The 72,089-nt window shown below is 39.3% G+C and overlaps 1 long non-coding RNA gene across 1 annotated transcript in view; it reads left to right on the top strand.

Annotated features, from left to right (window-relative positions):
- Window positions 1-680, top strand: part of LOC110777302 (uncharacterized) — an 8,128-nt gene extending 7,448 nt beyond the window's left edge. Inside the window, exon 5 of the long non-coding RNA XR_008921168.1 lies at window positions 666-680. This is a non-coding gene — a long non-coding RNA (uncharacterized lncRNA). The remainder of the gene's footprint in view (window positions 1-665) is intronic.
- Window positions 681-72,089: the final 71,409 nt, after the last annotated feature.

Raw genomic sequence — 72,089 nt, 5'->3', positions numbered from 1 at the left:
TAATGTGACTAATAGCTAAGCTCACTCACTCTTTTTAATGGAATATATTGTACGCCTTTTTCTAAGTAGTACCACAACCATGAGCGTAGATATGGGTAGTGGGGAAGCTAAGTGCCACAACCATATACGCCTTTTGCAAGTACTTATCGTTTGTAGTGACATTAATATCTAAACTATCTTACTTGGTGGTTATTCATAGAGCAACACACAACACTTTTTGCTATTATGTTCTTGGGAAAACCCATTGTATCTTTTGGATCCCTTATGTGCCGTGTGAATTATTGCATATATTTATTCTCTATACAGCTATACTGGGGGGGGTTGTGTTTATTCTCAAGACATATATCTCATTTTAACGTGCATGCATGTTAATAGTTAAAGATGCCATGTTCCATCAATGCAACACACAAGCGATAAGCTGTCATCAAATATCCCGTTTCCATAAAATTAATCACATATATATTTTACATCCACATATAGACATAGATGAGCAATCAGAAAACCGTGTGGGTCGTTATCGTACTGAGCATTTCCATTATGGCCATTAAAAGAAATTGAACAACATAATTATATATGATATTATCTGTTTTATCTGATATAATTATATTTTATTTCTTATTTGCCTTGATAGAATCTAATGAGAATTACTCTTTTCAAATGATCAGGAAACCTTTCGACACATGTTCAATGGAGGTTTCCCAATGGCAGAGCTTTTTAGGAGCGGCGTCTTGGCAAGGCCACGGAAGGTCAATGGAAGAGAACAAACACGACAGTCTCATGATATTCCGGGTGAGGAGCTTCGAGATATGAGGGCAAATTCCCCCGAAGGAGGGGGAGGATGATGCAGACATAATCAAAGGGCAAATTCGGGCGCCGACCCACAAAACCGAGCCTCCTGGGGACCGAACCGTAAAACTGGATTCAAGAAAAACAAAAACAATGTTTGTTTGTTTATTTGAATGAAATGGTCATTTACGGGTTGAGTCAATATGCTTGATTAAAACAAACAACTCTTTAACAATAAACTTTACTAGGTTCAAATCAACACCTTGATTTGAGTTCCACTAATCTTTGGCATTGTTGCTTAGACCATATCAACAAGTTAACATTCAAAGGATCTATTTTGTGACTTTATTATATCACCTGGATTTGAGTGAATATTGGTTTATTTACTCAATGAGATATAAGTTTGAATCTGTTTGGCTAGTTCAAAGATTCAGAAGTATAAAATCCACTTGGCAATGAATCATAAAAGATCTAGGTAAGATCATGACGATGATTACTTTAAGACCAAAAATGATCATCAATGATTGTGTGTTGTAATTTCACGATCTAGCTTCATAAGATATGGCATATCTAAGTTGGAATGATCGCAGTCAATTAGTACTTGATTCGATCAATGATGAATCATAAAGACTTTTCCTATAATTTCTAAAACAAAATGCTCAACTACCCCCAAACTAAACCAAATTCGTCAAAGCTATTGAAAAGTAATTTCAGAATATCTTTTCATAATATATATCTAAAGAGTTCCTAAACTCAGTAGGAGCTTAGTGTTTGTTATTCGACAAACTAAGGCCCGAGTATGATATATGTTTCATTGTGATTTATTCAAATGAGACACAAGGGTATTGTTTCTACCACGAATTTTGAGAACGTAATGTTTGTTTGCTTGAAATAGTGTCCTTTTGGAGATTCGTTTCCAAAATGACAAGTGGGAGAAAATAGACCTCGAAATCGAAAGTCTTCGAGGCGAACAACAAACATAAACGGACATTCCGGAGGCTTTTCGAAGTTCTTTAAGGACTTATTCTTTAAGGACTTTAGAAGTGGCTTTAAAGACTTATCAGTTTAATCCGAACACTTATTCTTTAAGGACTTTAGAAGTGGCTTTAAAGAATAGACATCTCTAAGAAGACTTTAAAAGTGCTTCAAGGAGAACAAAATATTCAAAGGACTTTCAAGTGGCTATTGATATTATATTGTTTGACGTTCTATACCCAAGTAGGCATAGAGTTCAAGTCACTGAAACTATGAGATTCTTCTATTAGATAGTGACGAAACATGGAGTTCAGGTCACTGAAGCTATGAGATTCTTCTATTAGATAGTGAAGAAACCTACAACTTGCAGTCAAACTATTATCATGTAGATTAATGAGTTTGTGACCTGTAAGAAAGCTATGACGGAACCCAGATTCCTTAAAATGGTTAGAGGCCATATATAGACTCAAATGTTTTAGATAGTTAAAGGCCATAAAACATACTCAATGTTTTGATGACAAAATTGACATTTTGTTGATTTGCAAGAATAGTTTCACACCTATTGGTTGCAATTTGGTTTTAAGGATAAAAACCCATCAAACATGGAATTGTGTTCACGCACAAAGCTAGATTAGTTGCTAAAGGTTACAAGCAAATTCACGACGTGGATTGTGTTGAAACCTCATGCATAATCGTAATGCTCAAGTCTATAAATCAAGCAATGATTGCATATTGGTACATATGGCAATTGGATGACAAAACATCTTCCTCAATCAAATGTAGGAATAAACTATGTACATGGCATGTCATAGGATTTGTGGATCCAAATAAAATACTTGAAAATGAAAACTAGCTTATGAAATCTAAGTACAGATTTAAGCAAGCAATTGGGAATTGGAACTGTATTTTAGTGAAGATAATAAGTATTTTAGTTTCGTAAAATGTACATGATTCTTATAGATGTATAAGAAGTTTAGTGTGGAGTACGTAAAACTTAATTGGTCCTATGTGTATCGTACACATATCTCTCTATTGTGAAATGACATTCAAATGCTAATGACTTAGATTTGAAATTATTCATCAATGATGGACCAAGGAGAAACTTAGTACATACTGGGTACTAAGATCTATTTACAAAGATCTTAGAATATTGTTTTAGATTAAGTAATGGCATTTACTAAATCAAGCACGAAATACTCCATTGGAGATGTTCGACCCATATGAATAAATCTATGAAATAAATGTTTGAACTATGTATAAGAATTTACTAAGTTAAACATCAAAGGATCTAAGTGGATTCTTCACCTATATTATATGTTAAAGAATTTAGTTGGATTCAGTATCTAATGAAACTGAATGAGCTAAAGTTACATGAATAGAATTCAATTGGGAATTATTCTGAAAAAGAGTTTATCATGTATGATATAATATGAGGATCGCCAAAAATGTATCGTATGGCTTTAGGCATGACGAACGCATACCAATCTCTATTGGTCTAAGAAAATATCAACTAGATTGAGATTAAGAAAAACTTATGGTCCTTGAAAAGGTACATAGGATTAGTTCTTGATTCAAGGAAATAAAGATATGCTAAATATTGATGCTACATGCATAAGCACTGGCAAAGGATCAAGAAAGATCCCTTTGGAGTTAACCATTGACAAGGACGAGCTAAAGAGCATCGTGTTTTGAAATGGCAACATGGATTAAAGACCATGAATTGTTGCGTAGGAAATTAAATATTAATTTCTATGTTCTAAGATATAGTTGGAAAGTCTTCCGCATATCTGTGAACTGCTTGGATAAGTAAATCCAAACAAAGTATCACTAGCAACCTAAACAGTTGAAGTAAAAGTACTTATTGCCTAAGATGCAATAAAACAGAGCTGTTTATGTTAAAGAGTTCTTCACTGAACTTGGGTAGATCACATGTCTGCTGACTTGATGGTTCTTCATTGCAATATGCGTAGAACCACTATTGTAGCAAGAAAGACTAGATCACAAAATAAACATACTCAAAAGATCTTATTATCCTATCTCGAAGAACATTCGATGAAAAGGATAGTAAGATTGGCAAAGCATTATAACTAAACCTATGCAGGAACAAGTGAGAAGCAACACTCACATTATTGTAGCACTGGAAATCAAGCATAGCTTTGAATTCCATTAATTATTTTAAAGATGGGTCAGAGGCCCATGGTTCTAAAACACCGGGGTTGAACATTTATCATATATGAAATGTATTTTCATATTCCATTTAATCTTGGTTTAGTATTAAATGATGAGTCCTTTCAATTTGACAATATATTCAAGATAGACTGTTGGGACCAGTCTTGTGACTAAGAAATGTCTATCAAGTGAACTTGAATGTCAAAAATTGAAAATGGTCCCTGGTCAGAATTTTTCTATAAAGATGGACGCATAGAAAACGCTAGACGACTAGAGTGCAAGATGACTAGTAGTTCTGTTTCTTGAACTATGTGGACATGGCAATGTCGCAATCATTTGCATAAATACTTACTTTGAGAAGACTAGTAACGGACAAACCTATGAAACTTTACTGTAAGAGATGAAAATCTGTCATAAGTAAATTTCATTAAAATTATTAGACACTAATCCTCAATACCTGAGTGATTTAAGACTATTTGTTTGAGAACTGGTTACTTTAACGTTGTCAACCGTCGCACCGTAAAAGGAGGCTATAACGGCAACGCTCGGGTAATCACCTATCAAACGAAGTATAATCTCAAGATCACAAGATTGGGATTGTCCTCCCAAAAATCGGGATGAGATGCTGAAAGTTGTACAAGGACACTCAGAGAGCTAGAAACTGTAAAATGCATGGCCGTGCTCAGATGAATCATAGGCTATGATTATCGGTTTTTTTGATCATTTGAACTCTGAAACCGAGAAATACCTCTGGACATAATAAGGATGACAACTCTTACGTTATGTTCATGAGCAAGCATCAAGCGACAAAGGAATTAGGCAATGCACACTTGTCCCTAAGGACAAGTGGGAGACTGAAGGAAATAATGCCCTTGGTCCAAGTATGCATTGAATGCCGAGTCTAATAAATGTGGTTCAGTATTAATTAATTATGCAAGTTAATAATTCAGTGAGATCAAGTGAACTGTATGGCTAGTTAGAGGCCGCTTTAGTTCAAGTGGAATTAATAATATTAATCCACAACTTACTCTTGACTGAACCCGTAGGGTCACACAAATAGTACGTGAACGGATCAAGTATTTAAGTGAATTAAATACTCTATTTATGGATATTCGGAATCGACGGATCTCGGTTCCAGTGGGGGCTGAAATCGTCAAAAAGGCAAATTTTGAATACTCCGGAAACGATGATGTTGCCGGAAACGGAAATATGGATCGTATCGGAAATATAAATATTATCCAAGTCGTAAATGTTGCCGGAAATGGAAACATGGTACATATCGGAAAATATTATCGGAAATGGAAATATTGTCGGAATCTAAAATATTGTCGGAAACGGAAATATTGCCGGAATCGGAAATATTATCGGAATCGGAAATAAATTCCGAAATCGGAAATATTAAATATTTGTTCGAAATGGAAATTAATTCCGGAATCGGAAATATTAAATATTGTTCGAATCGGAAATGAGTTCCGGAATCGGAAAATAAATCGGAAGCGCGACGTACGAACTAAACATCGGACGAGCTTGCAAGACGCAAGGCCCAACACGAAGCTAGGCCCGCGCCTAACAAAGCCCGCGCAAGGCAAGCAAGAGGAGCAGCAGCCCGCCCCACCAAGGCAGGCCCAACCAAGCATAAGGCAAGGCTAGGCCCAGCCACTGTCGAGGCAACAGGCTGGCCGCGCCCACTAATGGGCCGCGCCAACCTGTTGGGCCACGCGCGCGGACAGTGCCCTTGTGGGCTGTTTGTGTGTGTGGTCGATGTTCGTGCAAACTTCGAATCCTTAGTTTCTTAGGATTTGTCCGGTTAGATTATTTTCCTAAAACAACTAGAGTTAGTTGTTTAACTAAATACTAAAAACAAGGGTTTAATTTAAGTCTAATTCTAATTGAATTAGATAAATTGAATCCTAGTAGGTTTTTAGTTCCGATAATCCCACCCTATAAATAGGTGATGAATAACCACAATTTATTCTCAAGTATTCATATAGTTTTAAGATTAAACTAAGCTTAATAATTTGCCAAATAATTAAGTACGAATAACATAAATCCTTAGGCTAAATTCTAGTTAATTGAATCTAAGGCGGATCCGAACGTGCTGTGGACTATCTACGGAGGGACGACACTTGGAGTCCTAAACTTGTTCTTGTTCGGTTCGGGAGAAACTAGGGAAGGCACACGTCACATGTATGTACCCTAGATTATGCTAATTGACTATGTGGCAATTAATTTGGATTCCTGGCTTTATGGTTTTTCCGCATGAAATTATGTTTTATATTTGTCATAACCTAACACAAATTCTTTCAGGAAACAATCAAAAACCATCTTGTTAGAGTCCCTACGAGACAATCGAGAACTCCAGTCAGAGCCTATTTTTACATAACCAAAGTATCAGGAAAAGACTTTTCAATCCAAAAGACCAGCTTTCATACTCTTTGTCACGAAGACTTAAAAGAGAACTTTAGAAAATTGTGAGTCAAAATTTTCTAATAAGGTTCAGCAGTATAGGACTGTAACTGCAGTTAGCATGTATTATAGTATGACCAATAGAAATATAAACATCAAATGTGACAAAATTCAGCAATAGATATAGTAGCCAATGCAAGTAAAATTTAATAGTAAAAAAACATTCATGTAAATTTGTTGTTCATGGTTAACGGAAGAGATGGTAATCAAAATGACAAGACAACAACCGATCTATGTATATGCAACAACCTCATTTTGCAACAATACAAAAATCCTTTAACAATTTTGTAAGGATTGACAAACTGAGAGCTCTTTCTTATTTATGAGATTTCAATGGGTTTGTGAAAATAGAATTCCAAAAAAATAGAACAACCTCATTTTGCAACAATACAAGTGCATTATTCATGTAAATTTGTTGTTCATGGTTAACGGAAGAGATGGTAATCAAAATGACAAGACAACAACCGATCTATGTATATGCAACAACCTCATTTTGCAACAATACAAAAATCCTTTAACAATTTTGTAAGGATTGACAAACTGAGAGCTCTTTCTTATTTATGAGATTTCAATGGGTTTGTGAAAATAGAATTCCAAAAAAATAGAACAACCTCATTTTGCAACAATACAAGTGCATTATTTATGAGCATTTCCCCGTGTTGAGTCATCTCGAAAGTTGGGAATAAGGAAATCTATTAAACCTCGGGTGTGCAGGCGCACTGGATGTTGTCCACTCGATCCATTCGCATCGTAGTGAAGGAAATAATGCACTTGGTCCAAGTATGCATCTAATGGTAAGTCTAATAAATGCGGTTAGTATTAATTATGCAAGTTAATAATTCAGTGAGATCAAGTGAACTATATGCCTAGCTAGAGGCCGCTTCAGTTCAAGTGGATTAATGATATTAATCCACATCTTACTCTTGACTGAACCCGTAGGGTCACACAAATAGTACGTAAACGGATCAAGTTTTTAATGGCATTAAATACTCCATCTATGAATATTCGGAATCGACGGATCTTGGTTTCAGTGGGAGCTGAGATCGTCAAAGGCAAATAAATGAATACTCCGGAAACGATGATATTGCCGGAAACGGAAATATGGATCGTATCGGAAATATAAATATTATCTAAGTCGTAGATGTTTCCGGATACGGAAACATGGTACGTATCGGAAAATATTATCGGAATCTAAAATATTGTCGGAAACGGAAATATTGCCGGAAACGGAAATATTATCGGAATCGGAAAATAATTTTGGAAACTGAAATATTAAATATTTGTTCAAAACGGAAATTAATTCCGGAATCGGAAATGTTAAATATTGTTCGTATCGGAAATGAATTCCGGAATCGGGAAATTAATCGGAAGCGCGTTGTACGAATTAGCATCGGACGAGCTTGCTAGACGAAGGCCCAGCGCGAAGCCAGGCCCACGTCCAGCAAGCATAGGCGCGCCACACAACAGCCCAAGGCCACGCCAGGCCCAGCGCAAGGCAGGCCCAGCGCGCGCCTTGGCTGCGGCAACCTCATGGGCTTCATAGCTCGCGTGGGCTGCGTCACTGCTCAGGCTCACCGCGTGCGCGCGCATGGCGCCCCTCGTGGGCTGTTGTGCGTGCGTGTGTGTTTGTGTTCGCATACGAAACCTAAATCGTATAGGATTCGTTTAAAGATTAAATTCCTAATCCTAGAGGATAAATTAATTAATAAGAGTTCTAATAAGATTCTACTTAATTAATTTGTATCCTAATAGGATTCGATTACTTTTTGCATAGCCTATAAATATGAGATCAATGCTCATAAATAATAACGAGTTTTTAAGTATTCTAAAGGTGAGAATTTTGAGCAGAAAATTCAGTCACATACTTTGCGCATATTGACCGAAAATAATAGTACCTTAAGGACGATTCTAGTTAGTCAATCTTAAGGCGGATCCGGACGTGCTGTGGACTTTCTACGGAGGGACGACACTTAGAGTCCTAAAGACTTGTTCTTGTTCGGTTCGGGCGCAGCAAGGGAGGGCACGCTACAAAGAGTATGCATCCTAATTATGCTAATTGTTATGTGGCAATTAATTTGGAATCCTGGCTTTTATGGTTTTCCCGCATGATTTATATTCGTTTATATGTATCATAACCTAACAGTGGTATCATGAGTCTCTAATTAATTCCATAGTAATTTCTTAACATGGTTAAATTTTAGAAATTTCCAAAGAATTAAAAGGGGTGATTAATTTTCGTAATTGTTAATTAATTGCAAATTGCGTTTATTTAATTATATGTACGCAGTTTTTCGGCAGCTTCTTCGTTACTCAACGAAACGAAATCGAGTGATTTTTGTGTCAATTCCTCATGTAAAAGGCATTCTAAAATTTTGACAAAAATATTACTTTTCGGCCGAACCCAGAATTCCCAAATTCGAAGACTAACTATGACTTTTTGAACGCAAAAGTTTGTAATTTTAAGATGTTAAATTAAATATTTGCGATTTTTGTTGTTAAATCTTGAATTTTTGATTGACCTACTGTATATGTTTAACAAATTTGAATGCCTAAGCTTGTTAAATATACAACCTAATTTGTAATTGTAATTAATTTGTTGAAATTCGAATAATTTAGAATTGATTTGATTTTCATAATTAATTAACGATTTAATTAAGTATCCATGATTAAAAACCACCATAATTTTTTTTAATTTATGATAAATTTTAAATTTTTATGACCTAGATTTGACTCCATGATAATCAGAAATAAATTGATTAATAAATTTTCGATTTTTCGCCCTAAAATTATGAAATTAATATGTTTTATTAATTTGTCATTAATTTTGAATTAAAAAGTTTTAATTTTTATGAAATTCGCTCATAAAAGTTGCACGCACAAAGCAATGGACGCTACGTGTTACCCTTAAGGGGTGTTGTATAGTGCGGGCATGCGACGACGAGCAAGGGAGCTCGTCGCCCATGCGGTACGAATGCAACAAGCAACGAGCATGACATGCACAAGGCAATGGCTGCCTAGGGCTGTGTGCTACGTGAGTGGGCGAGCAGTGCAGCGAGCAAGGCAAGCATGCGTGGGCAGCGATGGATGCTGCGCCACAACGTGTGTTGCCTCGCCAACAAGCACGCTAAGGCAGCGACAAGCGCAGCACAACGTGCACGCGGGCAGCGTTGGCTGGCCTGTCCAGCAGCGTTGCCCAGCAGCGTGTCATTGCGGTGGGCGAGTGGGCTGCGCGCAAGCGTGGCTCGCTGGGCCTGCTGCATTGGTGCGTTGTTGCTTGGGCTTTGCAATACGATCAATCGAGTGACAAGGGGTTTGTTGCTTGTTGGACTTGACGAGGCATGGGCGCAAGCCCACGACCTTGTTTTGACCCGATTGGTTCGTTTTAATTTTAATTTTGAATTTTCAGTTCGGAAACGATTTGAATTAATTTTAAAATTCGTAATTTAAATTGTTTTCTCGGAATTTAATTTTGAATAATCTAATTATTATAAATTTTAATTTATACTAATTATTTTACTGAAATTAAAACCTTGAATTAATTTAAATTCATTTATTCAACTGAAAATAAATTAAATGGATTCAATTATAAATTTATATGAGCTTTAAATTTTAATTAAATTTGTATGATCCGGTTAGACTAGGAAATACATTTTTATGTTTAAAATTAGTAAGGCATGTGATTTTATTGGTTTAAGTGGGAGCATTTTAGTCATAAACTCTTGATTAAGTCTACATTCCTTTAAGGTTAAAACAACTTGATTATAATTAATAAGGACTGAATAATTGGTAGATTATTGGTGCCCTTGATTAATTGCTGCAAATATTTTTGTGATGCATAACATGTTCTACTAACCAGCTATGTGGGCCATTCATGATAATGAATGGGTGAATGGTACATATTGTATATGTACTGTTTTGCAGGTTATTGAAAAGTGACTAGTATGGCCTAAATAGGATAGAAAATATGGTCTGCGTACCATTAATTTGAATGTAATATTGGTCTAATGCATCAAAGATTTTTTTTTCAATTTAAATATGGTTTACGTACCATCAAATAGTTGTAATTAGTTTAATTATAGCTTATCCTATTTGAAGAAAATGGCGCCTCCCATGGTGAAATTCAAGACGGAGTTTCCAATCCATTTTCAAGACGGACTTTGAAGTTGAAGCTTCAAGATGAAGTCGGGCCATACTAGATCACATTTATATCTTATGCATGTTTTAAGTTATTTATTGCTTTAAATATGTCTTAATTATGCATGAGATTGTGGCTTGATTATGTTGCATGATTAAGGATTTTAGTTCACTTAAAATCTAACCAACATAGTAAGAGCCTTAAGTTCCAAACTTTAAAATTGAGTTAAAAGGTGCCATGCTAAAATAACACTTACTTGGATAACCTTTACATCAATCTTAGTAATAGTTTTCCGCCATAGAGAGGTGTTACTTATTGATTCTAAAGGGGTAAGGTACACAAATAATTGTGAGTACATGTTAGTTTTGGTGAAACTCAACGATATAAGTAAGGAGTCCTTTTATGTCGTGGCAAAACAGATAGGTTTACCTAATAAGTTCTTAGACGTACCTATCAACCAAGAGTAGTTTCTAGACTATTAGCAAAGGCTTTGCTTACCTAAAATATTTTAGAATTGAGTCTAAATACATAATGTGCTTAATTCTTCAATGATTTAAGGATCTTGGAATCATTTTATTCACACCTGCCGGAACACATAACTTGAATAAAATGCTTAATAAATGAAAATTATGCATGTTTGCTAGAATTTAAATTTATTAAGAGAAACAGTGAATGGTTATTTATTTGTTTGTTCTTTTTCAATTGTAGTTTTAACTATGGAAAACAACAATCAAAACATCATCAAGGGTTCTTTAGGGGTAAAAATACCCTCTTGGTGACGTGGGCATACATGGCAAGCATTGCTTACGTGGCTGCCAACAAGGCGCAAGGTGGCATTAATCGAACGACATTCCCAACTGCTGGGCTCAAAACGGCCGTTACAAACCTTTGATGAAGCCGGCCTTCATTACGTATTTATTACCTAATTATGGGCAATTATTCCATAAACGTTACGTTCTTGTTGTAAATGCCTATAAAATGGCTTAGTCTTGTCTATTTTACATACATGATTCCCGAATAATAAACCAACATTTACCCTATGCTATTACATCTTGCTCTCACCATTTTCAATTATCTAGCTCGATCGATTGTTAGCACCTTCATCAAGGCAGGTTCGTCTCTAAGTCGAATTTGCCCAAAACAATTTGGCGCCCACCGTGGGGCTGACAATCAAAAGCAGCTCGATAATACCATTCCAATCACCATGGCTGGAAATGCTAGCTCATCCGACGATATTACTCATCGCTTCGAAGCCATGGAGCAGCGCATCAACATCCTCCAAAAGGAGAACGAAGCGTTGCACTCTCAAGTGAGGTCCAGTGCCTCCATCGCCACCGGATCCAGGTTCCAGTACCGACGAGACACCGCCGGGTTAAACCTCCGTTTGGATCTTGACGCCGCCCCAGATCACCCCCTCCATGTACCCTTTGGCGAACCTGGGGGTCCTGTTCCCTAGCAGATCCGCGAGTTCGATCCATTACCGAACCAACCCCGTTCTAACCCGAGTTGGCTTCCCCCGCCTCCGACTCAACCATCTTCTGTAGGTATATCGGCATCAATTGTCACCTCAACGGCCGCCCGGGTAACCCCACCTCAGGTCGGCATGACGACATCCACCATGGTGACGGCCCCCGCCTCCGCTCCGGTGTCTCGTCCGCTGCCTCCCCCAAGGGTGACCATGTCAATACCCCTGCCTGTTACGCTCCCGGCGCAAGGACCAACGCCAGCGATTCAAATGCCATGGGATCAACCCTTCTCTTAACAAGTCCTCCAACCTGTTGTCAACCTGGTCACCTCGACACCAGGGGCACCCCCCCAGTTGATGACGACCCCTTTAGCCAACCAGGCGCCGCAAGCAGCGTTTCCCAATGCCAACGCCCAAATGCGCCCCGACTCTTCTCGAAACTATTCTCCATACACTCCTCTTAACAGGTCAGTCGCTCCGGTTAGTCACGGTTTCGTAACTCCTTTCCCTTATATTGCAGGTACCCACGCTACTCAAGGAACGCCCCCTTACATGCAACAAGTGGTGCCACAGTTCACTCCTCACCAACCTCAAGGCGTATACCCGCAGAGTACCTACTATCAACATCTCCAAGCCAGCCTTCCCGAAACATTTAGCCCCCTCGTTCCGGTGCTCAACAGCATCTGTGAGAACACCAATCACCAACTCCAACAAATAATGACCATGATAAAAAAAATTCCTGGTGTACCAACACCAATCAAAGAAGCCAGCCTAGACAGTTATGCCGACTCCCCATATGCTGATCCCATTGATGCAATAGACATCCCGAAATGATTTAGCCCACCCAACATGCCCATGTACGACGGGACGACCGACCCAAGAGAACATATCTTGACCTACAAGCAGCGGATGATGACCATTCCTGTCCCCAAGCACATGAGAGAAGCCAGCCTTTGCAAAGGTTTCTGTTCGACATTGGTTGGGCCCGCCTTGAAGTGGTTGACTAGCCTGCCGAATGGATTCATTACCTCTTTTGCTCACCTCGACAACATGTTCAACCAGCAGTTCGCCAGCAGCAGATGTCTAGAGAAGCAGACAAACGACTTATACCGAGTAATCCAACGTCCTGACGAACCCCTGAAGGATTATATAGCCCGGTTCATCAGGGAGAAGGTGACTGTTCCTGAATGTGATGTTCCGACAGCCATCGAAGCGTTCAGACAGGGATTATATGGCGAAACCGACCTCTGGAGAGATTTAATCAAATACCCCTGCAAGACGTTCGAAGATGCTCAAGCCAAAGCAATGGCCCAAGTTAGGTTGGAAGAAACTCTCCATTCTCGGAAAGGGGGCAATGATTACTCAAAGACGGAAAGACGGTTGCCCTACCCCAAGAGGAGCAACGACCGCCCTGCTCCTTATTCCCGACCTCAACATGTAGCGGTGGTGGAGGAAGACGACGACTCCGACTGGAAAAGCAGCCCGGACCTGCCTCCAAAAATTAACGAATATTCTTTTTGTGTTGACACTGTAGGTCTGATGAACCACCTCTCGAAAATGGGGAAAGCAGTGTAATGGCCGCCGAAGTCTAGCAAACCCGAGTCGAAGAAGGATCCCTCCAAATGGTGTGACTTCCATGCCGACATCGGTCACACAACCAACGAATGCGTCGCGTTAAGGAGAGAAGTAGCCTACCTGCTGAAAAATGGTTACCTCAAGGACGTCATGTCAGATAAAGCTCGTGGCGTTGTCAACAAAGACAATTCTAATTCTCCATCTCGACCTCCTCCACCTCCCCCTCATACTAAAACTGTAAATTTCATTGCTGGAGGTTCTGACATTTGTGGTTTAACTTATTCTGCAGCGAAGAGACATGCCCGAGAAAACGAGATAGATAGACCAGTCCGAGCTGTAGCTGCCAAATATCTAACCCCTATATCTTTTGATGAATCTGATGCAGGGGACATCTCGGACAAACATCACGACGGCTTGGTGATATCTATTCCTGTTGGAAACTGCATGATCAAACGAGTCCTTGTCGACAACGGCAGCTCAACTAACGTGATGATGCTCGACGCCCTCAAAGAGATGGGGCTCAACCCAGACATAGACGTCGTCAAAAAATCCACCGTGCTAATAGGATTCAGTGGCGAAGCAAAAACCACATTCGGCAAAGTTACCCTACCCGTTTACGCACAAGGGATCAACCAACAGGTAAAATTTTGTGTTATTGACTGCCCTTCATCTTACAACATTATTTTGGGCAGGCCCTGGATCCACGACATGAAGGCCATCCCTTCGACATATCACCAAACCATCAAGTTCCCGACTCGGTGGGGGGTTCAAGAAATCAAAGGAGACCAGCAAGAGTCCAAGGAATGCTATAAGGCGGCCCTAAAGCCATCGACCACAAATAAATCCTCATTATAGCAATTACAGTCCAACTCCGAACCAGCGGGCTACGAAGAGCCCAAATCTGAACAACTCGACGAGATCATCTTGGATCCTGCGAAACCAGAACAGGTCGTCTTTATTGGATGCGATGTACCCGACGATATCAGGTCGGAGCTCGTTGCATTTCTCAAAGCCAATGCGGATTGCTTCGCATGGTCCCACAAAGATATGCCAGGCATCAGCCCAGACGTCATCACTCAAAAACTCAGTGTCGACCCCCGACATAAGCCTGTCAAACAAAAGCGGCGGAAGTTCGCTCCAGAACGCAACCAAATTATCAATGATGAAGTTCAACAACTACTAGATACAGGAAATTGTTAGGTTATGATACATATGATATTACATAAATCATGCGGAAACAACCATTAACCCAGGATTACATATTATTTACACATAATCATATAGCATAATTTAGATGCATACTCTTTGTTGCGTGCCCACCCTAGCTGCGCCCGAACCGAACAAGAACAAGTCTTTAGGACTCCAAGTGTCGTCCCTCCTAGATAGTCCACAGCACGTCCGGATCCGCCTTAAGATTGACCAACTAGAATCGCCCTTAAGGTACTAGAATTTTCGGCACTTTTGAGCAAGATGTGTGACTGAATTTTTCTCTCAAAAACTCACTTTGAATACTTTGAAACTCGTTATAAATTGTGAACCCAGGCCACATATTTATAGGGGTATGGAAAGGGAATTGGAATCCTATTCAGATACAAATTAATTAAACCTAGAATCCTACAAGAACTCTAATTTAATTAATTTATCTAATAGAATTAGGAATTTAATCATTAACCGAACTCTGCATGTTTTAGGAATCGTGCATGAACACAAACACTTACGCACACACACACGGCAGCCACGATGGGCCGCCCATGCGCGTGCGTGCGAGCAGCAGCCCACGCAGCGAGGCCTACGCGAGCTACAAGCCCACGTAGCTCCTGCGCGCGCTGCGCGCGCTGCCACGGCCTGCTGGGCCTGGCCTAGCGCTGGGCCTGGCGTGGCCTTGGCTGTTCGTGTGGCGCGCTTGGCTTGCTGGGCGATGGCCTGGCTTCGTGCTGGGCCCTCGTCCGGCAGGCCTCGTCCGATGCTTATTCGTACGATACGCTTCCGATTAAATTTCCGATTCCGAAATTCATTTCCGATACGAACAATATTTAATATTTCCGATTCCGGAATTAATTTCCGTTTCGAACAAATATTTAATATTTCCGTTTCCGGAATTATTTTCCGATTCCGATAATATTTCCGATTCTGACAATATTTCCGTTTCCGGCAATATTTCCGATTCTGGCAATATTTCCATTTCCGATAATATTTTCCGATACGTACCATGTTTCCGTTTCCGGCAACATCTACGACTTGGATAATATTTATATTTCCGATACGATCCATATTTCCGTTTCCGGCAATATCATCGTTTCCGGAGTATTTATTTCTTGCTTGTGACGATCTCAGCTCCCACTGAAACCAAGATCCGTCGATTCCGAATATTCATAGATGGAGTATTTAATGCCATTAAATACTTGATCCGTTTACGTACTATTTGTGTGACCCTACGGGTTCAGTCAAGAGTAAGCTGTGGATTAATATCATTAATTCCACTTGAACTGAAGCGGCCTCTAGCTAGGCATTCAGCTCACTTGATCTCACTGAATTATTAACTTGTTAATTAATACTGAACCGCATTTATTAGACTTATCATAGAATGCATACTTGGACCAAGGGCATTATTTCCTTCAGTCTCCCACTTGTCCTTAGGGACAAGTGTGCATTTCCTAATTCCTTTGTCGCTCGATGCTTGCTCTTGAACATAAGGTAAGAGTTGTCATCCTTATTATGTCCAGTGGTGTTCCTCGGTTTCAGAGTTCAACTGATCAAATAAACAGATAATCATAGCCTATGATTCATCCGAGCACGGCCATGCATTTCACAGTTTCTAGCTCTCCGAGTGGCCTTGTACAACTTTTAAGCATCTCATCCCGATTTATGGGAGGACAATCCCAATCTTGCGATCTTGAGATTAGACTTCGTTTGATAGGTGATTACCTGAGCATTGCCTTTATAGCCTCCTTTTACGGTGCGACGGTTGGTCAACGTCAAAGCAACCAGTTCTCAAACAAGTAATCTCAAATCACTCAGGTATTGAGGATTTAGTGTCTAATAATTTAATGAAATTTACTTATGACAGATTTTCATCTCTTACAGTAAAGTTTCATAGGTCTTGTCCGATACTAGTCTTCCCAAAGTAAGTATCTATGCAAATGATTATGACATTGCCATGTCCACATAGTTCAAGAAACAGAACTACTAGTCATCTTGCATTCTAATCGTCTAACGTTTTCTATGCGTCCAATTTTATAGAAAACTCCGATTAGGGACCATTTTCAACCTTTGACATTCAAGTTCACTTGATAGACATTTCTTATTCACAGGACTGGTCCTGACAGTCTATCTTGAATATATCGTCAAATTGAAGGGACTCATCATTTAATAAACCACAAATTAAATGGAAAAATGAATTCTTTTCATTTATTGTGAATGATTAACCAATAATGTTTTACAAAGATTTAAACTCTAAAACTTTAAAACATTAAACAGAGACATCAAAGCCATTCTCCAATATGCTTGATTCCCATAGCTGCAGTGTGCGAGTTGTGCTTCGCTTGCGGCAGAGGTTTAGTTAATGGATCTGATATGTTGTCATCAGTTCCAATCTTGCTTATCTCGACTTCTTTTCTTTCAACGAACTCTCGTAGAAGGTGAAATCTACGAAGTACATGCTCGACTCTCTGGTGGTGTCTAGGCTCTTTTGCCTGTGCAATAGCTCCGTTATTGTCACAATACAGGGCTATTGGTCCTTTAATGGAGGGGACTACACCAAGTTCACCTATGAACTTCCTTAGCCATATAGCTTCCTTTGCTGCTTCATGTGCAGCAATGTACTCCGCTTCAGTTGTAGAATCCGCAATGGTGCTTTGCTTAGCACTTTTCCAGCTTACTGCTCCTCCGTTGAGGCAGAAGACAAACCCAGACTGTGATCTGAAATCATCTTTGTCGGTTTGGAAACTTGCGTCCGTATAGCCTTTAAAAATTAATTCATCATCTCCACCATAGACCAGGAAGTCATCTTTGCGCCTTTTCAGGTACTTCAGAATGTTCTTGGCAGCAGTCCAATGCGCGTCTCCTGGGTCTGACTGGTATCTGCTCGTAGCACTGAGTGCGTACGCAACATCCGGGCGTGTACATATCATATCATACATTATTGAACCAATCAATGATGCATATGGAATCCCATTCATTCGTCTACGCTCATCAAGTGTTTTTGGGCACTGAGTCTTGCTTAGAGTCATTTCATGAGACATGGGTAGGTAGCCTCGCTTGGAGTCCGCCATCTTGAACCTATCAAGCACCTTATTGATATAAGTGCTTTGACTAAGTCCAATCATCCTTTTAGACCTATCTCTGTAAATCTTGATGCCCAATATGTACTGTGCTTCTCCTAGATCATTCATCGAAAAACATTTCCCAAGCCAAATCTTGACAGAGTTCAACATAGGAATGTCATTTCCGATAAGTAATATGTCGTCGACATATAATACTAGGAAAGCAATTTTGCTCCCACTGACCTTCTTGTATACACAAGATTCGTCTGCGTTCTTGATGAAACCAAAGTCACTGACTGCTTCATCAAAACGTATATTCCAGCTCCTGGATGCCTGCTTCAATCCGTAGATTGACTTCTTTAGCTTGCATACCTTTTTAGCATTCTTTGGATCCTCAAAACCTTCAGGCTGTGTCATAAACACAGTTTCTGTTAAAACGCCGTTTAAGAAAGCAGTTTTGACATCCATCTGCCATATTTCGTAATCGTAATATGCAGCGATTGCTAACATTATCCGAATAGACTTTAGCATTGCAACTGGTGAAAAGGTTTCATCGTAATCCACACCGTGGACTTGCCTGTAACCTTTTGCAACCAATCTAGCTTTGAAAACTTCAAGTTTCCCATCCTTGTCCTTTTTCAGTTTGAAAACCCATTTGCTTCCAATGGCTTGGTAGCCATCTGGCAAATCGACCAAATCCCATACTTGGTTTTCAGACATGGAGTCTAATTCAGATTGCATGGCTTCTTGCCATTGCTTGGAGCTAGGGCTCGTCATAGCTTGTTTGTAAGTCGCAGGTTCATCACTTTCAAGTAATAGAACGTCATAGCTCTCGTTCGTCAAAATACCTAAGTACCTTTCCGGTTGAGATCTATATCTTTGCGATCTACGCGGGGTAACATTTCTAGATTGACCATGATTCTCACCAGATTCTTCTAAAGATCTCTGAGTTTCATCCTGAATGTCATCTTGAGCATTCTCTAGAGTTTGTTGTTCGACTCGAATTTCTTCGAGGTCTACTTTTCTCCCACTTGTCATTTTGGAAATGTGATCTTTCTCCAAAAAGACACCATCTCGAGCAACAAACACCTTGTTCTCAGATGTATTGTAGAAGTAATACCCCTTTGTTTCCTTTGGATAGCCCACAAGGATACATTTGTCAGATTTTGGATGAAGTTTGTCTGAAATTAATCGTTTGACGTATACTTCACATCCCCAAATCTTAAGAAAAGACACATTTGGAGGCTTTCCAAACCATAATTCGTATGGAGTCTTTTCGACAGCTTTAGACGGAGCTCTATTTATAGTGAGTGCAGCTGTATTTAGTGCATGTCCCCAAAATTCTAATGGAAGTTCGGCCTGACCCATCATTGACCTGACCATGTCTAGCAAGGTTCTGTTCCTCCGTTCCGACACACCGTTCCATTGTGGTGTTCCAGGAGGAGTCAACTCTGATAGAATTCCACATTCTTTCAGATGGTCATCAAATTCATAGCTCAGATATTCACCGCCTCTATCAGACCGCAGTGCCTTAATCTTCTTGCCTAATTGATTCTCTACTTCACTCTGAAATTCCTTGAATTTGTCAAAGGATTCAGACTTATGCTTCATTAGGTAGACATAACCATACCTACTGAAGTCATCAGTGAAAGTGATAAAGTAGCTGAAACCACCTCTAGCATTTGTACTCATTGGTCCACATACATTTGTATGGATCAAACCCAATAGTTCATTTGCTCTTTCTCCAACTTTAGAGAAAGGTTGCTTTGTCATTTTGCCAAGTAAACATGATTCGCATTTACCATAATCCTCTAAGTCAAATGGTTCTAGAATTCCTTCCTTTTGAAGTCTTTCTAAGCGTTTCAAGTTTATATGGCCTAATCGACAATGCCACAGATAGGTGAGATCTGAATCATTCTTTTTGGCCTTTTTGGTATTTATGTTATATACTTGTTTGTCGTGATCTAATAAATAAAGTCCATTGACTAATCTAGCAGATCCATAAAACATCTCTTTAAAATAAAACGAACAACTATTGTCTTTTATTAAAAAGGAAAATCCCTTAGCATCTAAGCAAGAAACTGAAATGATGTTTTTAGTAAGACTTGGAACATGGAAACATTCTTCCAGTTCCAAAACTAGCCCGGAGGGCAACGACAAATAGTAAGTTCCTACAGCTAATGCAGCAATCCGTGCTCCATTTCCCACTCGTAGGTCGACTTCACCCTTGCTTAACTTTCTACTTCTTCTTAGTCCCTGTGGATTGGAACATAAGTGTGAGCCACAACCTGTATCTAATACCCAAGAAGTTGAATTAGCAAGTATACAGTCTATAACGAAAATACCTGAAGATGGAACGACTGTTCCGTTCTTCTGATCTTCCTTTAGCTTTGGACATTCTCTTTTGTAATGGCCTATTCCATTACAATAAAGACAGCTTGATGTGGACTTGTCCTGCTTTGATTTAGCATTGCCCTTGGACTTTCCACCTTTCTTGAACGGTCTCTTTCTAGCCTTGAGTAAATCTTTGGCTTCACAGTCCAGTATTATTTCAGCCTTTCTGACAAGGTGAACAAATTCTGCAACTGTTTCTTCTCTTGGTTCACTTAGGTATAGTTGCTTGAAGCGACCAAACCCACTGTGTAGTGAATTGAGCAAGACAGAGACTGCCATCCTTTCGCTTATTGGTGTTCCTAGTAGACTTAGGCGATCAAAGTATGAACACATAAGATCCACATGGAACCTCAGTGGGACGCCTACCCTCTGTTTAGTGCGAAGGAGCTGAACATGTGTTTCTTGGACCTCCATCCTATAACACCTGTTGGGAGAACTAACCTTTAGACCAGACATTGATTCAATCAACTCATGGACGTTTAGGTCCCTGTCCTCCGTACTTCCACGACAGATATCCCTCAGATTCTTGATGAGCGTAAAAGGTTCATAGGCTACAAACCTTTTAGCCCAATCATCAGGGATATTGTTCAGCATGAGACTCATAACCTTTTTGAGATCCGCATCCCAGGCGTAAAATCTCTCAGGGGTCATGTCTCTGGCATAGTAGCTTGGCATGGTATGTGACAGTACATACTCAAGTCCATTGAGTTTGACTATTTCAACTAGCTTAGCTTCCCATTCAAGAAAATTTGTCAGGTTCAGCTTGACCATAAGCTCAGAACCCATGATGATGTTTTGATTGTTGTTTGCCATATTAAAACTACAATTGAAAAGAATAAACAAATAAATAACCATTCACAGTTTCTCTTAATAAACTTAAATTCTAGCATACATGCATAATTCAATGTTTATTAAGCATTTTATTCAAGTTATGTGTTCCGGCAGGTGTGAATAAAATGATTCCAAGATCCTAAAATCATTGAAGAACTAAGCACAGTTTGTCGACTTAATCCTAGAACATCTTAGGTAAGCAAAAGCCTTTTGCTAATAGTCTAGAAACTATTCTTGGTTGATAGGTACGTCTAAGAACTTATTAGGTAAACCTATCGATTTTGCCACGACATAAAAGGACTCCTTACTTATATCGTTGAGTTTCACCAAAACTAACATGTACTCACAATTATTTGTGTACCTTGCCCCTTTAGGACCAATAAGTAACACCTCGCTGAGCGAAAACTATTACTAGATTGATGTAAAGGATATCCAAGCAAGTGTATATTTTGGCATGGCACCTTTTAACTCAATTTTTAAGTTTGGAACTTAAGGCTCTTACTATGTTGGTTAGATTTTAAGTGAACTAAAATCCTTAATCATGCAACATAATCAAGCTTTTGATCTCATGCATTTTAAGACATATTTAAAAGCAATAAATAACTTAAACATGCATAAGATAAATGTGATCTAGTATGGCCCGACTTCATCTTGAAGCTTTGACTTCAAAGTCCGTCTTGAAAATCTCCGTGGGAGGCACCATTTTCTTCAAATAGGATAAGCTATAACTAATTACAACTATTTGATGGTTCGCAGACCATATTTGAATTGAAAAATAACTTTGGTACTTTAGACCAATTACATTCAAATTAATGGTACGCAAACCATATTTTCTATCCTATTTGGGCCATACTAGTCACTTCATAACCTGCAAAACAGTACATATACAATATATACCATTCACCCATTCATTATCATGAATGGCCCACATAGCTGGTTAGTACAACACATTATGCATCACGTAAATATTTGCAGCAATTAATCAAGGGCACCAATAATCTACCAATTATTCAGTCCTTATTAATTCTAATCAAGTTGTTTTAACCTTAAGGATTTGTAGACCTAATCAAGAGTTTATGACTAAAAAGTGCTCCCACTTAAACCAATAAATTCATATGCTTTACTAATTTTAAACATAAAAATGTATTTCTAGTCTAACCGGAAACATACAAATTTAATAAAAATTTAAAGCTCATATAAATTTATAATTGAATCCAAAAAGTTTAATTTAATTTCAGTCGTTATTTAAATTAATTCATGATTTTAATTTTAGTAAAATAATTAGAATAAATAACATTTATTATAATTACAATATTCAAAATTAAAATCCAAGAAAATAATTTAAATTATTAATTTTAAAATTAATTAAAATTACGTGAACTGAAATTTTCAAATTAAACATTCAAAACGATCTAATCGTAACGCAAACACCCTACGCATTGCACGCCCATGGGCCGCATGCATACAACCATTGCTGGCCATATGCGCGCAGCCCATGCGCTCGTCGCATAGCTGCTGCTCTACCAATCGCAAGCCATCGCACGCTGTGGTGCTCGCTGCGCGCGCGCCAGCGCTCGTCGCACGCGAGCCATCGCTCGCAGTGCGCGCTCGCCAGCGCTCGTTGTGCGCGCGAGCCATTGCTCGCTGGGCGCGCGACATCGCTCGCTAGGCGCGCGACATCGCTCGCTGTGCGCGCGAGCAACGCTGGGCGCAGCGCTCGTGGCACGCGAGCTTGCGCTCGCTGCGCGCGAGGCTGCGCCCTCTTGCGCGAGGCAGTGCGCGTTGTGGCGCAGCTCGCTTGCTGCCCACACGCGACTGCCTTGGCTTGCCTTTCGCCCATGCCCATTTGTTCATAGCTCGTGGCCCACGACACAAGGCAGGGCTGCTGCCTTGTGCTCGTGCACTACGCCCTTGCTCATTGCATTCGTGCCGCACGGGCGACGAGTTCCCTTGCTCGTCGTCGCATGCCCGCACTATACAACACCCATTAAGGGTAACACGAAGCGTCCATTGCTTTGTGCGTGCAAGTTTTTTGAACGAATCGCATAAAAATTTAAAATTTACATTTAAAATTAATGACAAATTAATAAATAATATTAATTTCATAATTTTAGGGCGAAAAATTGAAAATTTATTATTCAATTGATTTCCGATTGTTATGGATTCAAGTCTAGGTCATAAAAATTTAAAATTTATCATAAATTTACAATTTTTATGGTGGTTTTTAATCATAGGTTTCTAATTAAATTATAATTAATTATGAAAATCAAATTAATTCTAAATTATTCTAATTTTCAACAAATTAATCATAATTACAAATTAGATTGCATAATTAACAAGGCTAGGCATTCAAACTTGTTAAACATATACAGTAGGTCAATCAAAAATTCAAGATTTATCAACAAGAATCGCAAATATTTAATTTAACATCTTAAATTTACGAAATTTTGCATTCGAAAAACTAAAACCTTCGAAAAGTCATAGTTAGGCTTCGAATCTGAGAATTCTGGGTTCGGCAGAAAAACACTATTTTTGTCAAAATTTTAGAATGCCTTTTACATGCGGAATTGACACAAAAATCACTCGATTTGGATGAGTAACGAAGAAACTGCCGAAAAACTGCGTACGTATAATTAAATAAACGCAATTTGCAATTAATTAACAATTACGAAAATTAATCACCCCTTTTAATTCTTGCAAATTTGTAATATTTAACCATGTTTATGCAAATTAGATTATGAAAATAATAAGGGGCTCGTGATACCACTGTTAGGTTATGATACATATGATATTACATAAATCATGCGGAAACAACCATTAACCCAGGATTACATATTATTTATACATAATCATATAGCATAATTTAGATGCATACTCTTTGTTGCGTGCCCACCCTAGTTGCTCCCGAACCGAACAAGAACAAGTCTTTAGGACTCCAAGTGTCGTCCCTCCGTAGATAGTCCACAGCACGTCCGGATCCGCCTTAAGATTGACCAACTAGAATCGCCCTTAAGGTACTAGAATTTTCGGCACTTTTGAGCAAGATGTGTGACTGAATTTTTCCCTCAAAAACTCACTTTGAATACTTTGAAACTCGTTATAAATTGTGAACCCAGGCCACATATTTATAGGGGTATGGAAATGGAATTGGAATCCTATTCAGATACAAATTAATTAAACCTATAATCCTACAAGAACTCTAATTTAATTAATTTATCTAATAGAATTAGGAATTTAATCATTAACCGAACTCTGCATGTTTTAGGAATCGTGCATGAACACAAACACTTACGCACACACAAACGGCAGCCACGATGGGCCGCCCATGCGCGTGCGTGCGAGCAGCAGCCCACGCAGCGAGGCCTACGCGAGCTACAAGCCCACGTAGCTCCTGCGCGCGCTGCGCGCGCTGCCACGGCCTGCTGGGCCTGGCCTAGCGCTGGGCCTGGCGTGGCCTTGGCTGTTCGTGTGGCGCTTGGCTTGCTGGGCGATGGCCTGGCTTCGTGCTGGGCCCTCGTCCGGCAGGCCTCGTCCGATGCTTATTCGTACGATACGCTTCCGATTAAATTTCCGATTCCGGAATTCATTTCCGATACGAACAATATTTAATATTTCCGATTCCGGAATTAATTTCCGTTTCGAACAAATATTTAATATTTCCGTTTCCGGAATTATTTTCCGATTCCGATAATATTTCCGATTCTGACAATATTTCCGTTTCCGGCAATATTTCCGATTCTGGCAATATTTCCATTTCCGATAATATTTTCCGATACGTACCATGTTTCCGTTTTCGGCAACATCTACGACTTGGATAATATTTATATTTCCGATACGATCCATATTTCCGTTTCCGGCAATATCATCGTTTCCGGAGTATTTATTTCTTGCTTGTGACGATCTCAGCTCCCACTGAAACCAAGATCCGTCGATTCCGAATATTCATAGATGGAGTATTTAATGCCATTAAATACTTGATCCGTTTACGTACTATTTGTGTGACCCTACGGGTTCAGTCAAGAGTAAGCTGTGGATTAATATCATTAATTCCACTTGAACTGAAGCGGCCTCTAGCTAGGCATTCAGCTCACTTGATCTCACTGAATTATTAACTTGTTAATTAATACTGAACCGCATTTATTAGACTTATCATAGAATGCATACTTGGACCAAGGGCATTATTTCCTTCAGAAATATCAGGGAGGTGAAATATCCAGACTGGTTGGCCAATGTCGTCGTAGTCAGGAAGAAGAATGGGAAATGGCGAGTGTGCATAGATTTCACCGACATCAACAAAGCATGCCCTAAAGATTCTTTTCCCTTACCCCACATCGACGCCATGGTTGAGGCTACTGCGGGACACGAGATGCTCACATTCATGGACGCGTTCAGTGGCTACAACCAGATTTTGATGCACCCAGAAGATCAAGAGAAAACCGCCTTCATCACGGAGCGGGGAACTTATTGTTACAAGGTCATGCCATTCGGATTAAGGAACGCAGGCGCCACCTATCAGCGCCTAGTCAACAAAATGTTCAGAAAACAACTGGGCGACACAATGGAAGTCTACATCGACGACATGCTTGTGAAATCTAAGAAAGCCTCGGATCACATCATGCATCTTCAGCAAGCCTTCGACGTGTTGCTAGAGTACAATATGAAACTCAACCCCACCAAATGTTCATTCGGAGTCTCTTATGGAAAATTCTTAGGTTACATGGTTACTCAAAGAGGTATCGAAGCCAGTCCTGATCAGATTCGCACAATCATCAACCTACAATCACCTCGAAATCAGAAGGACGTACAAAAATTAGCAGGCCGAGTGGCTGCCCTCAACCGCTTCATCTCCAGGTCGTCCGACAAGTGCAAATTATTTTACGACATCCTCAGGAAAAATGAGAAGTTCAGCTGGACTGACCGACACGAAGCCGCATTAAAGCAACTCAAGCAATACCTGTCCAACCCCCCGTTATTGTCCAAACCAAAAAATAATGAAGTACTACAAGTATACCTCGCAGTTACAGAGTCGACCATCAGTGCGGTGTTAGTACGAGAAGAAGACGGAAAGCAGCTACCTGTTTATTACGTCAGTAAGTCTTTACTTAGCGCCGAAACAAGGTACTCTCATCTCGAAAAACTTGTCCTTGCTTTAGTCGTTGCTTCTGTTAAATTGCGTCCTTATTTCGAATGTCATCCTATCACTGTTAGAACTAACTATCCCATCAAGTCAATCATGAGGAAACCCGAGTTGTCTGGCAGGATGTCCAAATGGGCTATACAATTAGGTTGTTACGACATCCGATACGAACCTCGCACAGCCATCAAGTCGCAAGCCCTGGCTGATTTTGTGGCTGACTTCAGCCCAAGCCTCCAACACGAAGTCGATCACGAAGTCAACACGCTGACCAACAATGGATCCTCGTCTACATGGACCCTACATATTGACGGCTCCTCCAACATACGGGGGACAGGCCTAGGCATCGTGCTAAAGTCGCCACAAGGGGACACCATAGTACAATTTGTCTGTTGCGAGTTCAAAGCTACCAACAACAAAGCAGAGTACGAAGCTTTGATCTTGGGGTTGTCATTAGCACTCGACATGAATATCCGCCGACTTGAGGTACGTTGCGATTCTTTATTAATTATCAGCCAGATTAACGGTTCGTATGCAGCGAAGGACTCAAAGATGCAGGCCTACTTAGAAATAGCAAAAAGGCTCGTGAACAAGTTCGACTCATGCACCTTACAACAAATACCAAGAGACCAAAACACCCAGGCTGACGCCTTAGCCAATCTTGGCTCAAACATTAAACCTAAACTCACCTCCATCCCCGTAGTCCACTTAATGTATCCAGCCATCACCAAAGATAGCCTACCCATCACCGAACAGTCTCAACCTACTCAAATGCCCTCATGACGCGACCCTTACATACACTGGTTTAAACACAACACTACCCCACCTGGAGTCACCCACGAAAAAGCCCTCCGCATGAAAGCCTCCAGATTTATCCTAATCCATGGAGTATTGTTCAGAAAGTCGGTTGCAGGACCGTACCTAAGATGCCTTGATCATGACGAAATTGAGTCGACATTGCGCAACATACATGATGGAGAATGTGGAAACCACGCCGGAGGAAGAAGCTTAGCCCACAAAACCCTTACCATGGGATATTTTTGGCCCACCATGAAGAAAGACGCAATCACCTTTGCTAAGAAGTGCGACTCCTGCCAGCGGTTCGCATCCATCTCTCATCAACCTTGTGAAGTACTCCATCCTATCTTGTCCCCTTGGCCCTTCACGAAATGGGGGATGGACATAGTAGGTCCCTTACCACAAGCGTCAGGACAACGCGTCTTCATGTTGGCAATGACCGATTACTTATCCAAATGGATCGAAGCAGAAGCTTTCAAGCGAGTTCGAGATACTGAAGTCATTTCGTTCATCAAAAGAAATATCCTTAGTCGGTTCGGTATCCCTTCCGAGATCGTCTGCGACAATGGTTCCCAGTTCATCAGCAACAAAACCAAAGAATTCTGCAGTAGGTATAACATCACCTTGCACACTTCAACACCAAGATATCCTCAAGCAAACGGCCAAGCCGAGTCAAGTAACAAAATTATCATCAACAACCTCAAGAAGCGCCTCGATGACGCCAAGGGAAGATGGGCAGACGAGTTACCTATGATCCTTTGGGCCGACAGGACGACGCCAAAGACGGCGACCAACCATACTCCTTTCTCCTTGGTCTTCGGTTGCGAGGCAGTCATCCCTCCTGAAGTCGAACTCCCCACAGCAAGAAGCAGTTTCATGGCACCAGGAATGAACGACTCAGTCTTGGCTTACGACATCGATACTGTTGACGAACTGAGGGAAGCGGCACTGGTCAGGATGACCTCCTGCCAACAAGCCGTCGCGAACATCTACAACAAGAATGTGAGGGTTCAGATATTTCAGCAGGGAGATTGGGTTCTACGTAAGGTCTTCCCAAACAAAAAGGATCCTCGACACGGCAAGTTGGCCCCGACATGGGAAGGTCCCTATCAGATCGTGAGACGAACAGGACATGGCGCATACGAGTTAGTCGACAGAGACGGAACACCCATCCCAAGAAGTTGGAATGCGACACACCTAAAACTGTACCATTTCTGAACACTCGAATAAATTCTGCTTTCTAGTTTTTCTAACACAACAGGTACTCTAGCATTTATCACCATTATGTCGATGCCCCCGAGACAAAGTGGGCATGACGTATTACGAAGTCGAGAGCATCTCGAACCACATACACTTATAAGTAACAAGAAGTTAAGTCCCTCTCCTCTATCTTTTTTTTTCTTCCTTTCCTCCTTGTATGTTATCACCATTACTGACTTAGGCATCAGAGGGCCGTTGGCTCCGCCAACGGCCAACCCTCACGCCATCGTCTCGTTTTGCAGACAACACCGTGGCGACATCACAAGTATAAACTTAGGAGGAATAACGAACATAAAGACTCGACTCGACGTCGTCCCGTATTTCTCCTTGAACTCTTTCTTTTTTTCTCCTTGTCATAATTTCCTCTCATTTTTTATGTTGCTCCATACTGACTTAAGCATCGGAGGGCCGTTGGCTCCACCAATGGGCAATCTTCACGCTCTGCTGTGTTGACAGTATGGTGCCCACATAGTGACGAATTCGACAAGGAGAAAACAGACGAAGCAAAGTGTACAACACAACATACATGAAGTCAAAGTGGAAATTATGCACACATGTTTAGAAACACGAAGTGAAAGGAAACAGTGTTCTTTTATTCAAAAATGCTTGTATACATTACATATTACAAATCTTACAAACTACAAAACACAATTTAGGCCATTACAAAAACGCCTGGTACACTAAAATGTACATACATAATGGAATACAGCTCTACATTTTTTACAACATACATTTCTTGCAGGTTCCCCTTTGACAGGCTGGAGGCGTCATCGAAGTCGAACTCGAGGTATGTGCCCAACCTGCAAAACAAACACCAAACCAAACACATTTTTCCAAAAACAAAGCAAGAAACACAGAATTGGAAAACCACAATTATTTACATGACTTGCCCCCTTAGACAAGCCCAAAAACATTCAAAAGACTGCCGCCTTCAAGGCGAAACACAGCCGCAAATATCTTTTCGACCTTCCCAAAGGCCGAACACACAAAACATTATTTAAAAAAGCCATTGTTTAACAAACACAAATTTTAAATTTTTTAAGGAGGGGGGACAGAACTACTCCTGATGGTCTGTTGGGCCTGCATTCTCCCCTTGTTCGCCATCGCCTGGTGCCGCCATCGTCTCGACATCGGGGCTGGTTGCAGTTGCACCCTCCTCGACGTCCTCTTCATTTTTAACGGCACCAGGGGGGATATAGTCCTTGGGGAATGCAGTGTTGAACTGAGCAATGTCTTCGTCAGGAGTCCAGTTCACATGTTTGCCCGCCTTAAATTCCTCCATCGTCTAGGCCTTCATTTTCCAAGTGTAGTAACCAGCACACTCGTAAATCCTCGCCTTGACTTTGGAGAGAGACGTCTTCAGCTCGTCGACCTCAGCAACCAGCGACTCCTTCTCAGCATTCAACTGTGCGACCTCAGCAGCCCCCTTCTCTTGACTCACCTGCAGCGCCTCAGCCCTTGCTAACGCCTCCTTGGCCACACCGCCAAGGCGACCAGCCTCCTGCTTTGCCTTCTTCATGTCATTCTTCAGTTTTACTATTTGATCTTCTAACATGATGACATGATGACGTGTGGCTAGAGAAGATTGCAGGGCCTGTGCGAAAATGAATTATTTAAAGTTTCTAAAAAGACGAGATGAGGATGGCAGAAGCGAAGAAATTTACAAGAAAAAGCAAACACATACCCTCCATGCATCCGAGACGCTCTCGACAGTTGCAACTACTGGGGACAAAGACTCCTGGCGCTCCCGGCTCGACGGCATCCAGAGACGATCGACTTCTGGCCAAAGCTGAACCCGTGGTGCATCTGCCGACCCATAGTCGTCAGGGAACTCCACCGCAAGCTTCCTCTTCCGAGATGGAGGAGGCAGCTTTTTCTCAGCAGGCAGAAGCGAGCTGGTCTCCCCCGACACCGTGGTGTCAGTTGAAGCCTTTGGCGGCCTCGGTGGTGACAACACAGTGTGACAACACAGTTTCAAAGTATTAGACGGAGTGCGTCACACATGTCATGGTGACCTGTTTTTGCGAGGGTCTCACGGGCCCCCGAGTGATAACATTTGACTTAAGGGTCATCACTTGAAGTGTCGACATATCCCTCACGTGTCATTGGGATTTGTCAACGGATAGTATAGAAACTCCCTCACTTTGTCATTGGAAGTATCTAAAGAGGCGTAGAAACTCCCTCACTTTGTCATTGGGAGTAGCTACAGATGTTTTCAAAATCAAAGCTATAAAGTGTAATTGGGCCTGGCCAAGTCCAATCACGAGGTAAAAATGTTTTTAAAGATTCTCATTTTCAGGGTTAGCTAAACGAGAAAACCCCCTTGTTTTTATGGGACGTAAAACGAAGGAAAATCCAGCACATCGTTCTTTTTTAGAAAAACGGAAAACCAATCCTTTAATTTTTGGAAAAAAGGAAAACTACTCACATCATTCATTTTTGGAAAAAACGGAAAACCAGAAAAAGTTATCTCTGCAGCGACTAAGGACCTGCGCGGTTAGTGACGCAGACCCCGCCGGCTAAAGATGGCGAGCCTGTCCGCTAAGGGTGGACACCCCGTCCGATAGAAGTGGACAAATCTGTTTTTGAAATTTGAAAATAAGGACCTACGCGGTTTGTGACGTAGACCCCGCCGGCTGAAGATGGCGAACTTGTCCGCTAAGGGTGGACACCCCGTCCGATAGAAGTGGACGAATCTATTTTGAAATTTGTTTGTGCTTTTTGAAAATAAGGACCTACGTGGTTTGCGACGTAGACCCTGCCGACTGAAGATGGCGAGCCTGTTTCATTTTGTTTTTTGAAGATTCTTTTTTCGAAAACTGAGGACCTGCGCGGCTAGTGACGCAGACCCCGCCCGTTGAGGGTGGGCAAGCCCTGTCCAATGAGGGTGGATGTCCCCGAATTCGTTTTTTCGATTTGGAACTTGCGTGGTTCGTGACGCGATCTTGCCAACTGAAGATGGGCAAGTTCCTATTGTTTGTTCATCGTGATTTCTTTTGAGAATTTCTTTCATTCATTCTTGCAAGGGAGAATTCTTTCGAGGGATGCTCGGACTTAGTTGTAACCTGAATGTGGGTTGACAACGGGTTTGGACGGACCTTTGTTTTGTGATCGTCTTCTTTTGTGGTTTTGAGCTAGTCTTTACGGCTCGATTTTTGCCACCACTTGGTCTTTGATCAGAGGACCATGTACAAGTGTCAACGGCGACCTTACTCTGAGGTCGAAACCCGTTCTTTTGAGATTATCCAAACATGGGACTGCGTATAGCGTAGTCTGGGAATATGATTTTGACTCCGCACATTCTTTGTTGGAGTATATATTTTTTTCCGCGAGCGCCCAAGCACTCGGGCTTGTCGGTCATTTCTCGCCAAGAGAGGTACGTATTTTATAACGTCCTTTAATCATGTTTTGGGGTCGTGCTCGTATGTGCGAGCGACCTTTATAGTGGTGTGCTATTTTGGCGAAGTCGTGGAGTGCGACTTCAGTTTTCGGGCGACAAAGTTTATTTTCCAATAACATCCGGTTTAGCTGGGCCCGGATTAATCTTTTGACACACAAACATTTTTCATTTTGAGAAACCAACGACTTAACAATATTTTTTGGTGTTTCGAAGAATGACCTTGATATTTATTTTGCTCATTTTTGTTTTGAAAAGTGTACACATATATTCCTTGAGACGAGTCTAAGTTTCGACCAAGCTTTAACATTCATTTTTGCTATTTGGGTGCTAAAGGTGCTTTTGGGCTTGATCTTGATTGCAATAGGGCCTCGTGTCTAGCAACACGGTTTTAAGTCCTTTCCTGTTCCGCTTTTTGTGAAATCTGGGCCTTGGGCTGCATTTTCAGCGCCCAAGGCTAGGCGTTAGTTATTTCGGCGCCCAGCCGTGGGCGCTGAAAGTCTTTTCCTTGGAAAACAATCGAATCGAGGGTCCGGAGGAGTAGTGTTTCCAGTCCATAGGAAGATCCTGAAAAAAAGGATCTTTCCATAAGCATAGCTTTAGCTATTACATCCGTGTATAATCCTGCATAATCTCGAATGTTCTCAGTTCCGGTACGGATTCTCCACTCTTAGGGGAGCTGAAGTTCTCTGAGAAACAGGTCGTGCCATAGCTCTACGTGCCCTCCGAATCTCCAAGAGCGTCAAAGATTTAGTGGGCTGGCAATCAAAAGTGAAAAAAATGCGATCTTTGTTGTCTAATAGAACCGATTTTTGGTTTTCGGATTTCTTAACGCGTTTTCGAATGGGATCAGGATGTCACTTGATGTCTTCAACTATATATAGGGGCTAGATACGTCCCTATTTTCTATCACTCTCAATTTTCTTCTCTCTGGTAGTTGCTTAACCTTAATTCCTCCTTGCTTTTGTCATGTCGATTCCTCCCTTCTCACTCCAATGAGCTGTTAGGTGTTGGCTACGAGCCCTTACTCCTACAGAAAAGGCTTTGTTGAAAGAATACCACTTAGAGGCACTTTTAGGCTTACAACAAATTAATATTGATTATAACTTTCTGCATGCAGCCCTAAGCTTTTGGGATTCCGATCATCATGCTTTTGTCTTTCGGGGCAACGAAATATGTCCTTTGCCAGATGAATTTGCTGCGATCCTTGGTTATCCTACTAATGCTACTCCTGCCACCCCTGGCACCATTGAAGAGGGTAAAGCAACCATAGGGGCTTTCCTAGGACTAGATGCTAACGTGCTTGCTGAGATTGTTGTAGGTGATGAGGTTAATTTGGCAAAGCTTGTAAAACATCACTTTAGACCTAGTAAAAATATGACCGAACAGAAATTGAACATTCGAGCCCTTGTATTTTGCTTGTTGAATCATTATTTGCTGTCGAATAACAATGGTGAGTTCGGTGACATAAGGTTGATCCCCTTGATTAGCCAGATGGAAAGTTGCTATTCTATTATACCGTTTCTTGTTGCCGAGACTTTGCTGAGTGCGGATGAGCTGAAGAAGGATGCCAAATCTGAATGTTTTAAGGGGAGCCCCCTATTGCTGCAGGTAATCGATCTTTTCCTTGCGCATGTGTATGTTTTTTTTGCATACTTTTTTAATCGTCCTGCTTGGAACTGAGTTTTAGCGCCCAGGGCTGGGCGTTAGAATTTTCGGCGCCTGGTCCTGGGCATTGAAACTACGCCCCAGGTATCGTTTGTTTATTTATTATTTTTTGATTTGATCGTACCCGTTTTTTGCAGATTTGGCTCATGGAACGACTTAGGCTCTTAGAAACTCCTGCCGATCCTAAACATTATCTCCCTATAGCCTTGGGTAACCGGAAGTATTTGCACCGAGGTCAGGACGAGGCCGAGTGGGCCTCCTTTTTACTCATGGTATCTGTTCTATTAAGTGGGTGGTACCGTGGTGGGGTTTGACTACTATGACGGGGGGTTCTGATGTATCGGTTTATGTTTCTTTGTTTGGGCTATCCCGGCCCATTTATATCTTTCCTTACCGAGTCATGCGTCAATACGGCTTAAGGCAGACTAGCCCCTTTTCTGATACGGTACCACCTAAAGTAGCGGCCTTTTCACAAGCACGGGTTCAAGCGTGGGCTAAGTATTATGATGGTCTCCCGCGTTGGTCCGTAGCTACAAATGGCTTTGTGGATCTTTCTGAAAACTACAAGTTATGGATGAGCTCCGATGATAAAGCTGTGAGGACCGAGGCTCGAAATGGGGAGCCGATTGAGCTTTTGATACCTCGTATTCGGGTTAGATATGAGGGCCGTGATTCTGCCAATCCTCGCACCCATGGTATTAAGACTGTGAAAGCTCGTCCTGATCGAAAGCGAAAGGAAGTTCCTCCCCGTTCCAGTTCTAGGCCTAAGAAGATGCCTAAGATGAAGGGGCCTGCCGTTGCTAAAAGAAATGCAAGCTCTCGCGGAGATCGTCGCCGGAACAATGTATGGGTTAGGAAGGCTCAACCGCCAGTAGAAACAGTGACTAATCCAGTTGATGTTGATAATCCTTCCCCCACCATTGTTTGTGCCCTTGAGGCTGAGCGGGCTATAACCGAGAATGTTTCTGAAGCCTTGGCATCTTTGGAAGTTAGTGTCCAGGAGCCGGTTCTTATGGAGATTGATATAGGGGCAGCGCAGAAGACTGTGGGGGTGGATCCTGCGAACATTGCCCTCTACAAGACTTTATTTGATGATCCGGAAGAACTAGAGTAGTGTAGTTCCTGCTAGGGTGTAGGTGCCCTTTATTTATTTCAGTTGTGTTTGTTTTTCATTCCTTAGCACTTTTGTTTTCCTTCTTATCATTTTTTTAATAAAGGCGTATTTTATTTTTTACTTTCGTTTTTGCTTCTCCTTTTTTTTTTAATTTTATATATGCCTAACACTTTTGCACAATGTATATATATTTTTTATTTAATTGGACCGAATCCATAAATAGGATTGCCTACGTATCTTTGTTAGAATCAGGTCGCGCGTAGTTCTAGCTAGAATAAATTCTAGGATGCCGAATTTTAATAGATATGCCCTGAGGTGGAAACATATTATTTAATCGGTAAAATTAGTGAAGTATTATCATTATTTTATTCTGCTGTTTTTGCCGTAAGCCGCGTATAAAAATGAAATTCCATGTTTTTTTTTGTACGGCTATTTTTTGGTACGCATATCTGAATACATGTTGTACCCCCCAAGTGTTCGTTATTTTTCCGTTATGTGCGGATAAAATGACGAGCACTTCTGGAAAAAAATTTAGGCAGGCAGAGAGTTTCAACGCCTAGGCTGGGGCGTCAAAGATTTCGGCGCCCAGCCCTGGGCGCTGAAAATGATTTCTGGGCGGCCGTTTTTGACGCTTTGCTTCACATGTTCTTGCATTTATTTCTTTTCTCTTTGTTTTGTGCTTTGCTTTTTACTCGTATTAAAATCAATTTTGAGGCTATTTCGGAGGCTTTTTGACTGTTAACGTGAGACGCATTTTTTTCCGGATTAATTTTTCCTATTCGTGAATCGAAACGGTTTTGAGAATTGGGTTAGTGTGTGGAAGATATGAAGATCTTTGTGTAGGCTTTTGAGTGGGCTGAGGTGCGTGTTGATGCCGGGGGCGGTGTTTATTTTTATGAGTTTTTTTCTTGAGCAAAATTTGCATGGTTTCTTTTGCTTTCTTTGGGTTGCATGGGTTAGACCCTTATGTTTTGGTAATATGATAATGTGGTTCATTTTGGGGTTTGATGAATTTCGATGTCACGATTCAAGACCGAGTGGGCCTTGTTTATTGGGCCTAGAGTGGGCTGCCTCTTTGCAAGTACGTTTGGTGCTCATTTAGTGTTAGAATAAAAGTTTTTAGGAGAAATATTACGCCTTTATTAATTTGGAAAGTAAGGAAAACACACTGCAATAAAATTAACCTATATTCTAAGGGGTCTTAGGACCATCTAAAGCCTTTATTTTTTTCTACCAATCTAAAGAGCTACTAGGCGCTTTTTACTAAGGTGCTCTATATGGCTCAAGCCTTGGGTTTAGTCTCGTAAGACTTTGGTCCTTCACCGGTACTCATCTTGAATTCTATTCTTTTTGCGTTGACCCACTGATATGTCTTCACCCATCCGTTCACGATCTCTTCTAGTGTTGATGCAGGAGCGATTAACCGGGTTGGATCGAAACCTTCATCTTGTAAAGCTAAGGTAGTCATCACAGCCTCGTCCTCCATAGGCCTCGATTCGTTAAACAATGTCCATAGAGCCTGGTTGTCCAATATTTCAGCTGTTTTGGTCTTGGTGAGGTGGGGTGCCTTATCCAAGGTGTGGCAGTCATGGAAAATTTCAAATCCGGGTTTTAGCAAGCCATCCTGAACGAAGGGTTCAGGGAAATCACAGCATGGGTGTTCTTCTCCTTCCCGAATGAACATCCCGTTAAGGGTTCTTTGATACGGGGGAAGGAGGGTGGTTTGTTTGGCCTTGTTAAGGCGTAGCCCAGACAGGCAGTCAGCAATATCTTCCTCCGTTGGTTCATAGCCTAAGCCAAATGGAGTAGATTTTTCTGGTAGTTTGCCAGGAAAAGGTTCAGGATCGAGGGAGAAGTACTTGCTCCCCATGGTTTGCTGTAGGACCATTTTTTCAATCCTCTTCTCGTTATCGAGGTCATTTTTGGCTTGTGCAGCCGCTAAGGCCTCATTTTCCATTTTCAGTTGGCCCATAAGTTGGGTCATTTGGACCATCTGGTCTCGCAATTCTTCGATGGACATGTTTGAGGGTGCGAATCGAGGTTGGGGAAGCGGAGATCCTTGAAATGAGGGATGACGGACGGAGCTTGGAGTCACTAAACCTGGTGTTGGCGATGTATTTTCGAGACGCACTAACCTTTGATTTCCCGATCGGCACCAAGTGGCAGGACCAGTCCTATGCATAAGCTAAAGTTTAGGCCCCAAAGTTTCAAGCATTACTTAGTCTAGACTTTGACTCTCTCTATTGGTTTTTTCGCTCTTTCTTTTGTTGGTACACTTTTTGGGTTTTTCTTTTGGTCATTCTTTGGATTTTCGAAACACTTGCCCGTTGTGACATTCATAGTTATTAGCATGTTCGATTTTGGTGCCGAGCATTGTCGTCGTAGGAGGCCTAACAACGACACAAAGAGTTATTTATTTTTTATAAGTCGCTTTTAGAATCGAGTGCTTTTTCTTACGCCCTCGTAGCAATTTTTACGAATGGCTTTTTTTTGCTACGTATTTTTTTGCGCGGGCACCGAGGCTGCTGCGCCTGACCAGAAGGCCAGGCAGCAACTTCAGCGCCCAGCGTAGGGCGTGAGAAATTTTGGCGCCCAGCCAGGGGCGTTGAAAATGCGTCCGTAGCTGGTTCTCGTTTTCTGTTTACGTCTATTTTTTGTTTACGCGACTTTGATTTAGCGTGCTTGCCTAATAACGTCCTTTACGCGTTGTGCAGCGTTTGTGGGATTCGTTACGGGCCACCCCGAGCATCACTTATTTTGTGGCGATCGTTCGGGTTTGCGGAACACGTATTTTGGTACAACTCTTTGGCCAATTAGTTTATGAATGTTTGGGCAATTTTTTAAGGTCGTTGGTTTTCTAGCATGGTTTGTCACACAATCATATATTTCGCTACACATAACTAACATTACATCATGAGGCAATAATAACATGTCATGTAGTTTTATGATAGGCTTCTATGGGTAGCATGAAGGAAATAGTGCCCTTGGTCCAAGTATGCATATAATATTAAGTCTAATAAATGCGGTTCAGTATTAATTAACAAGTTAATAAGTCAGTGAGATCAAGTGAGCTGAAAGCCTAGCTAGAGGCCGCTTCAGTTCAAGTGGAATTAATGATATTAATCCACAGCTTACTCTTGACTGAACCCGTAGGGTCACACAAATAATACGTAAACGGATCAAGTATTTAATGGCATTAAATACTCCATCTATGGATATTCGGAATCGGCGGATCTTGGTTTCAGTGGGAGCTGAGATCGTCACAGGCAAGAAATGAATACTCCGGAAACGATGATATTACCGGAAACGGAAATATGGATCGTATCGGAAATATAAATATTATCTAAGTCGTAGATGTTGCCGGAAACGGAAACATGGTACGTAACGGAAAATATTATCGGAAATGGAAATATTGCCGGAATCGGAAATATTGCCGGAAACGGAAATATTGTCAGAATCGGAAATATTATCGGAATCGGAAAATAATTTCGGAATCGGAAATATTGCCGGAAACGGAAATATTGTCAGAATCGGAAATATTATCGGAATCGGAAAATTATTCCGGAAAAAGAAATATTAAATATTTGTTCGAAACGGAAATTAATTCCGGAATCGGAAATATTAAATGTTGTTCGTATCGGAAATGAATTCCGGAATCGGGAATTTAATCGGAAGCGTATCGTACGAACTAGCATCGGACGAGGCCCGCTAGACGAAGGCCCAGCACGAAGCCAGGCCATCGCCCAACGAGCCGCACGCAGCAACGCACGCCTCGACCAGGCCCAGCGCAAGGCCAGGCCCAGCCAAGGGCGCGCGCGCGCGCAGCACCGCACATGGGCTGTGCGCTTGTCGTGGGCCGCAAGGCCTGCGCAGGTGCACGGCTTGTACGATGCGTGTGAGGGAAATCCTAATCCTATTAAGATTCGTGCGAAGATTAAAATCCTAATCCTATTAGATTTGCTTTGTTATTTAGAGTCCTAATAAAGTTCTAATTAACAAATCCACATCCTAGTAGGATTACAATTCCTTTTCCATACCTCTATAAATAAGGGCCTAGGGTCATTATTTGTATACACGATTCAAGTATTCAAAGTGATTTTTGAGAGCAAAATTCAGTCATATAATTGCCTACAATAGCCGAAAATTCTAAGTACCTTAAGGGCGATTCTAGTTGGTCAAGCTTAAGGCGGATCCGGACGTGCTGTGGACTATCTACGGAGGGACGACATTTGGAGTCCTAAAGACTTGTTCTTGTTCGGTTCGGGCGCAGCTAGGGAAGGCACGCAACAAAGTGTATGCATCTAAACTATGCTAAATGATTATGTGTAAATAATATGCTTTCCTGGCTTTATGGTTTTTCCGCATGATTTATGAATTGTCATATGTATCATAACCTAACCGTGGTATCACGAGCCTCTTATTATTTTCATAATCTAAATTGCATGAACATGGTTAAATATTACAAATTTGCAAGAATTAAAAGGGGTGATTAATTTTCGTAATTGTTAATTAATTGCAAATTGCGTTTATTTAATTATACGTACGCAGTTTTTCGGCAGTTTCTTCGTTACTCATCCAAATCGAGTGATTTTTGTGTCAATTCCGCATGTAAAAGGCATTCTAAAATTTTGACAAATTTTTTTTTTTTTGGCCGAATCCAGAATTCTCAAATTCGAAGCCTAACTATGACTTTTCGGAGGTTTTAGTTTTTCGAAGGCAAAATTTCGTAAATTTAAGATGTTAAATTAAATATTTGCGATTCTTGTTGATAAATCTTGAATTTTTGATTAACCTACTGTATATGTTTAACAAGTTTGAATGCCTAGCCTTGTTAATTATGCAATCTAATTTGTAATTATGATTAATTTGTTGAAAATTGGAATAATTTAGAATTAATTTGATTTTCATAATTAGTTATAATTTAATAAGATACCTATGATTAAAAACCACCATAAAAATTGTAAATTTATGTTAAATTTTAAATTTTTATGACCTAGACTTGAATCCATGTTAATCGGAAATCAATTAAATAATAAATTTTCGATTTTTTCGCCCTAAAATTATGAAATTAATATTATTTATTAATTTGTCATTAATTTTGAATATAAATTTTTAATTTTTATGCGACTCGCTCATATAACTTGCACGCACAAAGCAATGGACGCTACGTGTTACCCTTAAGGGGTGTTGTATAGTGCGGGCATGCGACGACGAGCAAGGGAGCTCGTCGCCCATGCGGTACGAATGTAGCGAGCAAGGGCATGGTGCACGAGCACAAGGCAGCAGCCCTGCCTTGTGTCGTGGGCTGTGAGCAATGGGCGTGTGGGCAGGGGCGAGAGTAAGGCACGAGCAGTCGCATGTGGGCAGCAAGCGTGCTGCGCCACAGCGCGCACTGCCTCGCGCGCAGCGAGCGCAAGCTCGCGTGCCACGAGCGCTACGCACAGCGTCGATGCCTCGCGCGCAGCGAGCGCCAGCTCGCATACTGCTGCCTCGTGCGATGAGCGCAAGCTCGCGTGCGGGAAAGGCAGGCGCGCAGCGAGCGATGGCTCGCATGGATCGAGCGCTGGCAAGCGAGCGCAGCGAGCGATGGCTCGCGTGCATCGAGCGCTGGCGCGCGCAGCGAGCACCAGCTCGCGTGATGCCTTGCGATGGTGAGCAGCAGCGATGCGACGCAGCGCATGGGCTGCGCGCACATGGCCAGCGATGGCTGTGTGCGTGTGGCCCATGGGCGTGCGTTGCGTGGGATTGTTGCGTTGCGATTAGATCGTTTTGAAATTTTAATTTGAAATTTTCAGTTTACGTAATTTTAATTAATTTTAAAATTAATAATTTAAATTATTTTTTTTTGAATTTTAATTTTGAATATTGTAACTATAATAAATTTTATTTATTCTAATTATTTTACTAAAATTAAAATCATGAATTAATTTAAATACGACTGAAATTAAATTAAACTTTTTGGATTCAATTATAAATTTATATGAGCTTTAAATTTTAATTAAATTTGTATGTTTCCGGTTAGACTAGAAATACATTTTTATGTTTAAAATTAGTAAAGCATATGAATTAATTGGTTTAAGTGGGAGCCCTTTTTAGTCATAAACTCTTGATTAGGTCTACAAATCCTTAAGGTTAAAACAACTTGATTAGAATTAATAAGGACTGAATAATTTGTAGATTATTGGTGCCCTTGATTAATTGCTGCAAATGTTTATGTATGCATAATGTGTTTTACTAACCAGCTATGTGGGCCATTCATGATAATGAATGGGTGAATGGTATATATTGTATATGTACTGTTTTGCAGGTTATGAAGTGACTAGTATGGCCCAAATAGGATAGAAAATATGGTCTGCGTACCATTAATTTGAATGTAATTGGTCTAAAGTACTAAAGTTGTTTTTCAATTCAAATATGGTCTGCGTACCATCAAATAGTTGTAATTAGTTTTAATTATAGCTTATCCTATTTGAAGAAAATGGTGCCTCCCACGGAGATTTTCAAGACGGACTTTGAAGTTAAAGCTTCAAGATGAAGTCGGGCCATACTAGATCACATTTATCTTATGCATGTTTTAAGTTATTTATTGCTATTAAATATGTCTTAAAATGCATGAGATCAAAAGCTTGATTATGTTGCATGATTAAGGATTTTAGTTCACTTAAAATCTAACCAACATAGTAAGAGCCTTAAGTTCCAAACTTAAAAATTGAGTTAAAAGGTGCCATACCAAAATATACACTTGCTTGGATATCCTTTACATCAATCTAGTAATAGTTTTCGCTCAGCGAGGTGTTACTTATTGGTCCTAAAGGGGCAAGGTACACAAATAATTGTGAGTACATGTTAGTTTTGGTGAAACTCAACGATATAAGTAAGGAGTCCTTTTATGTCGTGGCAAAATCGATAGGTTTACCTAATAAGTTCTTAGACGTACCTATCAACCAAGAATAGTTTCTAGACTATTAGCAAAAGGCTTTTGCTTACCTAAGATGTTTTAGGATTAAGTCGACAAACTGTGCTTAGTTCTTCAATGATTTTAGGATCTTGGAATCATTTTATTCACACCTTCCGGAACACATAACTTGAATAAAATGCTTAATGAACATTGAATTATGCATGTATGCTAGAATTTAAGTTTATTAAGAGAAACTGTGAATGGTTATTTATTTGTTTATTCTTTTCAATTGTAGTTTTAAATATGGCAAACAACAATTCATTCAACATTCGATCAATTCTCGAAAAGGAGAAGTTGAACGGGAAAAACTTCCTTGACTGGCAAAGGAACTTGCAAATAGTTCTTATGCAGGAAGAAAAGGAGTATGTCCTAGAAGAGGCGATGCCCGAAGCCGCAGGCGACGGGGTCACTCAGGCAGCCCTCAATCGTTGGATTGATGCCAACAAGGATGTGAAATGTCTAATGCTCGCCACCATGAGTGCAGATCTGCAGAAAACGTTCATCAACTCAGATGCTTTCACAATCATCAGTGAGTTGAAGAACATGTTCCAAGATCTGGCTCGAGTCGAAAGATTCGAGACTCATAGGCAAATTCTTGAGACCAAGCTTAAGAAAGGCGAGCCCGTAAGTCCACATGTTCTCAAAATGATTGGACTCATTGAGAATATGAGTCGGCTGGATCAGCAATTTTCTCAGTAAATGGCTATAGACACCATCATCCATTCTCTTCATAGCGGGTATGATCAGTTCAAACTGAACTACAGTATGAATAGTCTGGACAAAACGCTCACTGAGCTTCACCGTATGCTGAAGACCGCTGAAAAGACGCTCAAAAGTGATAAGCAGGATGTGCTTATGGTGCGTGGGGGCAAGTTCAAGAAATCTGGAAAGAAGAGGAATGCTAAGAAAGGTGGCAACAAGGCCAGCCCAACTAAGCAAACTGGCGCCAAATCTGTAAAGAGGAAGGTCAGTCAACCCACTTCTGAATCCGAATGCTTCTACTGCAAGAAGAAGGGGCATTGGAAGAGAGAGTGCTTGAAGCTAAAGGAAGATCAGAAGAACGGAACAGTCGTTCCATCTTCAGGTATTTTAGTTATAGACTGTATACTTGCTAATTCAACTTCTTGGGTATTAGATACAGGTTGTGGCTCACACTTATGTTCCAATCCACAGGGACTAAGAAGAAGTAGAAAGTTAAGCAAGGGTGAAGTCGACCTACGAGTGGGAAATGGAGCACGGATTGCTGCATTAGCTGTAGGAACTTATTATTTGTCGTTGCCCTCCGGGCTAGTTTTGGAACTGGAAGAGTGTTTCCATGTTCCAAGTCTTACTAAAAACATCATTTCAGTTTCTTGCTTAGATGCTAAGGGATTTTCCTTTTTAATAAAAGACAATAGTTGTTCGTTTTATTTTAAAGAGATGTTTTATGGATCTGCTGGATTAGTCAATGGACTTTATTTATTAGATCACGACAAACAAGTATATAACATAAATACCAAAAAGGCCAAAAAGGATGATTCAGATCTCACCTATCTGTGGCATTGTCGATTAGGCCATATAAACTTGAAACGCTTAGAAAGACTTCAAAGGGAAGGAATTCTAGAACCATTTGACTTAGAGGATTATGGTAAATGCGAATCATGTTTACTTGGCAAAATGACAAAGCAACCTTTCTCTAAAGTTAGAGAAAGAGCAAATGAACTATTGGGTTTAATCCATACAGATGTATGTGGACCAATGAGTACAAATGCTAGAGGTGGTTTCAGCTACTCTATCACTTTCACTGATGACTTCAGTAGATATGGTTATGTCTACCTAATGAAGCATAAGTCTGAATCCTTTGACAAATTCAAGGAATTTCAGAGTGAAGTAGAGAATCAATTAGGCAAGAAGATTAAGGCACTGCGGTCTGACAGAGGCAGTGAATATCTGAGCTATGAATTTGATGACCATCTGAAAGAATGTGGAATTCTATCAGAATTGACTCCTCCTGGAACACCACAATGGAACGATGTGTCGGAACGGAGGAACAAAACCTTGCTAGACATGGTCAGGTCAATGATGGGTCAGGCCAAACTTCCATTAGAATTTTGGGGACATGCACTAAATACAGCTGCACTCACTATAAATAGAGCTCCGTCTAAAGCTGTCGAAAAGACTCCATATGAATTATGGTTTGGAAAGCCTCCAAATGTGTCTTTTCTTAAGATTTGGGGATGTGAAGTATACGTCAAACGATTAATTTCAGACAAACTTCATCCAAAATCTGACAAATGTATCCTTGTGGGCTATCCAAAGGAAACAAAGGGGTATTACTTCTACAATACATCTGAGAACAAGGTGTTTGTTGCTCGAGATGGTGTCTTTTTGGAGAAAGATCACATTTCCAAAATGACAAGTGGGAGAAAAGTAGACCTCGAAGAAATTCGAGTCGAACAACAAACTCTAGAGAATGCTCAAGATGACATTCAGGATGAAACTCAGAGATCTTTAGAAGAATCTGGTGAGAATCATGGTCAATCTAGAAATGTTACCCCGCGTAGATCGCAAAGATATAGATCTCAACCGGAAAGGTACTTAGGTATTTTGACGAACGAGAGCTATGACGTTCTATTACTTGAAAGTGATGAACCTGCGACTTACAAACAAGCTATGACGAGCCCTAGCTCCAAGCAATGGCAAGAAGCCATGCAATCTGAATTAGACTCCATGTCTGAAAAACATGTATGGGATTTGGTCGATTTGCCAGATGGCTACCAAGCCATTGGAAGCAAATGGGTTTTCAAACTAAAAAAGGACAAGGATGGGAAACTTGAAGTTTTCAAAGCTAGATTGGTTGCAAAAGGTTACAGGCAAGTCCACGGCGTGGATTACGATGAAACCTTTTCACCAGTTGCAATGCTAAAGTCTATTCGGATAATGTTAGCAATCGCTGCATATTACGATTACGAAATATGGCAGATGGATGTCAAAACTGCTTTCTTAAACGGCGTTTTAACAGAAACTGTGTTTATGACACAGCCTGAAGGTTTTGAGGATCCAAAGAATGCTAAAAAGGTATGCAAGCTAAAGAAGTCAATCTACGGATTGAAGCAGGCATCCAGGAGCTGGAATATACGTTTTGATGAAGCAGTCAGTGACTTTGGTTTCATCAAGAACGCAGACGAATCTTGTGTATACAAGAAGGTCAGTGGGAGCAAAATTGCTTTCCTAGTATTATATGTCGAAGACATATTACTTATCGGAAATGACATTCCTATGTTGAACTCTGTCAAGATTTGGCTTGGGAAATGTTTTTCGATGAAAGATCTAGGAGAAGCACAGTACATATTGGGCATCAAGATTTACAGAGATAGATCTAAAAAGATGATTGGACTTAGTCAAAGCACTTATATCAATAAGGTGCTTGATAGGTTCAAGATGGCAGACTCCAAGCGAGGCTACCTACCCATGTCTCATGGAATAACTCTAAGCAAGACTCAGTGCCCAAAAACACTTGATGAGCGTAGACGAATGAATGGGATTCCATATGCATCATTGATTGGTTCAATAATGTATGCTATGATATGTACACGCCCGGATGTTGCGTACGCACTCAGTGCTACGAGCAGATACCAGTCAGACCTAGGAGAGGCGCATTGGACTGCTGCCAAGAATATTCTGAAGTACCTGAAAAGGCACAAAGATGACTTCCTGGTCTATGGTGGAGATGATGAATTAATTGTTAAAGGCTATACGGACGCAAGTTTCCAAACCGACAAAGATGATTTCAGATCACAGTCTGGGTTTGTCTTCTGCCTCAACAGAGGTGCAGTAAGCTGGAAAAGTGCTAAGCAAAGCACCATTGCAGATTCTACAACTGAAGCGGAGTACATTGCTGCACATGAAGCAGCAAAGGAAGCTATATGGCTAAGGAAGTTCATAGGTGAACTTGGTGTAGTCCCCTCCATTAAAGGACCAATAGCCCTGTATTGTGATAATAACGGAGCTATTGCACAGGCAAAGGAGCCTAGACACCACCAGAGAGTCAAGCATGTACTTCGTAGATTTCACCTTCTACAAGAGTTCGTTGAAAGAAAAGAAGTCGAGATAAACAAGATTGGAACTGATGACAACATATCAGATCCATTGACTAAACCTCTGCCGCAGGCGAAGCACAACTCGCACACTGCAGCTATGGGAATCAAGCATATTGGAGAATGGCTTTGATATCCCTGTTTAATGTTTTAAAGTTTTAGAGTTTAAATCTTTGTAAAACATTATTGGTTAATCATCCACAATAAATGAAAAGAATTCATTTTTCCATTTAATTTGTGGTTTATTAAATGATGAGTCCCTTCAATTTGACGATATATTCAAGATAGATTGTTAGGACCAGTCCTGTGACTAAGAAATTTCTATCAAGTGAACTTGAATGTCAAAGGTTGAAAATGGTCCCTAGTCGGAGTTTTCTATAAAATTGGACGCATAGAAAACGTTAGACGATTAGAATGCAAGATGACTAGTAATTCTGTTTCTTGAACTATGTGGACATGTCAATGTCATAATCATTTGCATAGATACTTACTTTGGGAAGACTAGTATCGGACAAGACCTATGAAACTTTACTGTAAGAGATGAAAATCTGTCATAAGTAAATTTCATTAAAATTATTAGACACTAAATCCTCAATACCTGAGTGATTTGAGATTACTTGTTTGAGAACTGGTTGCTTTGACGTTGACCAACCGTCGCACCGTAAAAGGAGGCTATAAAGGCAACGCTCAGGTAATCACCTATCAAACGAAGTCTAATCTCAAGATCGCAAGATTGGGATTGTCCTCCCATAAATCGGGATGAGATGCTTAAAAGTTGTACAAGGCCACTCGAAGAGCTAGAAACTGTGAAATGCATGGCCGTGCTCGGATGAATCATAAGCTATGATTATCTGTATATTTGATCAGTTGAACTCTGAAACCGAGGAACACCTCTGGACATAATAAGGATGACAACTCTTACCTTATGTTCAAGAGCAAGCATCGAGCGACAAAGGAATTAGGAAATGCACACTTGTCCCTAAGGACAAGTGGGAGACTGAAGGAAATAGTGCCCTTGGTCCAAGTATGCATATAATATTAAGTCTAATAAATGCGGTTCAGTATTAATTAACAAGTTTATAATTCAGTGAGATCAAGTGAGCTGAATGCCTAGCTAGAGGCCGCTTCAGTTCAAGTGGAATTAATGATATTAATCCACAGCTTACTCTTGACTGAACCCGTAGGGTCACACAAATAGTACGTAAACGGATCAAGTATTTAATGGCATTAAATACTCCATCTATGGATATTCGGAATCGACGGATCTTGGTTTCAATGGGAGCTGAGATCGTCACAGGCAAGAAATGAATACTCCGGAAATGATGATATTACCGGAAACGGAAATATGGATCGTATCGGAAATATAAATATTATCCAAGTCGTAGATGTTGCCGGAAACGGAAACATGGTACGTAACGGAAAATATTATCGGAAATGGAAATATTGCCGGAATCGGAAATATTGCCCGAAACGGAAATATTGTCAGAATCAGAAATATTATCGGAATCGGAAAATAATTCCGGAATCGGAAATATTGCCGGAAACGGAAATATTGTCAGAATCGGAAATATTACCGGAATCGGAAAATAATTCCGGAAACGGAAATATTAAATATTTGTTCGAAACGGAAATTAATTCCGGAATCGGAAATATTAAATGTTGTTCGTATCGGAAATGAATTCCGGAATCGGGAATTTAATCGGAAGCGTATCGTACGAACTAGCATCGGACGAGGCCCGCTAGACGAAGGCCCAGCACGAAGCCAGGCCATCGCCCAGCGAGCCGCACGCAGCAACGCACGCCTCGACCAGGCCCAGCGCAAGGCCAGGCCCAGCCAAGGGCGCGCGCGCGCAGCACCGCACATGGGCTGTGCGCTTGTCGTGGGCCGCAAGGCCTGCGCAGGTGCACGGATTGTACGATGCGTGTGCGGGAAATCCTAATCCTATTAAGCTTCGTGCGAAGATTAACATCCTAATCCTATTAGATTTGCTTTGTTATTTAGAGTCCTAATAAAGTTCTAATTAACAAATCCACATCCTAGTAGGATTACAATTCCTTTTCCATACCTCTATAAATAAGGGCCTAGGGTCATTATTTGTATACACAATTCAAGTATTCAAAGTGATTTTTGAGAGCAAAATTCAGTCATATAATTGCCTACAATAGCCGAAAATTCTAAGTACCTTAAGGGCGATTCTAGTTGGTCAAGCTTAAGGCGGATCCGGACGTGCTGTGGACTATCTACGGAGGGACGACATTTGGAGTCCTAAAGACTTGTTCTTGTTCGGTTCGGGCGCAGCTAGGGAAGGCACGCAACAAAGTGTATGCATCTAAACTATGCTAAATGATTATGTGTAAATAATATGCTTTCCTGGCTTTATGGTTTTTCCGCATGATTTATGAATTGTCATATGTATCATAACCTAACATAGCATTTGCCCCTGGCTTGGTACCGCTTCTATCGCAGATCCAACACATGCCCCGGTCGAGGTAGTGTCTTCAACAGACGAATTTCACCCAAGAGGCCAATCACGATGTTAGTCAAGGGGGCATGCACCAATGAGAGGGACCTAATGGGCGAGCGATTGGGTTTGGGACGGGTGTACTACTAGCGAAAGTGCCGAGTGGACAACATTCGAAGCGTATGCACCCCCCGGTTGGCGATGGGTATCCTTAGTCCAAACTCCCTGAGGGAGCCAAGATTCGTTATGCGGTTCTGCTCGTTCACATTAATATGCTGATTTTCAGGTCGTCCCAACTTGATGGGGAAATAAACGCGGGGTAGGATCGTTTCACCCTTCGGCTATTTTGATTACCTACAAGCACGAGTATTTCCTTCACTATCCCCAGTGGAGTCGCCACTGTGAGGGGGTCAAAAAAGCACGAGGCTAATGCGTGACCTCGTCCCTCGTGGGTGTGACGCTTCTTTTTGTCAAATCAAGTGTAATTGGATTTCCTGTGAGTTTACACCCAATTGACTAGTAATATAGGAGTCGCCATTCAGTTTTTAACGACAATGAGAAAAACTGACAAAACCCGGTTATCGTGACATAAAGGGAGTGCAATTATGTTTGACCACGACGGCCGTAGGTTCCCTTGTGATCCCTGGTGTGGGGATCTCTCAACGTACACCCGCAGGGTAGAGATTGAGGGTTCGGGGGACTGTAACTACCGAGAGGAGTACTCGCTCATCGATAACTCCAGAGGCAGGATATCCTTACTAGCTCAGCATAAATAATTGAAGGGACATGCGTTACCTATTAAACTAATCTGAGTTGATTTTAACAATATGCAACATATAATACTAGATCGAGCGCGATTATCTGATTTAGATTGTATTAAGGGACCTAGCATGATAATCCAATTTCCCAAAAATATTATCTTTATTAGGCGTGATAGAACAATCAGATTTAATTAGTTTAACAGTTCATAAAAGGGCGAGGAAAGCAATTAAATCATGGAAAAGGGACACATTACGACGCACCCTTGAGAGGTGCGTCACGATTCTCAGAAAACTAACCACTTTGACTTTGCTATTTCTCCTTTTATTTAACGAATCTCAAGATACGGGACAGGATACGTTCTGTTCGATTTTTGGATTGATTGCGACAGAACGCGTGATCAATTTCGCAGCGTGGGGCTTAGGCTTAGGGGTAGAAGTCAATACTCAGAATAATAATTGTGTGTGTTCTTTTTCACGTCGAACTTGGGGCTATATTTATAGAAAAGAGTTCGTGGAAAGATAGAATTGTAGAGCTCTAATCCACGAAGAATTAGGAAAGAACACGTCCCAGGTAATTTCAGCGCCCAGGGCTGGGTGCCGAAGATTTCAGCGCCCAGGACCAGGCGTTGAAAATAGGGTCTGGGCCGTTTCTTTGTCTGATTCGGACTCCTAGAATCCGGAGTGTTTGAGACTTATTCGAGTCTTTTAGTGCGTATTAACTTTATGACGGAATGCGTCTGGGCCCGTTACGAACTCTGGGCTCGTTAGGATTTTAATTAATACGTAACTCTTATTTTCGAATCGTATTAGAAATAGGATTCTCTCGCAATTTCTATCTCATTTAGGATTTATGTTGGAGTGCAACACCTAATTCTGACAGGTTTCTATCTATTATGACTTGCCACTTTTAACAACTACCCATTACGGCAGTTACTATTTTTAGCAGGTTTCTATAAATAGCAGGTTTCGGGTGAAATGAAAAGGGTGATTGGGATTCGTTATTTTATAGGAGATGCGTTGCCAAGTGGAGATTTATGTTCTCATCATCGAACCTTCCCTTTCGGGAATGGGGACAAAAGTAGGTGTCTACAGTCGTTGCCCTCTGGGCTAGTTTTGGAACTGGAAGAATGTTTCCATGTTCCAAGTCTTACTAAAAACACCATTTCTGTTTCTTGCTTAGATGCTAAGGGATTTTCCTTTTTAATAAAAGACAATAGTTGTTCGTTTTATTTTAAAGAGATGTTTTATGGATCTGCTAGATTAGTTAATGGACTTTATTTATTAGATCACGACAAACAAGTTTATAACATAAATACCAAAAAGGCCAAAAAGAATGATTCAGATCTCACCTATCCGTGGCATTGTCGATTAGGCCATATTAACTTGAAACGCATAGAAAGACTTCAAAAGGAAGGAATTCTAGAACCATTTGACTTAGAGGATTATGGTAAGTGCGAATCATGTTTACTTGGCAAAATGACAAAGCAACCTTGCTCCAAAGTTGGAGAAAGAGCAACTGAACTATTGGGTTTAATCCATACAGATGTATGTGGACCAATGAGTACAAATTCTAGAGGTGGTTTCAGCTACTTTATCACTTTCACTGTTGACTTCAGTAGATATGGTTATGTCTACCTAATGAAGCATAAATCTGAATCCTTTGACAAATTCGAGGAATTTCAGAGTGAAGTAGAGAATCAATTAGGCAAGAAGATTAAGGCACTGCGGTCTGACAGAGGCGGTGAATATCTGAGCTATGAATTTGATGACCATCTGAAAGAATGTGGCATTCTATCAAAATTGACTCCTCCCGGAACACCACAATGGAACAGTGTGTCGGAATGGAACCTTGCTAGACATGGTTAGATCAATGATGAGTCAGGCCGAACTTCCAATAGAATTTTGGGGACATGCACTAAATACAGCTGCACTCACTATAAATAGAGCTCCGTCTAAAGCTGTTGAAAAGACTCCATATGAGTTATGGTTTGGAAAGCCTCCAAAAGTGTCTTTTCTTAAGATTTGGGGATCTGAAGTATACGTCAAATGATTAATTTCAGACAAACTTCATCCAAAATCAAACAAATGTATCCTTGTGGGCTATCCAAAGGAAACAAAGGGGTATTACTTCTACAATACATCTGAGAACAAGGTTTTTGTTGCTCGAGATGGTATCTTTTTGGAAAGAGCTCACATTTCCAAAATGACAAGTGGGAGAAAAGTAGACCTCGAAGAAATTCGAGTCGAACAACAAACTCTAGAAAATGCTCAAGATGACATTCAAGATGAAACTCAGAGATCTTTAGAAGTATCTGGTGAGAATCAAGGACCATCTAGAAATGTAACCCCGCGTAGATCGCAGAGATATAAATCTCAACCGGAAAGGTACTTAGGTATTTTGACGAACGAGAGCTTTGAAGTTATATTACTTGAAAGTGATGAACCTGCGACTTACAAACAAGCTATGACGAGCCCTAACTCCAAGCAATGGCAAGAAGCCATGCAATTTGAATTAGACTCCATGTCTGAAAACCAAGTTTGGGATTTGGTCGATTTGCCAGATGGCTACCAAGCCATAGGAAGCAAATGGGTTTTCAAACTGAAAAAGGACAAGGATGGGAAACTTGAAGTTTTCAAAGCTAGATTGGTTGCAAAAGGTTACAGGCATGTCCACGGTGTGGATTACGATGAAACCTTTTCACCAGTTACAATGCTAAAGTCTATTCGGATAATGTTAGCAATCGCTGCATATTACGATTACGAAATATGGCAGATGGATGTCAAAACCGCTTTCTTAAACTGCATTTTAACAGAAACTGTGTTTATGACACAGCCTGAAGGGTTTTGAGGATCCAAAGAATGCTAAAAAGGTATGCAAGCTTAAGAAATCAATCTACGGATTGAAGCAATCATCAAGGAGCTGGAATATACGTTTTGATGAAGCAGTCAGTGACTTTGGTTTCATCAAGAACGCAGACGAATCTTGTGTATACAAGAAGGTTAGTGGGAGCAAAATTGATTTTCTAGTGTTATATGTCGATGACATATTACTTATTGGAAATGACAATCCTATGTTGAACTCTGTCAAGATTTGGCTTGGGAAATGTTTTTCAATGAAGGATCTAGGAGAAGCACAGTACATACTGGGCATCAAGATTTAAATAGATAGATCTAAGAAGATGATTGGACTCAGTCAAAGCACTTATATCAATAAGGTGCTTGAAAGGTTCAATATGGCAGACTCCAAGCGAGACTACCTACCCATGTCTCATGGAATGACTCTAAGCAAGACTTAGTGCCCAAAAACACTTGATGAGCGTAGACGAATGAGTGGGATTCCATATGCATCATTGATTGGTTCAATAATGTATGCTATGTTATGTACACGCCCGGATGTTGCGTATGCACTCAGTGCTACGAGCAGATACCAGTCAGACCCAGTAGAGGCACATTGGACTGCTGCCAAGAACATTCTGAAGTACCTGAAAAGGCACAAAGATTATTTCCTGGTCTATGGTGGAGATGATGAATTAAATCTTAAAGGCTACACGGACGCAAGTTTCCAAACCGACAAAGATGATTTCAGATCACAGTCTGGGTTTGTCTTCTACCTCAACGGAGGTGCAGTAAGCTGGAAAAGTGCTAAGCAAAGCACCATTGCGGATTCTACAACTGAAGCGGAGTACATTGCTTCACATGAAGCAGCAAAGGAAGCTATATGGCTAAGGAAGTTCATAGGTGAACTTGGTGTAGTCCCCTCCATTAAAGGACCAATAGCTCTGTATTGTGATAATAATGGAGCTACTGCACAGGCAAAGGAGCCTAGACACCACCAAAGAGTCAAGCATGTACTTCGTAGATTTCACCTTCTACGAGAGTTCGTTGAAAGAAAAGAAGTCGAGATAAGGAAGATTGGAACTAATGACAACATCTCAGATCCATTGACTAAACCTCTGCCGCAGGTGAAGCACAACTCGAACACTGCAGCTATGGGAATCAAGCATGTTGGAGAATGGCTTTGATGTCCTCATTTAATGTTTTAAAGTTTTAGAGCTTAATACTTTGTAAAACATTATTAGTTAATCATTCACATTAATAAATAGAATTCATTTTTCCATTTGATTTGTGGTTTATTAAATGATGAGTCCCTTCAATTTGACGATATATTCAAGATAGACCGTCAGGACTAGTCCTGTGACTATGAAATGTCTATCAAGTGAACTTGAATGTCAAAAGTTGAAAATGGTCCCTGGTCGGAGTTTTCTATAAAGATGGACGCATAGAAAACGTTAGACGACTAGAATGCAAGATGACTAGTAGTTCTGTTTCTTGAACTATGTGGACATGGCAATGTCATAATCATTTGCATAGATACTTACTTTGGGAAGACTAGTATCGGACAGACCTATGAAACTTTACTGTAAGAGATGAAAATCTCTCATAAGTAAATTTCATTAAAGTTATTAGACACTAATCCTCAATACCTGAGTGATTTGAGATTACTTATTTGAGAACTGCTTACTTTGACGTTGTCAACCGTCCCACCGTAAAAGGAGGCTATAAAGGCAACTCTCGGGTAATCACCTATCAAACGAAGTCTAACCTCAAGATCGCAAGATTGGGATTGTCCTCCCATAAATCGGGATGAGATGCTGAAAGTTGTACAAGGCCACTCGGAGAGCTAGAAACTGTAAAATGCATGGCCGTGCTCAGATGAATCGTAGGCTATGATTATCTGTTTACTTGATCAGTTGAACTCTGAAACCGAGAAACACCTCTGGACATAATAAGGATGACGACTCTTACCTTATGTTCAAGAGCAAGCATCGAGTGACAAAGGAATTAGGAAATGCACACTTGTCCCTAAGGACAAGTGGGAGACTGAAGGAAATAATTCCCTTGGTCCAAGTATGCATCTAATGGTAAGTCTAATAAACGCGGTTCAGTATTAATTATGCAAGTTAATAATTCACTGAGATCAAGTGAACTGTATGCCTAGCTAAAGGTCGCTTCAGTTCAAGTGGATTAATGATATTAATCCACATCTTACTCTTGACTGAACCCGTAGGGTCACACAAATAGTACATAAACGGATCAAGTATTTAATGGCATTAAATACTCCATCTATGAATATTCGGAATCGACGGATCTTGGTTTCAGTGGGAGCTGAGATCGTCAAAGGCAAATAAATGAATACTCCGGAAACGATGATATTGCCAGAAACGGAAATATGGATCGTATCGGAAATATAAATATTATCCAAGTCGTAGATGTTGCATGAAACGGAAATATGGTACGTATCGGAAAATATTATCGGAAATGGAAATATTGCCGGAATCTGAAATATTGCCGGAAACGGAAATATTATCGGAATCGGAAAATAATTCCGGAAACGGAAATATTAAATATTTGTTCGAAACGGAAATTAATTCCGGAATCGGAAATGTTAAATATTGTTCGTATCGGAAATGAATTCCGGAATCGGGAAATTAGTCGGAAGCGCGTCGTACGAATTAGCATCGGACGAGCTTGCTAGACGAAGGTCCAGCGCGAAGCCAGGCCCACGTCCAGCAAGCATAGGCGCGCCACACAACAGCCCAAGGCCACGCCAGGCCCAGCGCGCGCCTTGGTTGCGGCAGCCTCGTGGGCTTCGTAGCTCACGTGGGATGCGTCGCTGCTCGGGCTCAGCGCACGCGCGCGCCTGGCGCCCCTCGTGGGATGCTGTGCGTGCGTGTGTGTTTGTGTTCGCATACGAAACCTAAATCGTATAGGATTCGTTTAATGATTAAATTCCTAATCCTAGAGGATAAATTAATTAATAAGAGTTCTAATAAGATTCAACTTAATTAATTCGTATCCTAATAGGATTCGATTACTTTTTCCATAGCCTATAAATATGAGATCAATGCTCATAAATAATAACGAGTTTTTAAGTATTCTAAAGGTGGGAATTTTGAGCATAAAATTCAGTCACATACTTTGCCCATATTGACCGAAAATAATAGTACCTTAAGGGCGATTCTAGTTAGTCAATCTTAAGGCGGATCCGGACGTGCTGTGGACTTTCTACGGAGGGACGACACTTGGAGTCCTAAAGACTTGTTCTTGTTCGGTTCGGGCGCAGCTAGGGAAGGCACGCAACAAAGTGTATCATGCGGAAAAACCATAATTCCAGGAAAGAATATTATTTACACATAATCATTTAGCATAGTTTAGATGCATACACTTTGTTGCGTGCCCTCCCTAGCTGCGCCCGAACCGAACAAGAACAAGTCTTTAGGACTCCAAGTGTCGTCCCTCCGTAGATAGTCCACAGCACGTCCGGATCCGCCTTAATCTTGACCAACTAGAATCGCCCTTAAGGTACTTAGAATTTTCGGCTATTGTAGGCAATTATATGACTGAATTTTTGCTCTCAAAAATCACTTTGAATACTTGAATTGTATCTATAAACTATGACCCTAGGCACCTATTTATAGAGGTATGGAAAAGGAACTGGAATCCTATTAGGATACGAATTAATTAAACTAGAATCCTAATAGAATTCTTATTTAATTAATTCATCCTTTTAGGTTTAGGAATTTAATCATATGTCGAAACCTGATAGCTTTAGGATTCGTATAGCACACAGACACACACACGCACGCACAACAGCCCACGAGGGGCGCCATGCGCGCGCGCGCAGCCCGCGAGCTCGCAGCCCATTGCCACGAGGCCCACACGCTGCCGCAGCCTTGGCGCGCGCTGGGCCTGCCTTGCGGTGGGCCTGGCGCAGCCTTGGCTGGTGCGTTGTGGCGCGCTGGCTTGCTAGGCGATGGCCCGGCTTCGTGCTAGGCCTTCGTCTGGAAGGCCTCGTCCGATGCTAATTCGTACTATACGCTTCCGATTAATTTCCCGATTCTGAAATTCATTTCCGATACGAACAATATTTAATATTTCCGATTCCGGAATTAATTTCCGTTTCGAACAAATATTTAATATTTCCGTTTCCGGAATTATTTTCCGATTCCGATAATATTTCCGATTCTGACAATATTTCCGTTTTCGGCAATATTTCCGATTCCAGCAATATTTCCATTTCCGATAATATTTTCCGATACGTACCATGTTTCCGTTTCCGGCAACATCTACGACTTGGATAATATTTATATTTCCGATACGATCCATATTTCCGTTTCCGGCAATATCATCGTTTCCGGAGTATTCATTTCTTGCCTGTGACGATCTCAGCTCCCACTGAAACCAAGATCCGTCGATTCCGAATATCCATAGATGGAGTATTTAATGCCATTAAATACTTGATCCGTTTACGTACTATTTGTGTGACCCTACGGGTTCAGTCAAGAGTAAGCTGTGGATTAATATCATTAATTCCACTTGAACTGAAGCGGCCTCTAGCTAGGCATTCAGCTCACTTGATCTCACTGAATTATTAACTTGTTAATTAATACTGAACCGCACTTATTAGACTTAACATAGAATGCATACTTGGACCAAGGGCATTATTTCCTTCAGTCTCCCACTTGTCCTTAGGGACAAGTGTGCATTTCCTAATTCCTTTGTCGCTCGATGCTTGCTCTTGAACATAAGGTAAGAGTTGTCATCCTTATTATGTCCAGAGGTGTTCCTCGGTTTCAGAGTTCAACTGATCAAATAAACAGATAATCATAGCCTATGATTCATCCGAGCACGGCCATGCATTTCACTGTTTCTAGCTCTCCGAGTGGCCTTGTACAACTTTTAAGCATCTCATCCCGATTTATGGGAGGACAATCCCAATCTTGCGATCTTGAGATTAGACTTCGTTTGATAGGTGATTACCTGAGCGTTGCCTTTATAGCCTCCTTTTACGGTGCGACGGTTGGTCAACGTCAAAGCAACCAGTTCTCAAACAAGTAATCTCAAATCACTCAGGTATTGAGGATTTAGTGTCTAATAATTTTAATGAAATTTACTTATGACAGATTTTCATCTCTTACAGTAAAGTTTCATAGGTCTTGTCCGATACTAGTCTTCCCAACGTAAGTATCTATGCAAATGATTATGACATTGCCATGTCCACATAGTTCAAGAAACAGAACTACTAGTCATCTTGCATTCTAGTCGTCTAACGTTTTCTATGCGTCCAATTTTATAGAAAAATCCGACTAGGGACCATTTTCAACCTTTGACATTCAAGTTCACTTGATAGACATTTCTTAGTCACAGGACTGGTCCTGACAGTCTATCTTGAATATATCGTCAAATTGAAGGGACTCATCATTTAATACTAAACCAAGATTAAATGGAATATGAAAATACATTTCATATATGATAAATGTTCAACCCCATTGTTTTACAACCATGGGCCTCAAACCCATCTTTAAAACAGTTCATGGAATTTCAAAGCTATGCTTGATTTCCAGTGCTACAATGTGAGTGTTGCTTCTCACTTGTTGCATAGGTTTAGTTATCATGCTTTGCCAATCTTAATATCCTTTTCATCGAATGTTCTTCGAGATATGATGATAAGATCTTTTGAGTATGTTTATTTTGTGATCTAGTCTTTCTTGCTACATTAGTGGTTCTACGCATTTTGCAATGAAGAACCAATAAGTCAACAAACATGTGATCTTCCCAAGTTCAATGAAGAACTCTTTAATATAAACAACTCTGTTTTATCGCTTCTTAGGCAATAAGTACTTTTACTTCAACTGTATAGGTTGCTTGTGATGCTTTGTTTGGATTTTCTTATCCAAGCAGTTCATAGATATGCGGAAGACTTTCCAACTATATCTTAGAACATAGAAATTAATATTTTAATATTCCACGCAACAACTCATGGTCTCCAATCTATGTTGCCATTTCAAAACACGATGCTCTATAGCTCGTCCTTATCAATGGTTAACTCCAAAGGGTCTTGCTTGATCCTTTGCCAGTGTTTATGCGTGTAGCATCAATATTTAGCATATCTTTATTTTCTTGAATCAAGAACTATTCCTATGTACCTTTTCAAGTACCATAAGTATTCTTGATCTCAATCTAGTTGATCTTCACTTAGATCAATAGAGATTGGTATATGTTCGTCATGCCTAAAGTCATACGATACGTTTTTGGCGATCCTCATATTATATCATACATGATAAATTCTTTTGCAGAATAATTCCCAATTGAATTCTATTCATGTAACTTTAGCTTATCTAGTTTCAGTAGATACTAAATTCAGCTAAATTCTTTGACATATAATATAGGTTAAGAATCTCATTTAGACTCTTTGATGTTTAACTTAGTAAATGCTTATACATAGTTCAAACATCCTTTACTTAGATTTATTCACATGGGTCGAATATCTCCAATGGAGACTTTCGTGTTTGATTTAGTAAATGCCATTACTCAATCCAAAACAATATCATAAGATCTTTGTAAATAGATCTTAATACCCAGTATGTACTAAGTTTCGCCATGGTCCATCATTGATGAATAATCTCAAATCTAAGTCATTAGCATTTGAATGTTATTTTACAATAGAGAGATATGTGTGTGATACACATAGGACCAATTAAGTTTTTATGTACTCCCACTAAACTTCTTATATATCTATAAGAATCATGTATATTTTATGAAACTAAAATACTTATTAGCTTCATTAAAATATAATTCCAATTCCCAATTGCTTGCTTAAATCTGTACTTAGATTTTATAAGCTAGCTTTCTCTTTCAAGCATTTATTTGGATCCACAAATCCTATGACATACCATGTACATAGTTTCTTCCAACATTTGACTGAGGAAGATGTTTTGTCATCCAATTGCCATATGTACCAATATGCAATCATTGCTTGAATTATAGACTTAAGCATTACAATTTTGCATGAGGTTTCAACACAATCCACATCGTGAATTTGCTTGTAACCTTTAGCAACTAATCTAGCTTTGTGTGTGAACACAATTTCATGTTTGATGGTTTTTATCCTTAAAACAAACTTTGCAACCAATAGGTGTGAAACTATTCTTGCAAATCAACAAAATTTCAATTTTGTCATCAAAACATTGACTATGTTTTATGGCCTCTAACCATTTAAAACATTTGAGTCTATATATGGCCTCTAACCATTTTAGGGAATCTGGGTTTCGTCATAGCTTTCTTACAGGTCATAAACTCATTAATCTACATGATAATAGTTTGACTGCAAGTTGTAGGTTTCTTCACTATCTAATAGAAGAATTGCATAGTTTCAGGGACCTGAACTCCATGTTTCTTCACTATAGAAGAATCTCATAGTTTCAGTGATTTGAACTCTATGCCTACTTGGGTATAGAACATCAAACAACAGAATATCAATAGCCACTTGAAAGTCCTTTGAATATTCTGTTCTCTTTGAAGCACTTGTAAAGTCTTCTAAGAGAAGTCTATTCTTTAAAGCCACTTCTAATGTCCTTAAAGAATAAGTTCGGGTTTTCTGAAGCACTTCGAAAAGCCTCCGGAATGTCCGTTTATGTTTGTTGTTCGCCTCGAAGACTTTCGAGGTCTATTTTCTCCCACTTGTCATTTTGGAAACGAATCTCCAAAAGGACATTATTTCGAGCAAACAAACATTATGTTCTCAAAGATTCGTGGTAGAAACAATACCCTTGTGTCTCATTTGAATAAATCATAATGAAACATATATCTATACTTGGGCCTTAGTTTGTCGAATGACAAACACTAAGCTCCCACTGAGTTTTGCAACTCTCTAGATATATTTTATGAAAAGTTATTCTGAAATTACTTTTCAATAGCTTTGACGAATTTGGTTTAGTTTGGTGGTAGTTGAGCATTTTGTTTAGAAATTATAGGAAAAGTCTTTATGATTCATCATTAATCGAATCAAGTACTAATTGACTTCAATTATTCCAACTAAGATATGCCATATCTTATGGACCTAGATTGTGAAATTACAACACACAATCATTGATGATCATATTTGGTCTCAAGTAATCATCAACATGATCTAACCTAGATCTTTATGATTTCTTGCCAAGTGGATTTTATACTTCTGAATCTTTGAACTAGTCAAACAGATTCAACTTATATCACATTTGAGTAAATAAACCAATATTCACTCAAATCCATGAGAAATAATAAAGTCATAAAATCTTTCTTTAGCTTTGAACTCTATTGTCTAGGCATTCTAACAATAGTTCATATCTTTTGTTACTTTCAACAAGTAAGACTAGTTGTCTTAAATTGATTTAGAAATCAATGAACTTTCAAAAGTCCATCAAAATAGAGCTTTTGAATGTTAACTTGTTGATATGGTCTAAGCAACAATGCCAAAGATTAGTGGAACTCAAATCAAGGGGTTGATTTGAACCTAGTAAAGTTCTTTAAAGAGTTGTTTGTTTTAATCAAGCATATTGACTCAACCTGTAATTGACCATTTCATTCAAATAAACAAACAAACATTGTTTTTGTTTTTCTTGAATGTGAGTCTTTCTGTGTTTGAAAACAGAAATTTAGGTATGTTGATTATGGAACAAAATAGCCATTAAGTTCCAGGCTTTGAAAGGACTTAAAACAAACTAGATGACCCTACAACTAATGTAGCATTGCCATGCTTCATTTCCCACTTGTAGGTCATTAGTGTATCCTAGCTTCCATTGTTTGAGTTATTACCGAAGTAAGAACCTCAAGCGGTATATGATACCAAGGAAGTTTGATTGCTAGGTCACTTCTCTTTAAACATAAACTTATAGGTAGAAACGGAATCGTAAATTCCTTTCATTTGTTCCTCGTTTTCCTATTTCTTGTACTCTTTCTTATAGTCTTAAGAATTGAATTCTTTAGTGTTGACTTTTATACTTTGTTAGACATGTCCAATGTCACCAACAAGGTTCTTTACCATTTTAATTTATGTTGAATATATTGTTTCAACTAGATGATCTTACCAGAAGCTTCTAAAGTTCTCTAAGCATCGATCTATTCGAATGTCTAGGGACTAGACTCATTCGAGAAATAAATGGACAAAGATATTAGGTTGTTAACCATTGGTAAGGCTGAGCGTTTAAACTCAATGCTTTATGATCTCAAAACTACATTGTATTTTGAATTCACAAGCACCAATCGGTTTGCCATTCGACTTTGATACTCGAAAACAACCATAAAAGTCGCTAAAAGAAACGTACATTTTAAATCGCTCATTTTCTCTCATTTCCGTGAATCGTTCTTGAATTCACTACCAATCGAGGAAATTTACTGTTACCTTTCTAAAAGGATTTATTGCAGTGCAAGATATTTAATTATAAACAATAATTAAAACATACATTGAAGCATGCAAAGTCTAAACATTTATCATGAATAATAACTTAAAATTAAAGCAATCATGCAATTCAAACAAGTTATTAGCATTTTATTCGATTTTATTGTTCCGGCAGGTGTGAATAAAATGATTCCAAGATCCTAAAATCATTGAAGAACTAAGCACAGTTTGTCGACTTAATCCTACAACATCTTAGGTAAGCAAAAGCCTTTTGCTAATAGTCTAGAAACTATTCTTGGTTGATAGGTACGTCTAAGAACTTATTAGGTAAACCTATCGATTTTGCCACGACATAAAAGGACTCCTTACTTATATCGTTGAGTTTCACCAAAACTAACATGTACTCACAATTATTTGTGTACCTTGCCCCTTTAGGACCAATAAGTAACACCTCGCTGAGCGAAAACTATTACTAGATTGATGTAAAGGATATCCAAGCAAGTGTATATTTTGGCATGGCACCTTTTAACTCAATTTTTAAGTTTGGAACTTAAGGCTCTTACTATGTTGGTTAGATTTTAAGTGAACTAAAATCCTTAATCATGCAACATAATCAAGCTTTTGATCTCATGCATTTTAAGACATATTTAAAAGCAATAAATAACTTAAAACATGCATAAGATAAATGTGATCTAGTATGGCCCGACTTCATCTTGAAGCTTTAACTTCAAAGTCCGTCTTGAAAATCTCCGTGGGAGGCACCATTTTCTTCAAATAGGATAAGCTATAATTAAAACTAATTACAACTATTTGATGGTACGCAGACCATATTTGAATTGAAAAACAACTTTAGTACTTTAGACCAATTACATTCAAATTAATGGTACGCAGACCATATTTTCTATCCTATTTGGGCCATACTAGTCACTTCATAACCTGCAAAACAGTACATATACAATATATACCATTCACCCATTCATTATCATGAATGGCCCACATAGCTGGTTAGTAAAACACATAATGCATCACATAAACATTTGCAGCAATTAATCAAGGGCACCAATAATCTACAAATTATTCAGTCCTTATTAATTCTAATCAAGTTGTTTTAACCTTAAGGATTTGTAGACCCAATCAAGAGTATATGACTAAAAGGGCTCCCACTTAAACCAATAAATTCATATGCTTTACTAATTTTAAACTTAAAAATGTATTTCTAGTCTAACCGGAAACATACAAATTTAATTAAAATTTAAAGCGCGAGGCTCCGCATGCTTGCGCGAGGCAGTGCGCGCTGTGGCGCAGCACGCTTGCTGCCCACACGCGACTGCTCGTGCCTTGCTCTCGCCCCTGCCCACACGCCCATTGCTCACAGCCCACGACACAAGGCAGGGCTGCTGCCTTGTGCTCGTGCACCATGCCCTTGCTCGCTGCATTCGTACCGCATGGGCGACGAGCTCCCTTGTTCGTCGTTGATGCCCGCACTATACAACACCCCTGAAGGGTAACACGTAGCGTCCATTGCTTTGTGTGTGCAAGTTATATGAGCGAGTCGCATAAAAATTAAAAATTTATATTCAAAATTAATGACAAATTAATAAATAATATTAATTTCATAATTTTAGGGCGAAAAATCGAAAATTTATTATTTAATTGATTTCCGATTAACATGGATTCAAGTCTAGGTCATAAAAATTTAAAATTTAACATAAATTTACAATTTTTATGGTGGTTTTTAATCATAGGTATTTAATAAATTATAACTAATTATGAAAATCAAATTAATTCTAAATTATTCCAATTTTCAACAAATTAATCATAATTACAAATTAGATTGCATAATTAACAAGGCTAGGCATTCAAACTTGTTAAACATATACAGTAGGTCAATCAAAAATTCAAGATTTATCAACAAGAATCGCAAATATTTAATTTAACATCTTAAATTTACGAAATTTTGCATTCGAAAAACTAAAACCTCCGAAAAGTCATAGTTAGGCTTCGAATTTGAGAATTCTGGGTTCGGCCGAAAAACACTATTTTTGTCAAAATTTTAGAATGCCTTTTACATGCGGAATTGACACAAAAATCACTCGATTTGGATGAGTAACGAAGAAACTGCCGAAAAACTGCGTACGTATAATTAAATAAACGCAATTTGCAATTAATTAACAATTACGAAAATTAATCACCCCTTTTAATTCTTGCAAATTTGTAATATTTAACCATGTTTATGCAATTTAGATTATGAAAATAATAAGAGGCTCGTGATACCACTGTGAGGTTATGATTCATATGACAAAACATAAATCATGCGGAAAAACCATAAATCCAGGAAAGCATATTATTTACACATAATCATTTAGCATAGTTTAGATGCATACACTTTGTTGCGTGCCCTCCCTAGCTGCGCCCGAACCGAACAAGAACAAGTCTTTAGGACTCCAAGTGTCGTCCCTCCGTAGATAGTCCACAGCACGTCCGGATCCGCCTTAAGCTTGACCAACTAGAATCGCCCTTAAGGTACTTAGAATTTTCGGCTATTGTAGGCAATTATATGACTGAATTTTTGCTCTCAAAAATCACTTTGAATACTTGAATTGTATCTATAAATTATGACCCTAGGCACCTATTTATAGAGGTATGGAAAAGGAACTGGAATCCTATTAGGATACGAATTAATTAAACTAGAATCCTAATAGAATTCTTATTTAATTAATTCATCCTTTTAGGTTTAGGAATTTAATCATATGTCGAAACCTGATAGCTTTAGGATTCGTATAGCACACAAACACACACACGCACGCACAGCAGCCCACGAGGGGCGCCATGCGCGCGCGCAGCCCGCGAGCTCGCAGCCCATTGCCACGAGGCCCACACGCTGCCGCAGCCTTGACGCGCGCTGGGCCTGCCTTGCGGTGGGCCTGGCGCAGCCTTGGCTGGTGCGTTGTGGCGCGCTGCCTTGCTGGGCGATGGCCCGGCTGCGTGCTAGGCCTTCGTCTGGCAGGTCTCGTCCGATGCTAATTCGTACGATACGCTTCCGATTAATTTCCCGATTCCGGAATTCATTTCCGATACAAACAATATTTAATATTTCCGATTCCGGAATTAATTTCCGTTTCGAACAAATATTTAATATTTTCGTTTCCGGAATTATTTTCCGATTCCGATAATATTTCCGATTCTGACAATATTTCCGTTTCCGGCAATATTTCCGATTCCGGCAATATTTCCATTTCCGATAATATTTTCCGATACGTACCATGTTTCCGTTTCCGGCAACATCTACGACTTGGATAATATTTATATTTCCGATACGATCCATATTTCCGTTTCCGGCAATATCATCGTTTCCGGAGTATTCATTTCTTGCCTGTGACGATCTCTGCTCCCACTGAAACCAAGATCCGTCGATTCCGAATATCCATAGATGGAGTATTTAATGCCATTAAATACTTGATCCGTTTACGTACTATTTGTGTGACCCTACGGGTTCAGTCAAGAGTAAGCTGTGGATTAATATCATTAATTCCACTTGAACTGAAGCGGCCTCTAGCTAGGCATTCAGCTCACTTGATCTCACTGAATTATTAACTTGTTAATTAATACTGAACCGCACTTATTAGACTTAACATAGAATGCATACTTGGACCAAGGGCATTATTTCCTTCAAAGACTTGTTCTTGTTCGGTTCGGGCGCAGCAAGGGAGGGCACGCTACAAAGAGTATGCATCCTAATTATGCTAATTGTTATGTGGCAATTAATTTGGAATCCTGGCTTTTATGGTTTTTCCGCATGATTTATATTCGTTTATATGTATCATAACCTAACACGTAGCACATCCACCCAAATCAAATCGCTTATCTCATAGGTCCCTTCTCGGTACGCGCCAATCCAACGTTTACCAGATAGGCCTTGATAAAATCGTTCATGAACCCGGCTACTTCGACAGGGGTTTGACGGGGAATTGGCGATAGGTTTGGTCCCTTTGGACACCGAAGCCTATTATACCATAGAGACTTACATAAACTAAGTGTGAATATTCAAGCTTAAAATCATGCTAATTGTTAGTTTCCTGTAGAAAATTATGTGTCATATGTGAAATTAACTAACCAGACGCTAAGTTTAAAGTCAACTATATTATAAAAATTCATAAAAATTCTTTAAACGTTAATTTTTTTTTTAATTAGTTGTGAATCGAATAATATAGACTGCGGGTATTCTGTAAACTACGCTGTGCGCAAGACTTGTTTCACGCACGCTTGTCAGCACGAAAGGTTTCAAGCGCACAAACTCTGGCGTAAGAAACCTTTCACGCGCCTATCCCCAAGTGAAAATTGGCCCTGAACGTTAGAACTTACTCACGCACAGGACCTCGCACAACTAACTTCTTGCGCACAAAGTTGTTCGCGAGAAGTATTTCACGCCCACGTACTTGGACTTTCTAGAAAAAGGGAATACTGTACGTTTATGAAATCAAATAATAATAATAATAATAATGTTTGTCCACCTAATTCAAACGACTAAAGATGCAGTAACGTTGGTCTAGGTAAACATACCCACCTTAAAAGTGCAAATTCAAAATTGCGCTGAAGGTATTTTTATGGAATTACGTTAATCGAACTAGTCATGAAACTAGTCCAGTTAATTAGTGTTTACAAATTACCCCAAAGGTCAATACACACATAAATTATACTTGTGTGCAGAAATGGTGAATGTTTGAGTGCACGCACGTTCAAACAAATGGCCTAATGATCTAGGAAAAACTAGCGCGTTACTAGTCTCTCCTAATCAAACAAATCACCTAAACTAACCACTAAACACAAGTAAAGCGGTAAGCAAGGGTCGGAATCCACAAGGACTAAGGTGCGCTATTTGTGCTAATCGAACAACAAGCTAGGTCGGAATAGGGTTGGAAAAGTCAACTAACTAACTAAAACTAATTAAACTAAAATAAGATATAAAAAGTAAACGAAATTAGGGAATGGGTCAAACAACAACAAATCATGAAATGGACATAAAAGAGCTAAAAACGGGGAAGATTCACAAGCACTACATGAATAGGCATTGAATTCACAAATAACTCCAACTATCTCCCGACGTGCGAGCAATTTCCCTAAGCATCAAGCATGAACTCCCGTTCTACACTATCATCCCGGGGTAAGTTAAAGTTCGATTCAACCAAATAGTCAAGTTTAGGTCTTTAATCCCTTTCCAACCCAACTAGACTACTCCAAGCAATCATGGAACACTTAATTGATCAAGTTAAATGCAACATGTATTGGAAATGCCTAAACATGTAATAATTTAATCATGAAAATCCCTAATTTCCAATCACAAACACCCAAACCAATCAAGGTTGAGTTTTCACCAAACCCTAATCAAAATACTACTCTATAATCATAGAAATATGAAATTTAAAGAAACTAACAACTAAAAACATGATTCTAAACAATAATAACAACTAATCTAAACATGAATCATTAAACTAAACAAAAATAATTAAACTAATTAAAATGATAAATAAATAAAGCAATAAAGAAATAAATGAAGAGAAAGAGTAAGAAATTTCTCATTGATTTATGGTGGAAAGCTTCAACAATTTATCACCCTTGATTAACAAAACCCCCAATTTTATTGATAGTTTCACACTTTCTCTCTCTCTAACATCTAATGAAAACCCTAAAAATTGAGAGAAAAGCCTAATTATGTACATGGTTTTGAAGTGAGTCCCTTAAAATAAAAGAGCAATTGTATTTGTACTAAAGGCTTAATGAGAAATTAAAAAGAGAAAAAAAAAAGAAAAAAAAAGAAAAGAAAGGAGAATAAAAGAGGGAGAAAAGAAAAGAAAAAAAAAGAATAAAAATCCCCAATTTTGGATCAGCCCACTCCGTAGCTTGGCTCATCCCCACAAATTAGACCCTCCCTCCAAGAAAAACATTCAGACCCTTCAAAAAAATGTCTTCTTCCTCAACTTTTCTGCGACACTGTTCTACCATCATCCAATTCACCACCGATCATCTTCCAATCATCCACCATCATCATCGTTCATTCTTCATCAATCAACCATCATCAACGTCGACCTTCATCAATCAACCATTAATCATCAACGTTCATCAGAACACCATCATCCATCAATTCATCAACTCGTTCAATCCAAGGGCCGAAACTCGCTTGCTCATTATCAATCAATCGTAGCCGTCGAGCTTCATTAATTACGTACAAAAATCGAGCGCCCAAAAGTTCGATCCAACTTTAATGGAAGTTCGGGCGAACCCGTTTCTGGTTTGGGCGAACACATGGTGGGTTCGGCCGGACCCGACCTTGTCAGGAACTTTTAAATTCGCGTTCGGTCGAACTTGAATACGGTTCGACCAAACTTAATTACTTTGTTTTTCTCTGTTTCGTGACTGCGTTTTTTGACTGTTTGTGTGCTTGTTATTGCGTGGTGAGAGGGACCCGAACAGGTTGTTGTTGGTGTTTGTGGTATGGTGTTGCAGCTTGCGAGAAGGCAACAGCTGTTGTGGTGAAGGATAAGGAGGGGGTGGTGTAGAGGCGCAATTTTGATGGTGCAGGCGTGTGCACGTAGCTCTAGGTGCACCAGGATCAAAACGACCAACATTAAACACAAAACGCGCGTTTTCATTAAATTCCCAGAAAAAAGAACAATTCCCTTGAACAAAAGAACAATACCCTTGAACAAAAGAACATTAAAGGCTCTGTTATTTTCAGCTATGTTTTTTGCGTTTTTATTTGATTCGCTGTTATTTTTACGATAAATATTCTTCTGGGTTTTATATTTTGAATTCAAACTGTGAAGAGGAGAGAGAAAGTGTGAACTAGGTTTTCTTAAATGGGATTTAGAGAGAGAAAGTATTGAAAATTCTCAGAAAATCGTTGATTTTTTTGCTTCAACATCAAATTAAATTGATTCTTCTTCTTCAAATCTGAATTTTGCAGCTGATAATCAGATTTTGGGAGGTAATTTTTCAAATTTGTAATAATAAATTGTACGGATTTTTCATGAAATACCCCTCAATTTTCACGAAATTCACCAAATGCCCCTCAACTTTCAGAAATTCACCAAATGCCCCTCACCTTTAATATAATACCCAAACTATCCTTACTAATGACGCGCCGTTAGTCCGCCGTTAGCCTACTTTTCTAATTCACCAAATGCCCCTACAATGTAACTTATTTCACCAAATACCCCTATTTTAAAATATAATTTACCAAATGCCCAAATGTAAAAATTACCTTTTTAAAGCCCAATGGCTAGTTTTTTGGGATTGAAAAATAGCCGTATCTTATTGTTTTAGTCACCAAAACTTTCCAGTCATTTGAGAGTTGAGACTATGGAAGATATAAGGCAGTGTGATGATAGATACTGTGGCAATGGTATGTTACAGTTTAGAACTATTCGGCCCGAGTTAATAAGTAAGCCCCTTGAGTATAAGAGGATACTCAAGGGAAGGGAATCCTCACCCCCAAAATACAACTTTGAGGTTGTAAGATACAATCTCAACAACTAGGTTAGGCCAAGTACTACTTGGTACTTTGTATATGCAAGCAATACACTTGATACAAATATATAATGCCTCAATTTACTTATTTACATTTCTTATAGAGTGGCATATGAAAAGAGCGATACAATTAAGAGAATGTCTCTAAAATAAAAGACCAACCAAATGAAACTCTACTCAAAAGACTAACACCACTTAATGAGTTTGATGCGTGTTTGGTTCACGGTTATTTGAGGCCACGAAACGAAATTAAGAACATGACTTTCTTCCCACTTATGTGCTTGGATAACAGGAATATGATACTCCATTACTAGAGGTAATAGAGTGTAATATCAATTGGTTATCTGCAATATGGAGGCCCTTTTTTCCTTTCCTTTCCTTTCCTTTCCTTGAGTAGTGATTTTAACTTATATTCATGCAAAACAAGAGGTAATAGACTCATTATGTGTGGATGATGATTTTGAATGATAACTCATGACACAAAACTGAGATGAAACTACAACAAAACAATTTGGTGACTAAATAAACACTCAGAACAGGGTTATTTATACTAAAACAATAAGCTACGGCTATTTTTCAATCCCAAAAAACTAGCCGTTGGGCTTTAAAAAGGTAATTTTTACATTTGGGAATTTGGTGAATTATATTTTAAAATAGGGGTATTTGGTGAAATAAGTTACATTGTAGGGGCATTTGGTGAATTAGAAAAGTAGGCTAACGGCGGACTAACGGCGTGTCATTAGTAAGGGTAGTTTGGGTATTATATTAAAGGTGAGGGGTATTTGGTGAATTTCTGAAAGTTGAGGGGCATTTGGTGAATTTCGTGAAAATTGAGGGGTATTTCATGAAAAATCCGTAAATTGTATGTTTTGATGATTTTGATTTTGTAATAATCGTGCTTTTGATGATTTTGATTTTGTAATAATCGTGTTTTGATGAATTTGATGATTTTAATGAATCAAATTATGTAATAACACGCTGATTTCGTTGAAATCGTTGATTTTGAAGATTTTTATTATGTAATTACGATTTTTTTTCCAGAAAGGAACAGTTTAACGTATTTAAAGAACATATGCTCGTATTAAAAGAACACTTTCTTTATAGTAGAAAAATAGACCATTTGCGTTTCATAAGTTGTTCTTTTAATTTATTGTGTTTTTTTTTAAAAAATTATTTTCAATTTCATTTTCGTTTCATAATATGTTCTTTTTTTTTATTGTGTTTTTTTCGTGTTACTTTTTATTTATCCTTTGTTCTTTTGATTGCGTTCTTTTTCTGTTATTATACATGTTAACTTATTTTTTTCCAGATATTATGAATAATATACTTGATAATACATAACAGAATGATGCTAATGATGATTCAGAATCATATGTTATTGTGGGACAAAGTACTTGACTTGTTCTTTTAGTCTCTATATTTGTTCTTTTAGTCTTTTCATTTGTTCTTTTTATAATACTCTGTAAAAGAATAAAATAAAAACACGTGCACGGCTCTCATTGTGCTCTCTTTAAGAATTTTTCCTTTCTCCTTCTATGTTCTTCTTTGATTCTACTTCCTATTTTTTCATTTTCTATTTTTCAGCAACTATATATATATAATAATTGTACTTATGAATCATAACCATTAGTCATTTTAGAAATACATTTTAGAGAGAGAAAGAGAAGAGGAATTATATTCTCTCCACATTAGAGAGATTTTTTGAGAGAGAAAGAGTGAGATGGTGAGTGAAAGAGTAAAAAAACAAACATTTTCTCCTTATTCTCTCTCTAAAATTCCTTCTGAATGTTTCTCAGGTTTGTTGAAAATGAGTGAATTAAGAAAAACACTAGTTCAATTTGGCTAGTTTTCGAAGCAAGAGAATCTCTGGAGAGCGTGATATTTTCCGAGGATTGAGATCAGTTTTTGAAGATTTATTAAAAGATATTGATGCTCCTGATAAATGTTGATCAAGTGTTTAAGGTACGTTTCCTTGTTCTTTCCTCTAATGTTCTTTTTAAATTGTAATGTTCTTTTCACAACTTTACTTTTACTGTGTCATCAACATAGTTTGTTCTTTTATATCAACGTACATAGATTGTTAAAAAAAGAACATAGTCTGATTCGTGGTAAAAGAACAAAAATACTTTTAAAAAAATATAGATTTAGTTTTAAATGCATCAAAAAAATCGTTGTTTTGTCTTTTTAATTAGAACATAAAATCTTATGAATAGAACAAATAACACTTAATAAAAGAACATAGATTTGATGCGTGGGATAAGAACAAAAATACATTTAAATAAAAATATATATCTAGTTTTAAGTGCATCAAAATATTATCGTTTTTCGTCTTTTTAATTAGAACACTAAGTGGTTTGAAAAGAACAAATACAACTAATAAAAGAACATAGATTTGTTGTTCTTTTCGCCCCTTTCATTTTATTCTTTTGTTAGAGTAGAAAATGTTGTTCTTTTTCATATATTTTGTTCGTTTCTCTTTTTTTGTTGTCGTTTTCTTTTTTTTTTTTTAATTTTTTTTTTAATTTTTAATTTTGAGTTTTTGTTCTTTTATTTTTCTTTTGATTTTGTTCATTGTGTTTTGTAAAAAAGTTGTTGTTCTTTTTTTAATTATTTTGTGTTCTTTTTAATTTTTTTTTTACTGTTTTAGTTTTTTTAATTTTTTATAATATTATCGATAATATGTTTTCTTTTTGTTTTTCTGTTGCATTTTTCACATGATGTTCTTTTAAAAAATAGTTGTTCTTTTTATAGTTTATCAGGAGAAAAAATATGTTATTTTCATTTTTGTATATTTTCTTTAGTTTTGTTAACATTAGTGTTCTTTTCAGGTTTTGTTTAATGTTCTTTTCGTTTTCAGGTGCACATAGTGTTCTTTTCAGGTGCACATATGTTATTTTCATTTTTGTACATTTTCTTTAGTTTTGTTAACATTAGTGTTCTTTTCAGGTTTTGGTTAATGTTCTTTTCGTTTACTCTATTATGTTCTTTCTGTTTAGTTTCTTACGTTCTTTTTCGTTTTTTGCGTTTTCTTTTAATGTTTTTGCGTTTTGGTGCAGGTGCACATAGATCTACATGCAAGCCCCTGCACCATCCGCGCGTTGGTGTAGAGGTGGTTGATGTGGGAGTTGTGGGATGCAGTGTTTTGATGCGTGCAATGGTATTGTTGTGAATATGGTGAGGTGAGATTAGTGGTGTAGGTTAATAGATGGTGCGGTGTAGGATAGGTAGTTGTGAATTGTGCTCAAATGCCCACCTAAACATTGCAATTTTCTCGGCTCTTGAAACTCGGCCCGAACTTTGATATTCTCACCTACATAAATGGAAAAGAAAACGAGGGGAGAAATAAAAATAAAACGAAAATAAATAATAATAATAATAATAATAATAATAATAATAATAATAATAAGTAAATAGAAAAAGAAATAGAATAATTATAACGAAAACTAAAATAGTCAAACTATAAATCCTCAAAACAAAGAAAATATAAATAGATTAAGAAAATAAGACCTAAAAACTAATAAAAAAAAATACTAATTACACTAAAATAAGTTATAAATATTCAAAATAAGAAATTAAGAAAAATAAAGACTAAAAATGCTAAAAATAGAATAAAACCTAAATAGTGCTTAAATTACTACCCTATGAGTGACATATATGTCACT

The sequence above is a fragment of the Spinacia oleracea genome, chromosome 5, assembly GCF_020520425.1.
Source record: "Spinacia oleracea cultivar Varoflay chromosome 5, BTI_SOV_V1, whole genome shotgun sequence".
Classification (NCBI taxonomy): Eukaryota; Viridiplantae; Streptophyta; class Magnoliopsida; order Caryophyllales; family Amaranthaceae; genus Spinacia; species Spinacia oleracea.
The sequence above is the reverse complement of the archived record's forward strand: the minus strand, read 5'-3'. Positions and strand labels throughout refer to the sequence as shown.